General features: G+C 42.6%; 1 protein-coding gene across 1 annotated transcript; it reads left to right on the top strand.

Annotated features, from left to right (window-relative positions):
* The first annotated feature begins 18,523 nt into the window (after nucleotides 1–18,523).
* LOC308080956 (NGFI-A-binding protein 1-like) lies at nucleotides 18,524–41,968 on the top strand. The gene is made up of 11 exons (XM_080423093.1): nucleotides 18,524–18,649; nucleotides 21,413–21,641; nucleotides 23,912–24,180; nucleotides 25,183–25,378; nucleotides 26,255–26,380; nucleotides 30,389–30,522; nucleotides 32,015–32,066; nucleotides 34,208–34,327; nucleotides 34,805–34,952; nucleotides 37,280–37,432; nucleotides 41,365–41,968. Exons 2-11 carry the CDS (start codon nucleotides 21,417–21,419, stop codon nucleotides 41,442–41,444), a joined length of 1,503 nt encoding a protein of 500 aa, XP_080279219.1. The 5' UTR covers nucleotides 18,524–18,649; nucleotides 21,413–21,416; the 3' UTR covers nucleotides 41,445–41,968.
* Nucleotides 41,969–72,089: the final 30,121 nt, after the last annotated feature.

The following is a 72,089-nucleotide window of genomic DNA, read 5'->3' as shown; positions in this document are numbered from 1 at the left end:
TCCCTCTCTCTCTCGCTCACTCTGTCCTGTCCTTCTTCACTTGGAAATCTATCAAAGGCAGAAAAGCCAATAAATAAATAAATAAACTTTATTTGTAGAAAGTGCTTAAAGGAGAATTCCGCCGGACGTTCTTCTTACCTTTAATATGATATTATGATATTCTAGGACGTGTGGTACGGAATTCTCCTTATCACAAAACATGATCATACAACAGGCATGACAGACAAGTTCCGCTTAGCAGAAAATAAAACACCACACGAGGAAATAAATCAATAAACCCAACAATAGATACAAAGAAAAGATACAAAGAAAAGATACATCAAAACTGCAAGGGGTTGGCGGTCAAAAGCAACTTTGTAAAGGTTAGTTTTCAGAAGCCATTTAAATCGTGACAGCGACTCGGCCAGCCTGATCTCCTGGAGCAAGGCCTTAGCAAAGACCCGGTCTCCTTCAGTTCTTTCTGCGACACGTTTTAATTGATTGATCGATTCAATATTTTATCAGACAGAAATGCAAACGGCACGAGTACGAGTAGTAGTTACAGTAGGTCTAAAAAGGATCACACAAAAAAGTCCCAAAAACGAATGGTAAACATGTTTGCTCATCGTAGGGTTGAAGTAGGTCCGACATGTAGGACGGACCTGGCCTTGTGTGTTTGTAATTAACAGAATATTACAATGGATTCTCACTGGACATATAGGTCAGCCAGTGGATGGAGGCCAACACAGGTGTGATGTGGTCTGTCTATCTGGAAGCAGTTAAAATGCAGCATTTTGAAACAACTGTAGTCGCTGGATGGAATGTTCTGGAGAGACAGGAGTAGAGAGCATTGCAGTACTCAACACGTGAATAGCATTGGTGTAAAGTAACTAAGTACATTTAATCAAGTACTGTACTTAAGTACAATATTGAGGTATTTTTACTTTACTGGAGTATTTCAAATATTTCAAACGTGTCACGATGTGACACGTTTTGAGCTTGTAGATCTGCTACTTCCATTATTCATATTATAAAGTGTAAAGTTATCCAATTGTTAAGTCATGTGTCATATCTGCCCTGCAGCACCTTTAGTTTACCAAGCCTAAAATAGATTATTTTTATTCATAATATTCATAATAATGTTCAGAGACAGAAATGCATTTAAGATCGTTAATCGCAAATTATTTGAGCGACAATTAATCGACTATAAACTCGGCTCATATGAGCTTGTAGATCTGCTATGTTTTCTTTTTTTAATCATGAATATCTGTGCAAATCTTTAATATATATATATTTTAAAGCGAAACATTTCAAATTTGCTTCTGGAGGGGGTCCCTGGAGCATATGTATTTGCCCAACCCGATCTCCAGAGATTACCGTAACATTGCACGGAACGAGTGCACTTCATTCCGTGGATAGCCGCCTCGGAACTCCCGAATTGCGTGCATATGGTACGGCGCTCCCTTTGTGACAAAACCATTTCGGAGGCGCGCAGTCACAGGCGAACTGTCACCCCGTGAAGGACCACCGAGGGAGCTAAGGCGACCGAGTTGCCGTCCTGAACGGTGGGACATTCGCCTGTGCCTACTCAGCGCCGTTTGAGTTATGTACCGATAGGCACAGAATCGTAATTTTTTTTGTGGGGACTGCTCTGCTTTCGGGTTTTTCCGTGTTGCGACTGGTTACGCCCACCGTGGGACTCGCCGTACATATGCACGCAATTTGGGAGTTCCGAGGCGACTATCCACGGAATGAAGTGCACTGTTCCGTGCAATGTTACGGTAATCTCTGGAGATCAGGCTGATTTGCCAGACCCAAGGGGTCGGCCTACATGAGGCTTTGTACCTGTTTTCTCCATACATGGGCAAAAAAACAGGTTTTGTCCCCTTTGTCCTTAGGCCCCAGCCATAAAACTCTGTCCCCCTTCCGTCCATACATGGGCATGTTTTGTACCTGTTTTCTCCATACATGGGCATGTTTTGTACCTGTTTTCTCCATACATGGGCATGTTTTGTACCTGTTTTCTCCATACATGGGCATGTTTTGTACCTGTTTTCTCCATACATGGGCATGTTTTGTACCTGTTTTCTCCATACATGGGCAAAAAACAGGTTTTGCCCCCTTTGCCCTTTGGCCCCAGCCATAAAAGTCAGTCCCCCTTTCGTCCATACATGGGCATAGACACAGGCTGACACGTCATGTGAAGTCCGGCTTAGCCGCAGTGGCGTCAGTTCAGTAAAAGCTAGGGTATGGCAGGGTTAACTATTTTTGGGGGCCCATTTTTTGGGGGGACCCTTTTTTCGGCCGCACGGCTTGTCTGCTGCGGGGGGTTGCTGTGTCAGAGATGTCTGCTTCCTTTTAATTTTAACTCACTGTTCACAAGTAAATAAAACAGCCTGTCTGCTATTGAAAAAACGCGCCTCTGCTGCTTGCTAATTAACAATAATGCATTGCACCTGTGTTGAACCTGGGATTCCCAGGCTGGGCCTGGGAATATACCATTTGACAAGATAGGGGAGAATAGGGGAGATACAAGCAGTTGTGAAGAATGAAATACCCTGTGAAAGCAATCATTTTGCATTGGTAGTTATTTTACTGAAATTTAATAACAGAATAATCAACGCAGATAGACAGAGACATTCATGGATTTATTTTATATTAAAAAAAAAAAATATATATATATATATATATATTTATTTTTTCCTGGAGCCAGGGTATGGCAGCTGCAATACCCTGCCATACCCAATTGACGCCTCTGCTTAGCCGTGACGTAGTGATCTTATAAAGTACTTATTCTGGGTCTGGCAGAACCAGGTCTCCTGGTCTTGTGTTTCAGATGGGGGGGGGTCCACAGCCAAATACAATCATTTTGGGTGGGTGGTCCTTGACATGAAAAAGATTGAGTACTAGTGTTTTTGGCTATTCAAAAATAGCAGATGTACAAGCTCATAACGCGTCACAAGCTTGTAGATCTGCTATTTTAAAAATGTGTGCAAAAATGTATCTTTGAATATAAATATTTTTCACAGCAAACATTTTTTACTCAAATCTTTGCATCTGGAACAAAATATGTTTTGATGGGGGTTCCCTGGTATATTTGTTAATGCATTTTAACCCCTTTATCCATATCGTAAACGTTGGCAATTCAAAAATAGTCTACATCTGCTAATTCTTTTTACATTTTCGGGAAAAAAAATCTTGACGGTGTTTGAATAGTTTTGCATTTATTTTAACTCAAAAGTTCTGTTCTGGGGGTCCCTGGAAAAACACATGTTCAGATGGGGGTCCCTGGCACAACGCATGTTCAGATGGGGGTCCCTGGCACAACACATGTTCAGATGGGGGTCCCTGGCACAACACATGTTCAGATGGGGGTCCACAGCCAATTTTATATAATCATTCTGTGGGTCCTTCACAGGAGAAAGTTTGAGAAGCTCTGATAGTTAAATACTTCTGTCTCTCTCTATTCTGCACAAAAGTTTCTCTGAATGTCACATGACCTGCGCCCACGCACACACACCCACACACACATGCGCGTGCACGCTCATGCACACACACACCCACCCACACACACATGCACGCTGATGCGCGCACACACACACACCCACCCACACACACACGTGCACGCTCATGCACGCACGCACACACCCACCCACACATATCCTCACAGCAAACACCCACAATGTGTGCGCGCGCACACACACACACGTGCACACGCACACACACAATGCCTACAGCACAGCAGCAATACAAGCACACACACACACACACACACACACACACACACACACACACACACACACACACACACACACACACACACACACACACACAGAAAACACCCACTCAAACACACACGTGTGCAGTCAGACATAAGCTGCTAAACCCAACCTACACTTTCTCACAAAGTACCTCAGAGATTTAACCCTTCACACACACACTCTCTCTCGCTCTCTCTCTCTCTCTCTCTCTCACACACACACACACACACACACACACACACACACACACACACACACACACACACACACACACAGAGTTGTAAGATGTTAACAACACAACACATAGTTCTAAGTTGAAGTTTGAAGTTTCTCTGTCTGTCATGAAAAGATCTGCCTCTTTAGGGAATATAAGGGAGAGGAGAGGAGGGGAGAGGAGGGGGGAGGGGAGGGGAGAGAGGAGAGGAGACTAGAGCGTGGGCGAGGTGACAGGGTGAGAGGCTGACAGCCTTCTGCGTGGGCGTGTCTCATTGAAATGTGTTGCAGAGAGAGAGAGACACACACAGACAGACAGACAGAGAGAAAGTAGTTTCATTACAATATCAGATTAATTCATTTGATTGTTTTTTTGTTATTCAAGGACCCTCAGGTTGACATGCATTAGACCACGGACCCCCATTTGATTCTTTTGTATATCTGGAACCTCAATCTGTGACTTAAACCCTTGTGCTCTTAGGGGAGCAAAGGTCATTTATGAATTTCCTCCAGCTAGTTCGGTGTTTGGCGATTTTCTCTGCTTCCTTCCAAAATGTTCCTTTGTCCCGGAGTTCTGCCTCCACAGACCTTTTCCAGCTGTTTCTGGGTTTTCCTGGTTTTCTTTTCCCGTGAGGGTTCCAGGTTAAGGCCTCAAGGAACCTCAATATAGGAACCTGCTAATCTGGCATCTCCTAGCTCAGTGTAGAGGACACACTACAACAGGGAATGTTCATTAGAAGGACAATATCAGTCACTAGAAGCAGAGACGTGTGTTTTAATGAGTCTAACATTCATTAGAAGGACAATATCAGTCACTAGAAGCAGAGACGTGTGTTTTAATGAGTCTAACATTCATTAGAAGGACTCAGATTAGTTAGTGCAGTAACCATGCGAGTATACTGCATGAGATGAAGCAGGGACCCCTTAGCTGAGAGAAAGATGAAGCAGGGACCCCTTAGCTGAGAGAGAGATTAAACAGGGACCCCTTAGCTGAGAGAGATGAAGCAGGGACCCCTTAGCTGAGAGAGAGATGAAACAGGGACCCCTTAGCTGAGAGAGAGATGAAGCAGGGACCCCTTAGCTGAGAGAGAGATGAAGCAGGGACCCCTTAGCTGAGAGAGAGATGAAGCAGGGACCCCTTAGCTGAGAGAGAGATGAAGCAGGGACCCCTTAGCTGAGAGAGAGATGAAGCAGGGACCCCTTAGCTGAGAGAGAGATGAAGCAGGGACCCCCTCTACATTTGTACACAATCGTGTTGCAGATTAAACTTTTTCATAGATTTCATAAATAGCTTCATTGACTATCATGAGTGTTGTTGTAAATGCATGTTTTTTTTCTTCAGAAAGTTAACTACTTAAACCTTCAAAACGTACTTGATTGACCCTCTACACCAAACCTCTTTGCCGAAAATAGCCGATCTACAAGCTCACCCCTGTTCCCCTCAGAATCGGGATGCTATAGGGTTCAAGTGGTTAATGTAGAGATACAAAATAAATCCTATCACACAAAGATTTGGCGGACCCCCTGCAGTAGCTCTGAGGACCCCCTAGGGGTCTCGGACCCCCTGTTGAAGACCCCTGCTTTAGGTTTATAATGAGGTGAGTTGGGGTAGGTTGACAGGTCGGTAGGTCTGCAGAGTAATAGATTACATTGGTAGGCTGGTGAGGTTGATAGGTCGGTAGACTGACAGAGTAATAGATTACGTTAGTAGGCTGGTGAGGTTGATAGGTCGGTAGACTGACAGAGTAATAGATTACACTGGTAGGCTGGTAGGTTGATAGGTCGGTAGACTGACAGAGTAATAGATTACGTTAGTAGGCTGGTGAGGTTGATAGGTCGGTAGACTGACAGAGTAATAGATTACACTGGTAGGCTGGTAGGTTGATAGGTCGGTAGACTGACAGAGTAATAGATTACGTTGGTAGGCTGGTGAGGTTGACAGGTCGGTACACTGACAGAGTAATAGATTACATTGGTAGGCTAGTGAGGTTGATAGGTCGGTAGACTGACAGAGTAATAGATTACATTGGGCTGGTAGGTTGACAGGTCGGTAGACTGAAAGAGTAATAGATTACATTGGGCTGGTGAGGTTGACAGGTTGGTAGACTGACCGAGTAATAGATTACATTGGTAGGCTGGTGAGGTTGACACACGTTTGATGTGTCTTGCATTTTGTGTCTGTTCTGGAGGTTGATCCATGGATTTATGATTTAAAAGGTCATGCCCACACACACACACACACACACACACACACACACACACACACACACACAGAGCCAGACATAGATTAGAGTGTGTGGGCGGGGTTATAAGCCTACCTGGGAGCATGGTGGTAAACATCGTTATTAACGGTGCAGATCTGTGAGCAACAGAGAAATAAATCCATGTCACGTTTCAACAACAACACATTTGTTTTTTTTCATCAAAAGTAGTAGATCTGTGTTTCGAACAGAAAAAACAAATTTGGATCCTGAAAAAGAACGGTTTTGGAAAAAAATATTCACTCGACAGACACTGTCACGGGGCAGCCCGACCCTATACACAGTTTAACAGTTCATTTATGTCCACACACACACACACACACACACACACACACACACACACACACACACACACACACACACACACACACACACACACACACACACACACACACACACACAGGGAAAGCACACAGGGACACACAGTAAAGGTTACATTCACAGATCACTCAGCTCCATGGGTACCAGTATAGTGGCGTCTCCTCCATATCCGTGTTGATTTCGTCGACTAAAAACTATGACGAAAGATGTTGGTCGACTACCTTTTATCACTGACTGACCAAAACTAATTAAAAACTACATGAAAAACTGAGCTATGACTAAAACTATGACTAATATATTGACAACTTCGTCAACAAATAAAAACTAGACTAAAATGTTAGTGTAGTAGTGGAGAAGAGATCCAGTAGAACTAAGACTAGTGGAGAAGAGATCCAGTAGAACTAAGACTAGAGGAGAAGAGATCCAGTAGAACTAAGACTAGTGGAGAAGAGATCCAGTAGAACTAAGACTAGTGGAGAAGAGATCCAGTAGAACTAAGACTAGAGGAGAAGAGATCCAGTAGAACTAAGACTAGTGGAGAAGAGATCCAGTAGAACTAAGACTAGTGGAGAAGAGATCCAGTAGAACTAAGACTAGAGGAGAAGAGATCCAGTAGAACTAAGACTAGTGGAGAAGAGATCCAGTAGAACTAAGACTAGTGGAGAAGAGATCCAGTAGAACTAAGACTAGAGGAGAAGAGATCCAGTAGAACTAAGACTAGTGGAGAAGAGATCCAGTAGAACTAAGACTAGAGGAGAAGAGATCCAGTAGAACTAAGACTAGTGGAGAAGAGATCCAGTAGAACTAAGACTAGAGGAGAAGAGATCCAGTAGAACTAAGCAGAGGTGGGGACTTGGACTCGAGACTCGACTTGACTTGAAGTCCCGATTTTGATGACTTGCTTGACCAAATCAAAAATAGACTTGGACTTGCTTGGGACTTGAATGCCAAAGACTTGAGACTTGACTTGACTTGAACGCTAAAGACTTGAGACTTGACTTGACTTGAGCCCTCTTGACTTGAAAATTCAAGTCTTTTCAAGTCACTTTCAAGTCACTTAAGCAAGCCAAAAATGTTTAAAAAGTGTGCATCAACTATAATGTTATTAGTCAGAAATCCCGGCCGTCAGTGACACCTAGTATAGTGTTGCCAAAGCTGCTTATTTACCCTAACTTTTGGACAAACTTTGGCTTGTTTTTGGCTTGTTTTTGGAAGTCGGTTCGCTTGTTTCTCTCCCGATATTGCACTGGCCCACATGTTGCACGTTACCAAACAAACAACACACCGGCTTCACTCCTGCCGTCACTGCTGGAACTGAAGCCAGGTGGAATAAAATGTCAACTTTGCAATTTTCAGTACTTTACTTCTACATTACAGTCATTTAGCAGACGCTTTTATCCAAAGCGACTTACAGTAAGTGCATTCAACATAGGTAGGGAACAAAACTACTAATCACCAGAAGTCCTAAGTGCATTTTCTGCAAAAACAAGCAACCAAGAGTATACCTACTGTAGCACTAAGGTAAAAGTGCAATATATCAGCTACCTACTTCTACTCAACTACATACATATCAGAGGCAGATATTAGCCTACTTTTACTCCACTACAATTATTTGAAAACTTTAGGTACCAGTTACTTTGTAGATTTTGGTTATTAATACAAAACATACATTGACCACTTCAGCGCTATATACATTTCCTCTTCTACCCCGGATTTGAACGCGGTTTCCAGTACAATTGCTGAAATTTCACCATTGTGATAATAGAGCCTGCCTGCTTGATCAGAGGATACACTGAATTTGTGTCAGATCCTGTGTCTAGGTGAGACATGGCCTTTGACATTATCTAAATGTCTCAATAGAAGAGCAGGGAGACAAAATACAACCACCCTGATTGTATAAGTTATATTGTAGTAACATACTCTACCATACAGATTGTACAAAATTACATTATATTCATTAAAAAGGGCCCTTTTAAACCCTGTCCTCAAGGAGGAAATTAAAAGTACAGTATCTGCGTTCTGTTGGCCTGGAAGAAACCTTGTTTTAAAACAAATGCAAATTGTGAAAAATGCTCATGATTTATGTAAATCTTTACATATCTTGAATTAACATTTTGACTTGTTTGGGACTTGAAACAAAAGGTTAGGACTTGTGTGGGACTCGAAACAAAAGGTTAGGACTTGTGTGGGACTCGAAACAAAAGGTTAGGACTTGTTTGGGACTTGAAACAAAAGGTTAGGACTTGTGTGGGACTCGAACCAAAATGCTAAGGACTTGTGTGGGACTCGAAACAAAAAGCTGAGGACTTGGACTTGACTTGGGACTTGGCTGTGTTGACTTGGACTTGACTCGGGACTTGAGAGCAAAGACTTGAGACTCGACTTGGACTTGCAACATAGGGACTTTGTCCCACCTCTGGAACTAAGACTAGTGGAGAAGAGATCCAGTAGAACTAAGACTAGTGGAGAAGAGATCCAGTAGAACTAAGACTAGAGGAGAAGAGATCCAGTAGAACTAAGACTAGTGGAGAAGAGATCCAGTAGAACTAAGACTAGTGGAGAAGAGATCCAGTAGAACTAAGACTAGTGGAGAAGAGATCCAGTAGAACTAAGACTAGTGGAGAAGAGATCCAGTAGAACTAAGACTAGTGGAGAAGAGATCCAGTAGATCTAAGACTAGTGGAGAAGAGATCCAGTAGAACTAAGACTAGTGGAGAAGAGATCCAGTAGATCTAAGACTAGTGGAGAAGAGATCCAGTAGAACTAAGACTAGTGGAGAAGAGATCCAGTAGAACTAAGACTAGTGGAGAAGAGATCCAGTAGAACTAAGACTAGTGGAGAAGAGATCCAGTAGAACTAAGACTAGTGGAGAAGAGATCCAGTAGAACTAAGACTAGTGGAGAAGAGATCCAGTAGAACTAAGACTAGCGGAGAAGAGATCCAGTAGAACTAAGACTAGTGGAGAAGAGATCCAGTAGATCTAAGACTAGCGGAGAAGAGATCCAGTAGAACTAAGACTAGCGGAGAAGAGATCCAGTAGAACTAAGACTAGCGGAGAAGAGATCCACTAGAACTAAGACTAGAGGAGAAGAGATCCAGTAGAACTAAGACTAGTGGAGAAGAGATCCAGTAGAACTAAGACTAGAGGAGAAGAGATCCAGTAGAACTAAGACTAGTGGAGAAGAGATCCAGTAGATCTAAGACTAGTGGAGAAGAGATCCAGTAGATCTAAGACTAGTGGAGAAGAGATCCAGTAGAACTAAGACTAGCGGAGAAGAGATCCAGTAGAACTAAGACTAGTGGAGAAGAGATCCAGTAGATCTAAGACTAGTGGAGAAGAGATCCAGTAGATCTAAGACTAGTGGAGAAGAGATCCAGTAGATCTAAGACTAGTGGAGAAGAGATCCAGTAGATCTAAGACTAGTGGAGAAGAGATCCAGTAGAACTAATACTAGTGGAGAAGAGATCCAGTAGAACTAAGACTAGTGGAGAAGAGATCCAGTAGAACTAAGACTAGTGGAGAAGAGATCCAGTAGAACTAAGACTAGAGGAGAAGAGATCCAGTAGAACTAAGACTAGTGGAGAAGAGATCCAGTAGAACTAAGACTAGTGGAGAAGAGATCCAGTAGAACTAAGACTAGAGGAGAAGAGATCCAGTAGAACTAAGACTAGTGGAGAAGAGATCCAGTAGAACTAAGACTAGAGGAGAAGAGATCCAGTAGAACTAAGACTAGTGGAGAAGAGATCCAGTAGAACTAAGACTAGAGGAGAAGAGATCCAGTAGAACTAAGACTAGTGGAGAAGAGATCCAGTAGAACTAAGACTAGTGGAGAAGAGATCCAGTAGATCTAAGACTAGTGGAGAAGAGATCCAGTAGAACTAAGACTAGTGGAGAAGAGATCCAGTAGAACTAAGACTAGTGGAGAAGAGATCCAGTAGAACTAAGACTAGTGGAGAAGAGATCCAGTAGATCTAAGACTAGTGGAGAAGAGATCCAGTAGAACTAAGACTAGTGGAGAAGAGATCCAGTAGAACTAAGACTAGAGGAGAAGAGATCCAGTAGAACTAAGACTAGTGGAGAAGAGATCCAGTAGATCTAAGACTAGTGGAGAAGAGATCCAGTAGATCTAAGACTAGTGGAGAAGAGATCCAGTAGAACTAAGACTAGAGGAGAAGAGATCCAGTAGAACTAAGACTAGTGGAGAAGAGATCCAGTAGATCTAAGACTAGTGGAGAAGAGATCCAGTAGAACTAAGACTAGTGGAGAAGAGATCTTCAGATTTTCAGCATGCAACCAAGTGTAAAATCAGCCATTACGACGCCATCAAGGCACCGCCAAGATACATTTTAGTCGACTAATTCAACTGCAGTTTTAGTCGACTAAAACGTTATGATATTTAGTCGACTAAAACTAGACTAACAGTAAAACATTTCAGATGACTAAAACATGACTAAAACTAAATGGAATTGTATTCAAAAGACTATTGACTAAAACTAAATCAAAATTTGCCGTCAAAATGGACACTGCTCCATGTATGGCAGCAGAGGCGGCACAATACTTTAAGCAGCCTTTCTGCCTGGTCTTTGGGCGTCGCCCAGGTTGTGGAAACTCTCCAACAACCAGTATCCAGGTAACCAGGTATTATATCCTATAGGCTGCCTGATATTGACCCATTCAATCCGTGAACGCATCTGTGTCATTTTAGATGCCTTTGGCTCATAGCGAGGAGCTTGTAGATCTGCTATTTTTTTTTTAATCGTGAAAATTTGTGATATAAGATAGAAGACCATGGTAGTTACAACGGGGCAGTTTAACGTCATGCCCAGGACGGACGGACACACACACACACACACACACACACACACACACACACACACACACACACACACACACACACACACACACACACACACACACACACACACACACACACACACGGGGGACTGAAAGGGTTTCAAACGTGTGTAGTGTATTTATTGACACTGTGTGGTAATTGAATGACTTGTTGGTCACCTGTCTCTCCTCTGCAGTGCTGGAAATCCATTGTTGATTGGAAGGGCCCAAGCGCTGCAGAGGAGGAGGGGTGTTTGTTCCACATGTTTGTATCACGTTTTGTCTTATTTAATGAATACTCTGGGGACACCACCGGGGAAACAGTTGAATTTGTTTGTACATTTCTTTATGAGTAATTGTGTAAGATAACACGTTGGCCTTAGTTAGCCAGGTTTGAGTTCATTGGGGTTAACGATGACTGATTATGGAATGGTTTGGCTCACCTGTTTAAAAGGCATGCATGCTGCAGGTGAAGGGAGTTCAGTGTGGTTTGATCCATCCAGGTATCCAGATATACAAGCTCATAGCGCGACACCGAGTGCTGTGCTATGAGCTTTTATATCTGCTGTTTTCTTTAATCGTGAAAATGTGTGCAAATCTTTGAATTTGCACACATTCTTAACTCAAATCTTTGCTTCTCGGGGGTCCCTGGAATTAAATATTTCATTCCAGGGACCAAATACATGTCATTTTGGGGGTCCTTGACATGGAAAAGTTTGAGAACCACTGATATCTAACAGCAGCAGGCTTTTCAGAAACCTGATCCTAAAATGTATTTAGGATCAGGTTTCAAGTGTTTCCTATTCTTAGAACTTTGTTTTGGCCAGTCTTTATTTCTTTAAAGTATTTTACATTGTGAAATCCTGTCCATGTTGTAGTATTAGACACTGTAGCTACACTGTGAAATCCTGTCCATGTTGTAGTATTAGACACTGTAGCTACACTGTGAAATCCTGCACAGACTGTTTGCAGGTCAATACAATACCCCAACAAACTGCATCAGTACCTTGTGGTGGAATAAGTACTCAGATTGTTACACACACACACACACACACACACACACACACACACACACACACACACACACACACACACACACACACACACACACACACACACACACACACACACACACACACACACACACACACACACACACACACACACAGGGGAACACAGACTTGGATAATGTGTTTTTCTAATCCCTGTGGTTTGATGACAGACTCACATCTTTACGGTTCAGTGTGAATATTTGAAGAGTTGAGCTGCTCTGGGATCAGTTTAATAATAATAACACAACCTGCTGCTGTCAGACAGACAGACAGACAGACAGACAGGTGGTGGATCTCAGTCAGTAGGTGTAACAAATCCACTTCTCTGCCCCCCGCCCCCTGCCCCCCCTCCTCTATGTGTGAGAAGTCATATTTCATATTTCTGCATGTTGTTTAATTTTTAGAAAAAGCGTGCTAAAAGACTAAACTATACTCACATGAGATTAATAATAGAACGGCTTTCTCTGAGCCACGAGTCAGATAAATACATAAATAAATACATAAAGTAAATAATTAAGTAAGTAAATAAATAAGTAGATCATCTGTCTAGGTTGGACACGACCTTTGACACGATTCTGGTTTATATATATGTATATATATATATATATATGTATATATATATATATATATGTATATATACATATATATATATATATATACATATATATATATATATATATATTACACACACTAGGCAACAAAGTTTTTGCTGAGATGTTTTGTCCTCTCTCTCTCTCTCTCTCTCTCTCTCTCTTCACCATCCATCTAACCACCCACTCCCTCCCTCGCTCATTCTTGCTCACCACCCTCTCTCTCTCTCTCCCTTCTCTCTCTCTCTCTCTTTCACTGTCGCTCTCTCTCTCTCCCCGCCTTCTCTCTCTCTCTCTCTCTCTCTCTCTCTCTCTCTCTCTCTCTCCCCTTCTCTCTCTCTTTCAATGTCTCTCTCTCTCTCTCTCTCCCCCTTCTCTCTCTCGCTCTCTCTCTCTCTCCCTTCTCTCTCTCTTTCACTGTCTCTCTCTCTCTCTCTCCCCCCCTTCTCTCTCTCTCTCTCTCTCTCTCTCTCTCCCCTTCTCTCTCTCTCTCTCTCTCTCTCTCTCTCTCTCTCTCTCTCTCTCTCTCTCTCTCTCTCTCTCTCTCTCTCTCTCTCTCTCTCTCTCTCTCTCTGTGTGTGTCTGCGTGGGAGTTGATCCTCCACGGTGTCCCAGATGAGGGAAGCACACACACGTGTGTGTGTGTGTGTGCGCGCGCGCGCGTGTGTGTCACACACAGGCTCGGTATTCCGCGTGTGCGCCGCTGCGCAGCAGCTCACTCACACACACACACACACACACACACACACACACACACACACACACACACACACACACACACACACACACACACACACACACACACACACACACACACACACACACACACACAGCTCTCCACCCACGCGCTCCTGTCCTCTCCGCCCACGCGGCTGCGTGACGCAAATCCGCGCGTGGGCGGAGAGGAGAGGAGAGGAGAGGAGCGGCTCTGTGAGAGAAAACCCTCCGCCGTACAAACACAGGATAGAGCTTTACTTTACACTTTATATTATAGATCTATACTTATAACCTTTCATAAGGCTTTCATAAGGGTTTCATAAGGGTTTCATTAAAGCTGCTGAATCACCAGAGACTCACATCAACTCTTCTAGAGGAGGTGAGTCTGAACCTTATGTCCATCTGACATCTATATGTGTGTAGATACTATGTGGTTACTATGTAGTTACTATGTATCCACATAGTCTATGGATACTAGGTATCCACATAGTCTATGGATACTATGTAGACACATATGTAGACACATAGTATCCTATATGTTAAGTAGTGAGACACAGTGTATAACATAGACTATGTGGATACTAAACACATATCCATGTTATATAGTGTGTTTCTCATAACGTTCAACTCTTCTTGAAGAGGTGAGTGTCTCAAACCTTATGCTGTGGCTTTGCTGATCTACAAGCTGGCGATGCATCCTCAGCTTGTAGATCAGATGTTTTTTGTTGGTCTTTTTTGGTCAGCTTGTAGATTGGTTATCTTTTGCTGGGTTGTTCATTTCTTTTTTTTTGCCAGCTTGTAGATCAGTTATTTTTGTTGGTTATTTATTTTATAAAAAAAAATCATCAGTTATTTTCTGTGGGTTAAACATGATTTGGAGTATCTTCATGTATCACATGTTTAGCTGCTACAGTGTTGCTGATTCTAATAGCTGTTATGTGTGTTATTAGTATGTTTTAGGATGTAGCTTTTATATCCCTGCAGGATAAAGACGTTTTTTGGCCTTTTTCTTTTTTTAAGTGCCATGCCAAGTGCTCACGCGCCACTTTGACAACTATGCTAATTGCTGTCTGTCTGTCTGTCTGTCTGTCTGTCTGTCTGTCTGTCTGGAGTGACAGACAGACAGACAGACAGTCAGCCAGTCAGCTGGTTCTGAGATTCAGATTATTTCAAAGAGTTACTCACCACCTGTAAGGGTCAATTTGGTTGCATGTGTACACTCTCAGAGTTACAGACCTGTAAGGGTCCATTTGGTTGCATGTGTTCACTCTCAGAGTTACAGACCTGTAAGGGTCCATTTGGTTGCATGTAGACCTGTAAGGGTCCATTTGGTTGCATGTGTTCACTCTCAGAGTTACAGACCAGTGGTATTATGCTAATGAGCAGGTGCGGTTTGGGTGAAGAGTTCTGTGTAAGCAGTGGTTCTCAAAGGGAACCCCGTTCCAGGGGGTCCGCGAGGGAGTTCCAGGGGGTCCCCAGCAAAGTGATGAATGTTAATGCAGCATCAACTGTCAGCTGAACCACTTCCACTTGAACCGTGTGTGTGTGTGTGTGTGTGTGTGTGTGTGTGTGTGTGTGTGTGTGTGTGTGTGTGTGTGTGTGTGTGCTTCAGATATAGTCAGAAATAGCAGATCTGCTGTAATTTTGAATATGTGTTGGCCATGGCTGCTGTTTGATTGAATACTTAATTAGTCATACATGTAAACAGGACAGAGCTACAGTCAGACGTTAAGGCTAAAAGGAACACAAACTGTTTTCTATGTTTTTATTTTATTTTCATAAACTACTGTCTGTGCAAAACTCTTGCTTTTCACGATTCAAATGTAAAAAATACAAGCTCTCAATGCGTCACGATGCGACGCATTGTGAGCTTGTAGATCTGCTATTTTCAAAAGATTTGTATGCATTTGAAAACGTGTGAAATGGGACATTCTGCATAATGAGTACTTTTGATGCTTTAAGTACATTTTGATACCGATACCTTTGTACTTTTACTCAAGTACATTTTGAATTCCGGGCTTTTGCTCGTAAAAGAGTATTTCTACATTGCAGTATTGATACTTTTACTTAAGTAAAACGTGTGAGTACTCTTCCCACCACTGCTCTTTCCTTTTTTTTAGACACACAGAGTGTGTTGAATTCTTACCCATGATGCACGTCTTCAAATGAGTCCTATGAGCGACTCCGATTGGCCCATGGGTCTGAGCATGTGTGACTCTGATTGGCCAATGGGTCTGAGCCTGTGTGAACTTTTGACTCAACACACATTGATCATTGGTAGATGCATGTCCTGTTGTCTTATCTACATTTAAACACTTTTTGTGTATTTTGTATTTTTTCGTAAAGCAACACCTACTCCATCACACAAGAGCGTAAAAAATAGCAGATCTACAAGCTCGAAACGTGGCGCGAAGCGACACGTTTCGAGCGCCTTGTAGATCTGCTATTTTTGCTAATTTGAATTGGACATGTGAGGTTTCCACCTGACAGACACGATATGTATGAAAAATAAATGTTTTCGTTCATTTATAATCATTGTTTTGTTTGATGGCCTTCCTGCCCTGACATCTGACCTTTGTGCCCTCAAACTGATTGATTGATTGATTGATTGATTGATTGATCAAATATTTTATTACACATGAATGTAAACAGCACGAGGTACAGTCGGACATTAAAGGGATAGTTCACCCCCAAAATGACTTATTTTCTATCAATAACACCTGTCCTGAGACAATAATATGATGACCGACAGCGGCTCCGGTAGGAGACACAAAGGAGTCTATTTGTGTCTCCTACCGGAAATACACCCGGTCATCATATTATTGTCTCAGGAATGAGACAAAAACACAAGAATCTCCATGAATTCAAGGCTTCATGGTGTGATTGTGATTGATAGAAAAAAAGTCATGTTTTGGGTGAACTATCCCTTTATAATGAAAACACAAGTCCTGTGGACTTCTTTCCATTGTGCGGCGCTATTCAATTCATGGTGCAGGAGAATGCTATACGCACACCAAAGTCCTCCTAGTGGCGCCGGCCCACGGCGGAAGGATCTAAGTCGGAACAGGGGGTCCGGGACCCCTAGGGGGTCCTCAGAGTTACTACAGGGGGTCCGCCAAAATCTTTGTGTTATAGGAACTTTTTTTATCCTCTTTTTTTTTACATGAACCACTTGAACCCTAGCATCCCTATTCTGAGGGGAACTTTTGCCGAAAATAGCAGATCTACAAGCTCACAACGCCTCACACTGCGAGGCGTTGTGAGGTTTTGGTGTAGAGGGGGGGAAAAGAGCAGACCAAGTATGGAGTGAAAGGATTAAGTATTGACCATGTAAGTGGTTAAATGTCTGAGAAATACACATTAACATGAATCTGAAACACACTGATGATCATGCTGTCAAACTATGAAACTATATGGAATCTATGAGAATGTTGTGGGGGTCCCTGCTTCATCTCTCTCTCAACTAAGGTGGTCTGAAACACGTTGAAGACACACACACACACACACACACACACACACACACACACACACACACACACACACACACACACACACACACACACACACACACACACACTACTTTATTCTTGGCTCCTGGACTAGAATAAAGATATTAAAGTAAAAAAAATAATTCTGGACACACACAGAGCAGTGTTCATTTTGTTGACAAAGACTTAAAGACTAAGACTACAAATATTTTTGACATTTAGTTGACTAAAATATGACTGAAATAGGACTAAAGCTAAATGGTGTGTTATTCTAAAGACTAAGACTGAATCAGAATTTGCTGTCAGAATGAACACTGACGCAGAGTAACAGAAACCAACATGTCTTCTTCATAGTTTCCTATTCAATTCATCAACATGGCATAAAACATAACACAACGACACATAAACAAAATGATACAAAACACTACATTATATGTTCAAAGGAGAAGATGGAAAATGACGGCAGAAAAAAAACATACAACAGCTAGAGCCAGGTGGCCTTGCCCCTGAAATGATACATATCCAAGCCTGTCATGGACCCCCAAATGAATACATATTTAGGCCACATGGAACATTGTTTATGCCAGGGACCCCCTATATAAGAGAAGATTTTTGTAAAAAAATAAAATCTTTCAAAAATAGCCGATCTACAAGCATACAATACTGTAGATTGGTTATTTTGGAAAAGCAGTTATTGACACATTTTGCTGGGGACCCCCTGGAACAGGTGTGTGTGTGTGTGTGTGTGTGTGTGTGTGTGTGTGTGTGTCGAGTTGTGGATTAGTTTTGCGTTGTGAGCATGTTGATTTCGTACGTAATATTTGACAATTGTGCCAATGTTTGATTATTTTTTTGTATAGTTTGTTGATTGGTATTAAAAATGTCTTAAAAGTTCTTAAATTGTAACTTTATAAACGTGCAGATACCCTGTATACACTTATACTTATACGGTTTGCTTACTGTTGAGTGAGAAAACTATGTTGCACATTAAGCTAATCATCTGGGGACCCCCCAAAAAAATATTTTAGGGACCCCCCGACCTCCAGTTTGAGAACCGCTGCTGTATAGAAACAAATGTAAACAGTCTTTTGTCTTGTCAACAGAACTCTGATCCCATTGGACCAAGGCGGGCCAACACTCTGATCCTATTGGACCAAGGCGGGCCAACACTCTGATCCTATTGGACCAAGGCGGACCAACACTCTGATCCCATTGGACCAAGGCGGGCCAACACTCTGATCCCATTGGACCAAGGCGGGCCAACACTCTGATCCCATTGGACCAAGGCGGGCCAACACTCTGATCCTATTGGACCAAGGCGGACCAACACTCTGATCCTATTGGACCAAGGCGGGCCAACACTCTGATCCTATTGGACCAAGGCGGGCCAACACTCTGATCCTATTGGACCAAGGCGGGCCAACACTCTCCAGGTAAAACAATACAAACGATGTCTTTAATATGTTCTCCTGATCACAACCAACACTGTATCCATGCTCTGTGCGTGCATGCGTGCGCTCCTGTTTGTGTGTGTGTGTGTGTGTGTGCGCGTGCCACCTCATGTCTGCCATATTCAGCTGAACTTGTCGAACCCATTTTGCAGCTCACACACACACACACACACACACACACACACACACACACACACACACACACACACACACACACACACATATATTAGAGATAAAACCGCAGATCGCTGTTTTAGCCGCGGTTGCAGAGGATAACCGCAGTTTGGGTGGATTTGGGTCGATCAAATATAATTATTAATTAATATTGGATAAACCGTGGGTGAAATAATGCGGGAAATAAATGAATGACATCTATCTATAGGCCTATTATAGCTTTTAAAAAGCACGAAATCTCGGCGTGCGTGCATTTGTAGTATTTTAATATTACGTAATTTTCCATCAGGCACAAATTAGCCGCCTACTGCACGTGCTTTTGCCGGCAAGGGGTCCTTCCACGTTCCAAACAACATAGTGGAATAAAGGCAGCTAAAGTGAGAGAGAAACGGAGGATTTAAAACTAAATTAAATAAAGAAGGGAGGAATAAAAGTTTGGCGTGGGAGTGATTTAGTTCTTCACCCTGCTGACGACTGGATATGTCTTCTGAAAAGTGATGTAAGACGGAGGGCCATGGATAATGTATACAGTCACTACAGAGGTGATGGTGACAGTGGTGAGTGAGATGTTTGTACAAGTACGTGTATCCATATAGGATCCCATGGTCATCCCTGCAGTGTGGTCGGTGTGGATCTATAAATATGATGATATAATCAATGTGGTTGGATGGTGGAGGGATAATGAACGTGTACACGCGGATTTGGGTGACGAAAAAGCCCATCCATGCATCTCTAATGTGTGTGTGTGTGTGTGTGTGTGTGTATATGTATATATATATATATATATATATATATATATATATATATATATATATATATATATATATATATATATATATAGAGTAGTGTTGACAGAGGTTGGGTTGGTCCCTGAACACCCACTCATCCTGATACTGGGTGGAGAAACATACAGTATACTGTCTGTCTGTCTGTCTGTCTGTCTGTCTGTCTGACTGCCATTCCTCTGTGGGCACGCTCCACCGACACAACTACACACACACACACACACACACACACACACGCTGCCACATCTACACAAACATATACATTCTACACATGCACAAACTACACACATATACCCACACAGTACACAATACCCCCCCCAGATAAACAGCAGTCATTGTTATTAAATAGTTGTATAGATTTTTTAGGTTTCAACAACAACACATACATACCACAGGACGACATATAACCACACAGTACATTAACAATACATTACATTAAATGAGACGGTAATACAAAACCAAAAGCAGAAAAATCTAATCACGTCATTCCTATACAGATTGTCACTTGTCGTCCAGAAATGGTCCATCTAGTGATTCACCGTCCTATACTGTCCCCAGCCGGGAACTTTAGATTCAAATAATCAAAAAAATGCTGCCAAACCTTGTAAAATCTCTGGACAATAAAGCCCCTGGTGGAATATTATATATATATTATATTTATGTATCTATAGAGGGATGTCAGCGGTGTTACCTCATACTGTATCATTATGTATCTATAGAGGGATGTCAGCGGTGTTACCTCATACTGTATCATTATGTATTATAGAGGGATGTCAGCGGTGTTACCTCATACTGTATCATTATAATGTATTATAGAGGGATGTCAGCGGTGTTACCTCATACTGTATCATTATGTATTATAGAGGGATGTCAGCGGTGTTACCTCATACTGTATCATTATAATGTATTATAGAGGGATGTCAGCGGTGTTACCTCATACTGTATCATTATAATGTATCTATAGAGGGATGTCAGCGGTGTTACCTCATACTGTATCATTATAATGTATTATAGAGGGACGTCAGCGGTGTTACCTCATACTGTATCATTATGTATTATAGAGGGATGTCAGCGGTGTTACCTCATACTGTATCATTATGATGTATTATAGAGGGATGTCAGCAGTGTTACCTCATACTGTATCATTATAATGTATTATAGAGGGATGTCAGCGGTGTTACCTCATACTGTATCATTATAATGTATCTATAGAGGGATGTCAGCGGATACCTCATACTGTATCATTATAATGTATTATAGAGGGACGTCAGCGGTGTTACCTCATACTGTATCATTATGTATTATAGAGGGATGTCAGCGGTGTTACCTCATACTGTATCATTATAATGTATCTATAGAGGGATGTCAGCGGTGTTACTGTATCATTATAATGTATTATAGAGGGATGTCAGCGGTGTTACCTCATACTGTATCATTATAATGTATCTATAGAGGGATGTCAGCGGTGTTACTGTATCATTATAATGTATTATAGAGGGATGTCAGCGGTGTTACCTCATACTGTATCATTATAATGTATCTATAGAGGGATGTCAGCGGTGTTACTGTATCATTATAATGTATTATAGAGGGATGTCAGCAGTGTTACCTCATACTGTATCATTATAATGTATTATAGAGGGATGTCAGCGGTGTTACCTCATACTGTATCATTATGTATTATAGAGGGATGTCAGCGGTGTTACCTCATACTGTATCATTATAATATATTATAGAGGGATGTCAGCGGTGTTACCTCATACTGTATCATTATAATGTATTATAGAGGGATGTCAGCGGTGTTACCTCGGACTCTGGGAGAGCTGCAGTTGTACCGCATCCTGCAGAGGGCCAACCTGCTCTACTACTATGAGGCCTTCATCCAGCAGGGCGGCGACGACGTGCAGCAGCTGTGCGAGGCGGGGGAGGAGGAGTTCCTGGAGATCATGGCGCTGGTGGGCATGGCCAGCAAACCTCTGCACGTCCGCAGGCTGCAGAAAGCTCTCAGAGACTGGGTGAGCTACATATATATATCCTTACTTCCTTCACAGGTTCTTACCAATGACACTAATGAAGGCTCTGTTCCATTCTGGTTGTTACAATGACACTAATGAAGGCTCTGTTCCATTCTGGTTGTTACAATGACACTAATGAAGGCTCTGTTCCATTCTGGTTGTTACAATGACACTAATGAAGGCTCTGTTCCATTCTGGTTGTTACAATGATACTAATGAAGGCTCTGTTCCATTCTGGTTGTTACAATGACACTAATGAAGGCTCTGTTCCATTCTGGTTGTTACAATGATACTAATGAAGGCTCTGTTCCATTCTGGTCAAACAGAGTCAGGGTGTTGACTCACTGGAAACACTCTGCTACACCAGTGGGTCTCAAAGTGTGGTCCAGGGTCCCTCATGGTTCCTTGAGGAGGGTTCCAAATGGACCCTTGCGGGTGTGTAACTCTGAGAGTGTACACATGGAACCTAATGGACCCGTAAATGGACCCTTAATACGGGTCCATTTGGTTCCATTTGTACACTCTCAGAGTTATGGGGATCCTTGAAATTAAAATGTTTGACAACCACTGTGCTTCACTAAATGAAACAGAGCCTTCATTAGTGTTATATTGGTGACAGCTGTGAAGGAAGTAAGGCAGAGGCCCAATTTCTTTCCAATATGGCTGCTGTGCACATAGAGCCTGTTTAATGTGCTTTACATGAAACATTAAGCTAAACAAACACACTATAACAGGACATTTGAATTGAGTAAGTTAGTTAAACACAGATCAAACAAACACAATATAAAGTTGAATACAGTATAACAAAGAATATGAGCTTACATTACAATACATAGTATATGTATATGTTATGTACTATATACATATACATGTATACTATATAATGTGAGCTTACATTACAATACATAGTATATGTATATGTTATGTACTATATACATATACATGTATACTATATAATGTGAGCTTACATTACAATACATAGTATATGTATATGTACTGCGGCAGGCCCGAATGGTTGGCGTAACCGTCTGGGCACCTGGGCATCGGGAGTCGAACCCGCAACAGCACAACACGCTGTCAGGCCTTTACCAGCCTGGTAATCCAGCCTGACAGCGTGTTGCGGGTTCGATTCCCGATCCCGCCGGACTTTTCTGCATGTCACCAATAAATAAAGGCAGAAAAGCCAAAATAAATAAATATTGGCCATATATATATATGTAGTAGTATATGGCCATATCAGTGTATGGCCATATATGGCCATACACTGATAACACCAGGGATCTCCATATATCGGCATGAAAGGGACAAAGACAGACATATATAGAGATTTCCATATATGGGCACAAAAGTAGCCTCGATCTCCAGGCTTTTATTGTTTAGTTTTGCTAAAAAATAAAAGCCTGGCCCAGCGAGTCGGTGTACTCGGTACGAGGAAGTGTTTCACTTCCCAACCAACCAGAGTGCAGTGGGCGTCGCTCGTAATGTTGTGTTAACGGGGCGGGGGTTGACGGACAAGATCGGTGAACCAATGGGATCAGGCGCAATCTCTCGCCGGCTCCTATACACCCGCCCCTCTATACACGAAATCAGGAGCGTTGGGGCAGTCTAGCACAAAAGGGACACAAACCACAAGACAACGGGTAGAACAGGTATTGCGTAACAGGGCGGGGCACGCGTTCCCAACTTGCATCGTGCCCAAGTAAGTCCGGTGCCCGCCGGGCACACAGGTCTACTTTATTAACACATTGAATGCCAAAAACGGTCCGGACCGTTTTTGAGGGTCCAAACGAGAAGTGCCGAAAACGGTCCGGACCGTTTTTGACCCAATTCTATTTTTATACGAGTGGCCCACGTGGGGCGCTAAAACGAAACTTTGACATCACCCAAGGAGTTTCTGAGAAGAAGAGGCTGGATGTGGCTCCATGTCAAAAATCCTTCCGGTCGGCGTTTTCAATGTTATCTCCTTGACTAAAAGCTTAATATCTCCATTTCTTTTTAACGTGGTGGAAAACGAGCCGTTTTCGATCGGCGATCACTCTGCAATGGAGGATCGCGTTGGAAATATTATTGTTCCAGGCGTTAGTCGGGACCCTCCGCCGTCTCGCACGCACGCTTTGTTTACATGCACTTCCGCGTCGGGGCTTCTACAGCACGAAACGTATAACGCAAGTGGATGGAAGAAATGCAGGCACTCAACGTATAATATTTTAATAAACCTCTGGCACCCAATGTGTTAAACAACTTGTTTCATTGTGTTCAATGACTTCCAGGTGACCAACCCGGCTCTGTTCAACCAGCCTCTGACCTCTCTGCCCGTGTGCAGCATCCCCGTCTACAAGCTCCCAGAGGGCTCCCCGGGCCTGCCGGGGCAGGACCGGCCCAACACGGTGAAGATGCCCAAAGCCCTGGCCGCCGCCGCCGCCGCCGCCGCGTGCTCCGACCCGGCCAGGATGGAGGGGGCCAGGGCGGGGGAACGGGGGGGCTGCGGGGGCTCGCCTCTGCAGGGCAGCAGCGACGCGGCCGCCCGGTTCTGGTCCAGGTACTTACTGTCTGTCCCCCTACTTTGTTTAGGGGGTCTTCAACAGGGGGTCCGGGACCCCTGGGGGGTCCTCAGAGTTACTACAGGGGGGTCCGCCAAATCTGTGTGTGATAGGATTTTTTTTTTACCTTAACCACTTGAACCCTAGAGTTCCTTTTCTGAACAGAACTTTAGCCCAAAAATAGCCGATCTACAAGCTCACAACGCCTCGCGCTGCGAGGCGTTGTGAGCTTGTAGATCTGCTATTTTCAAATACCCTGGGTATAAAATAGGGCTAAAGTGGTTAAAGGTTCTATGACATTCATTTTCACTTTTTTTTTTTTAAATGTTTTTTGGGGGGTTTTATGACCTCAATTACACCCAAAAAATCGGAACTTTGAACATTCAGTGGATTTTCTGTGGTCTGGGGTTTTCTGAATAATTAGGCTGAAAAGTAATCTGAGCTTGGCCCTTCGGCAGTGAGGTCACAGTCGATTAATCCCGCCCACTCTCCTCCTCGCCCCTCCCCTCCCCTCCCCTATCCTTTCCTTTGGGGGGGGGCGGAGCAGAGGCGATGATTGACAGGCAAAATCCCTCATCAGCGACACCCGCAGGCAAAGATTAATTTTTTCATTGCAGTTGAAAAGGCTTTAGAAATGTGAGAGAAAAACACCTGCTATGGATCAATGGAGTGGAATTTTTTTGTTAAAACTTTCTATACACGTTTGAAGGACCATGACAAAGACTTTTAATGTGTGGTAAAACTGTACGTCATGAAACCTTTAATGTATGTTTCATAATTTGTATCTGAAAAGTAACTAATAATACTAAACAAATAATTGTAGTGGAGTAAAAGTACATTATTTGCCTCTGAGATGTAGTGGAGTAGAAGTAAAAGTATTGGAAATGGGAAGAAAAAAAAAATCCTCAAAAGTGTACTTATGTACAGTACTTGAGTAAATGTCTCCATCTAACCCTGTGTTATGTGTGTGTGTTTTTTTGGGGGGGGTCTTGTCACCACAGCAACGACAGTGAGCAGAGCCTGTCCCCGTCAGACCTGGGGTCTCCGTCTTCGCCCCGGGACGGCCTGGAGGCTCTGGACTCGGCCGCCGTCCAGTCGGTGTTGGAGTGCGTGGAGCGCATGGCGCCCGGCCTGCCCAAGACCGACCTGGCCGAGGTCAGGGACCAGCTGAAGACCAACAAGAAGCTGGCCAAGATGGTGGGTTCAAAACCCTCTGACGCAACGCTTGTGTTAAAGGAGTAGTTCACCCAAAAAATGACTTGTATTCTATCAATCACCCCCCATGTTCATTGCATTCATGGAGATTTCTTAGTTTTTGTCTCATTCCTGAGACAATAATTCGATGACCGGTGGAAAGATGCTAATGTGTCCGTTAGGAGACACAAAGGAGTCTCTTTGTGTCTCCTACCGGAAATACACACGGTTAACACATTATTGTCTCAGGAAAGCGTCAAAAACAGAAAAATCTCCACAAATTCAAGGCTTCATGGGGTGAGGAATTGATAGAAAATACGTAATTTTTTGTGTGAAATATTCCTTTAACAGTTTTGCAGATGGTACAGAGGTACGGTTTACAATGATTGTTAAAACGATGACAATAGACTCTAAACTTACACACATATTCTATGAATGGACTACTTAACCCTTTAAACCCCATATGGGTAACCGGAGTCCCTCAGGGCTCAATACAAGTGTCTTTTCTGTTCTCTGTTATTGTGGGTAAAGCTTTTGCTGAAAATAGCAGATCTACAAGCTGAGCTTGCTATGGTTTAAGTGCTTAAGCTCTATTTAAAATCTGGTGAAAATAGTCGATCTACAAGGGACACGTTTTGACCTGCTAGAGCGGCTATTTTCAAACAATCTTGATTTATTTGTTTATTTGTTTTACATTTTAATGACACACACCATGGGGAAAAATACGTTTGAGAGCCACAGGTCAACAGGTCACTATATATAGATACAAAGTATCTCTAGAATAAATACACACTGGTTGTTCCACTGTGTCATTTCACACATGATTATAATGAGAACCGTATATATGTTATTTCATGTTATCACAATGATAACAAACAGGTGGGACACATATTTGAGCTGAGTGACGACGACCCGCGACGAGAGGACGAGGTCCGCAAGTACAGCGCCATCTACGGGCGGTTTGACTCCAAGAGACGAGACGGGAAACACCTCACCCTGCATGAGGTACTTATGACCCTAACTCACCCTGCATGAGGTACTTATGACCCTAACTCACCCTGCATGAGGTACTTATGACCCTAACTCACCCTGCATGAGGTACTTATGACCCTAAATCACCCTACATGAGGTACTTATGACCCTAACTCACCCTGCATGAGGTACTTATGACCCTAACTCACCCTGCATGAGGTACTTATGACCCTAACTCACCCTGCATGAGGTACTTATGACCCTAACTCACCCTGCATGAGGTACTTATGACCCTAGTCTTGTGTGGCCAGACTGTTGCCTCCCACAATTTTCAAATGTTTGCGGTCATACAGTCTGGGACTCGGAAGCTCTGATCATGATTAACATATAAAGCGGATGTGAAGCCTCCTGTAAAGATATTTTAAAATATATTTTCGTGAACGGAAGTGCCAGTTTCCTCTCTCGGATTTGGGGAGTTGTAGTTCCAGACTCTATCCACCTGTTTCCGCGGGAATTTACTGGAGCAAAAATCCTGTGTGGGAAACATCCTGCGGGGGGACCGGAAGTAGGAAATAGCGGCTCAGTGTGTTTACATTTGCCAGCAGAACGTAGCTGTACTGCGAACGGGCCTTTTGCATGTAGTTGAAGCGCAAGGGGGCGGGGGGCGGGGGGGAGAGAGTCAGCGCACTGAAGTCAAGGCACAGACTACTGTGTTGTTGACGGACAACGGATGCACGCTTATGAGAAACAACACAAATAAAACCTGGCAAAACAGTTGCGTGCATTAGCGCAAGATGAGGATAAATGAAACATTCAGTCTAAATGTCCAGCAACTACTACCAATACTTTTGTATTTGAAACCTTACATTTCTCTAAATATTATAAACTCTTAGGACAGCCTAATACAAATATAATTTATGAAAAGGCTACTATAGGCTACAGTGAAGTCGGACTGAATGACTGAAACGTTTTTTCTTTTTTAACTCTCTTGGTGATTATCTGGCACAGTAGTTGTGGATTAGCAAACTGGACATTAATGTTTCCTTTTCGCGTGCGAATTACTGGACATTTAGACTGAATGTTTCCTTTACCCTCATCGTGCACTAATGCACGCAACTGTTTTGCCATGTTTTATTTGTGTTGTTTCTCATAATAAGCGTGCATCCGTTGTCTGTCAACAACACAGTAGTCTGTAGTGTGCCTTGACTTCAGTGCGCTGACTCTCTCCCTATGCACCGCCCCCCCGCCCCCTTGCGCTTCAACTACATGCAAAAGGCCCGTTCGCCAGCTGCGAACGAGCTACGTTCTGCTGGCAAATGTAAACACACTGAGCCGCTATTTCCTACTTCCGGTCCCCCCGCAGGATGTTTCCCACGCAGGATTTTTGCTCCAGTAAATTCCCGCGGAAACAGGTGGATAGCATTCAGAGATTGTGGAATAGTTGTCTGGCTACGCAAGACTATTATGACCCTAAATTACCCTGCATGAGGTCCTTATGAAACACCTCACCCTGCATGAGGTCCTTATGAAACACCTCACCCTGCATGAGGTATTACTTCCTGTGGAATATATGATATATCTCAAAAGATATTTGAATATTGAAGTATACATATTATATACAATACTTAATGAATAAAAAAAATTAAAAAAAACCGAATCAAATGTTTTATGGTCATGATTGGGGTTTCAGGTTTAAAATAATTTATAGAAATATTTCCTGAAATCTCTATGGGAAAAATGTATGGGCTTTATATCGGTGGCACCACAAAATGGCCACCACTGCTATGCCCTACACTGTACTGTATACAATTACAATACCCGTGGTTCTCAAAAGTTTTAATTTCAAGGATCCACGGGTCCATTTGGTTCCATGTGTGCACTCTCAGAGTTAAATGACATGAAATGACAACGTTATGTATATTGTGCACATTGTGTAATAGTATTGTGTATTGTGAGTAGTGACAATATGAAAATATGTCACGTTTAATGTGCTGAACATAATTAATGGTCGTGACAATCCAAAATATGCTCACAACTTAAAATGGCACTGGATGTTTTGTTTTTTGTTTTTTTAATCCCACGATTTTGTAACCCATTTTTTTCACCCAGTGCCAATTGTTTATGTAATCCTGGGCGCTACGCTCCCTCTGCCAGCCTAGGGAGAGCCTAGAGCCGAGCTCATGCCTCCTTCAATGCATGAGGAGTGAGCAGGCCGCTTCTTACCTGACAGGGGGGGAGTTTCTCTGGTAGGACGTAGCTTCTTATCACCTGACAGAGGGGAGTTTCTCTGGTAGGACATAGCTTCTTATCACCTGACAGGGGGGAGTTTCTCTGGTAGGACGTAGCTTCTTATCACCTGACAGAGGGGAGTTTCTCTGGTAGGACATAGCTTCTTATCACCTGACAGGGGGGAGTTTCTCTGGTAGGACGTAGCTTCTTATCACCTGACAGGGAGGAGTTTCTCTGGTAGGACGTAGCTTCTTATCACCTGACAGAGGGGAGTTTCTCTGGTAGGACGTAGCTTCTTATCACCTGACAGGGGGGAGTTTCTCTGGTAGGACGTAGCTTCTTATCACCTGACAGAGGGGAGTTTCTCTGGTTGGACGTAGCTTCTTATCACCTGACAGGGAGGAGTTTCTCTGGTAGGACGTAGCTTCTTATCACCTGACAGGGGGGAGTTTCTCTGGTAGGACGTAGCTTCTTATCACCTGACAGAGGGGAGTTTCTCTGGTAGGACATAGCTTCTTATCACCTGACAGAGGGGAGTTTCTCTGGTAGGACGTAGCTTCTTATCACCTGACAGGGGGGAGTTTCTCTGGTAGGACGTAGCTTCTTATCACCTGACAGGGGGGAGTTTCTCTGGTAGGACGTAGCTTCTTATCACCTGACAGAGGGGAGTTTCTCTGGTAGGACGTAGCTTCTTATCACCTGACAGGGGGGTGTTTCTCTGGTAGGACGTAGCTTCTTATCACCTGACAGGGGGGAGTTTCTCTGGTTGGACGTAGCTTCTTATCACCTGACAGGGGGGAGTTTCTCTGGTAGGACGTAGCTTCTTATCACCTGACAGGGGGGAGTTTCTCTGGTTGGACGTAGCATCTTATCACCTGACGGGGGAGTTTCTCTGGTTGGACGTAGCGTGTGGAAGGAACACGTTATTCCAACCAGTTCCCTTCCCCTCCATCAGGCGCCCTGGCTGACCAGGGGGAGGCAGTATAGAGACCAGGATTACTACATGTTTTTGTGAGGGTATTAACTACCCTAGGAGACACGGGGAGAACATGCAAACTCCACACAGAAAGGCCCTTTCACACTTAATGTTAACCTCTTCAATCCCCAGCATCCCTGTTGCTGGGGGGAACGTTTGCCAAAAAATAGCCGATCTACAAGCTCACAACGCGTTGCAACGCAACACACGTTGTGAGCTTGTAGATCTGTTTTTTTGGCTGGCTTGGTGGATAAGAGCATGCCAAATGTACTCTTTATAGGTCTGTTTTATCAAGTATAGAGGGTTTAAAGGGACATTTCACCCCCAAAATGACTTTTTTTCCTATGGATTAGTCACCCCATGGAGACTTGAATTCATGGTAAAAAAAAAAGTTTTAGTCTCATTCCTAAGACAATAATGTGATGACCAGCGGACCGGTAGGCAGTGGTTCCGGTAGGAGACACAAAGAAGAGTCTTTGTGTCTCCTACCGGAACCGCTGCCGGTCATCAAATTATTGTCTTAGGAATGAGACAAAAACAAGTCTCCATGGGGTGACTAATTGATAGGAAAAAAGTCATTTTGGGGGTGAAATGTCCCTTTAAGTGGTACTGAATTTGCAGCTAAATAAAATCTAATTCATCCTAGCGTATGACGGAGGACTATTTCACCATAAATGAAAATCTCTGTGAAACGATACAAGTTTTATTTTATCACGATAAACCATGATAACGATTATCGTCCCATCCCTAATTGTGAGCCATATGTCTCTACCGTAACGATGTAACTTTGTGTGCGTGTATTATTGTCTTAATAATATTGTGTATATTTTGTACAGTTAACGGTAAACGAGGCAGCTGCCCAGCTGTGTATGAGAGACATGGCTCTACTGACCAGAAGAGACGAGCTGTTTGGACTGGCCAGACAGATATCTAGAGAAGTCACCTACAAGTACACCTACCGCACCTCTAAGTAAGTACTATTATACCTACAAGTGCATTGCGAACCATTGTGAGCTTGTAGATCAGCTATTTTCAAATGGCGTAGAAGTAAAAGTACTGAAAATTTGAAATACTCCAGCAAAGTAAAAAATGCCTCAAACTTACTGGCTCTGTGTTCAAACTGTTGTTGTTAAGAGGGGACGATCGGCAAAATCTATTCTTACCTTTTCTGTATTGTATCAAAAAAGGTAATTAAGGTAAAATCCTGTTAAGCTAGTTCCTACCATCTGGAAAAAAAACAATCGACAGTTTGAAACAACCTTTTAAACCAGGGGTTTTCAACAGATTCTGACCCAGGGACCACCATCCTGACTAAGAGAAACCTGGGGACCACCATCCTGACTAATATAAGAGCAACCTGGGGACCACCACTATTGTGCGTGGTGGGTCCATCATAGACCCACCCCACACAATAGTGGGGGGGGGGGTTCATGCACCACAGGGAGCTGGAGAAAATAGCTATAATATCAATATAATATCTAATAAAATACAGTGATTTAGTTTGAATATGATGGAATATGATTAAGGATTACTGTGATTATGGTAAGCTTACATTTCATATCACACACACACACCATACAGTAACAACTCCTGTAAGTTATTAAAAGTTAAAAAAAAAAAAAAAGGGGGGGGAGGAATTTTTATTTATTTTTTATGCATGGCCAGGGACCACCTGCAATACTTCCGCGGACCACCCCTGTTTTAAACCATTTAGACCGGAAAATAATCTGTCATCTTTAGATGTCACTTTGGCTTTTCAAAACAAGGGAACCAGGGGACCTGGTACTGCCAGACCCCTAGTGGTTGAAATCTGAATGGCCGGAAATCTGAATGGTTTCTAAACGACGTCACGCTAAGCTTGGCCAATCAAAAAGAGGGACGTGTAAGAAAACGTTTTCGTCCATATATGGACGAAAACGATAGCAAAAGGGGACCGACAAAGCCTCATGTAGGCCTGACCCCCTGGGTCTGGCAAATAGCAGATATACAAGCTCATAGCACAGCACCGAGTGATCTATGAGCTTGTAGATCTGCTATTTTTGAAAAGAATCGTGAACATTTGTGCAAATCTTTTGAATGTATAATTTTTCAAAGCGAAAACTTTTAACTCTTAACTTTTCGAAAAACGTGTGTTTCTATATCAGTGGTTCTCAAACTTTTTCATGTCAAGGACCCCCAAAATGATATGTATTTGGTATCTGACCCCATCTCAAAATGTTTTGTAATGGGGACCACCAGAAGCAAACATTTGAGTCAAAAATGTTCCCTTTAAAAATATACATATTCAAATATTTGCACAAAAAAAATCAGTGTTTTTTTAAAACAGCAGATCTACAAGCTCGTAGCGAGTGCTATGTAGATCTGCTATTTTTATACATAAAAGTAACACAAAAGTGTACAGCAATTTGAACAGTGTTTTTATCTGTACCATGACCTTTGAACTTTGAACTTTGCCCCTGCAGAAGCCGCTGTGGTGACAGAGATGAATCGTCTCCTAAGAGGATTAAAACAGAGGTCAGTATGATGGATGGATGGATGGATGGATGGATGGGTGGATGGATGGGTGGATGGATTAAAAGTATGTGATATAAAACAAAAAGTTTGTTAAAAAGTTACAGATCTGAGATTTTTCTAAATTTGTTCAAAAATAGCAGATGTACAAGCGCGCAGCCTGTCACAAAGTGACACAAATGTCTATATTGTCACAAAGTGACACGCTGTGACGTTGTATATCTGCTATTTTTGAATAGCCAATGTATATATATATTTTAATTCATATGTAAAGGTTTTTCAGAAAAAAATATAAAAATTAAGGCATTTTTAAATAGGTTAAAGGTATTAATTGGGTTAAAGGTATGAATGAGGTTAAAGCTGTTAAACTGGTTAAAGGTATGAATTAGGTTAAAGGTATTAAAGTGGTTAAAGGTATTAATTGGGTTAAAGGTATGAATGAGGTTAAAGGTGTTAAACTGGTTAAAGGTATTAATTGGGTTAAAGGTATCATCTGATCCTAGATCAGAGCACAGTGATGTCAGACAGCTCTTGTTCTGCTGATTGAAAACACATGTCTGGTATTCTGCTGGGCTTTGACTCAATATAAAGAGCTACACATCACACACACACCTGCTCACTGTGTGTGTGTGTGTGTGTGTGTGTGTGTGTGTGTGTGTGTGTGTGTGTGTGTGTGTGTGTGCGTGTGCGCGTGCGTATAAAGGGGACTTCCACCCTGACTGTCATGTCATTTCCTGTTTCTATTGTGTGTGTTTTGATCCCACTTCACAGACCATTAGACCTCCGTCTAGAACCAGGTTCTAACTGGTTCTAACGGTGGAAGTGAAACGTCTATTCTTAGCCTAGAGACCAGTGGTCCTCAAACATGTTTGGCTCAGGTCACCTCTGTAAATAACCTGTTCATCCACGGCACCCCCTGAATTACCTTGTTACTTTATAGCACCTTTTGTCATATTAACGCTACGTAAATGTGTGAATCTTTCCCCCAAAGATACAGTATGTCACAAGGAAAATATCTGTCGAGAGAATATTTGCTTCCATTAGGAGTAGGTCAGATTGAAAATAACTTTTATACAGTACTTGGCGTTTGCACTTAAACCGCAGCATTCCTATTCTGGGGGGAAACATTCACCAAAATAGCCGATCTACAAGCTCACAACGCGTCACGACGTGACGCGTCGTGAGCTTGTAGATCTGCTATTTTTGGCGAAGAGGACTTGATGTGCTGTAGGCTGAAAAAGAACGCAGCAGGTACAGTTTAACTAAGGTCCGTTTGACTAAGTATATAGAGGGTCTAAGGGGTTAAACTGAAGTTACATTGATGAATTCCAAATTATGATCAAGTATTCTGAGGCACCCCTGGACTTGAGTCAAGGCACCCTAAACCCTAAGGTGCCGCGGCACCCGCTTTGAGAAGCCATGGCCTAGACGTTGATTAGCTATTTTTTAAGCGTCTATATAGAGACAATCTATATTATAGACGTCATTTCAACGGCTATAATATAGCCCACCCGCTCCCGTCTAGGCCCGGCCTACACTCAGTGGTGGAAAAAGTACTCAAATTCTTCACTTAAGTAAAAGTACCAATACTGCAATATAGAAATACTTAGTAGTACGTTTGCAGTTTGTTGTAAGTAAAAGTCCAGAATTCTAAATTTACTTGAGTAAAAGTACAAAAGTATTGGCAGCAAAATGTACTTGAAGTACCAAAAGTAAAAGTACTAAAATGTTTGAAAACAGCAGATCTACAAGCTCACCACGCGTTGCGATGTGACGCGTTGTGAGCTTGTAGATCGGCTATTTTCAAATAGCCTAGGTATAAAATAGGGCTGAAGTGGTTTATGTGTGTTTCATTATATCATAGTTATTATCTGAAAAGTAACTAGTAACTAAAGTTTTCACATAATTGTAGTGGAGTAAAAGTACTATATCTGCCTCTGAGATGTAGTGGAGTAAAAGTATTGGAAATTGTAAATACTCAAGTAAAGTACAAATACCTCAAAATTGTACTTAAGTACAGTACTTAAGTAAATGTACTTAGTTACTTTACACCACTGCCTATACTAGCGTTCTGGCTGTGCCACTGCTCTGATAAATGACTACACTGTAAACATTGTAAATTGCTCTCTCTGTCCGTCGTGCAGGAGAACTTCTTTGACCTGCAGGAGGCGCTGCAGGCCATCCACATGAGGCAGGAGATGCTCAGGGAGCAGCTGGCCTGCGCCAAGTCCAAGGGGGAGGAGTCTGTGGGACGCAACCTCCAGGTAAACGCCTCACTAGGGGGAGGAGTCTGTAGGGTGCAACCTCCAGGTAAACGCCTCACTAGGGGGAGGAGTCTGTAGGATCTCCTGATGGTGGATGATCCCCTGAAAAACAAATGTCATCGCGACCTCCCCGTTCAATTTTATACGCCTTTGATAATAGCATGTCTCTGCCAAAAATACATTGTAATTTTTTTTTTTCTGTAATTAATTAATCAACAAAATGAAAGCGATAAAGTCCCGGCTCTAGTATTTATATATTTTGATATTAATGTTATCAGACACACCCTCTTCCTATACAAACCCATTGTAGGGTCCATTTTAACCATGATTCGTTTGAAACACCCGTCCTTGGTGCTGGTGACTGATATTGTCTTTCTAATGCGTGAGGGGGGGGGGGGGGGTGGGTGCGTGTAATCAGTAATAGTAATGTAATCGGTAAGTAAAGTAATCTAGTATTAATGAAGTAATCTATTACAGATACAGTTGGAGCGTCTGTTAGCCCGTCAGATGGAGATTCTTCAAGACGCTGCTGTTCAGGAGAGACTTCAGGCTCTGGACTGGAGAATCCCTCCGTCTGCCCTGAAGTACCTGAGCACCGCCGCACAGACCCCACAAGACAACCAAGGTAATAACGCACTGGAGAATCCCCCCCCCCTCTCTGAATGTTAGACTCATTGAAAACACAAGTCCTTGCTTCTATAGTGACTGATATTGTTAGACTCATTAAAACACACGTCTCTGCTTCTAGTGACTGATATTGTCCTTCTAATGAATGTTAGACTCATTAAAACACACGTCTCTGCTTCCACACGTCTCTGCTTCTAGTGACTGACATTGTCCTTCTAATGCATAATGGGGCCTTGATTTTTCCAATTGCTTTTGTTTATTGATTTTTATTAATTTAATTTAAAAAAAGAATTTGAAGAAAAGACGCATTTCCGGGGGCCAGGAATCAAACATGGGACGTTCGGGGTCTCCACAAAAACTAAAGGAGAGAGAGAGAGAGTCATAGTTCAACCCCCCTCTCTCTCTCTTCCTCTCTCTCTCTCTCTCTCTCTCTCTCTCTCCCTCTCTCCCTCTCTCTCTCTCTCTCTCTCTCTCTCTCTCTCTCTCTCTCTCTCTCTATCTGTGTGTCTCTGTCTCTCGCCCACCTCTCATTCCTCATTATACTTTTGTTCCCGCTATTCCCACACTGCACCTGTAATTATCACACCCACGTATGTAGCACACACACGCGCGCGTGCACGCACACACACACACACGCGCCTGTTTACCTCCAGCCAGTGGCCCAGAGGGGGCGTATCTCTCTCTCTCTCTCTCTCTCTCTCTCTCTGTGTGGGTGTATTGTGTTGTGGTCTCATAGAGGAGGATGCATTGGGCTTTAGTCCATTAGATCAATGGTTCTCAACCTTTGGGTCGGGACCCCCAGGAAGGATCCCAGATTATTTTGTTGGGGGGGGTTGTTCCCCAGATGATACAAACCAACATACAGTATAAGTGTATACAGAGTATCTGCACATTTTTTTTAAAAACACATTGTGTGCCAGAGGTTTATTAACACATTCCATGCCAGAGTTTAATATCATAATGTACTCACCAGTGCCAGCGTTTTATTGTTGTTTTTTTGTTTTTTTCATGTCGCCACAGACCTCGCTAAATCCGTTAAAAGTGCGCGTTCATTTGGTTCTAAACACACAGGGGATCTGTGTGAGACGAGCAGTGAAGACCGCTTCGCTTTGCGATCGGCCATCTTGAAGCTACAGCGGTGAATGCTAAACAGCGATCAGCGATGAGACCGGGGAGTCGAATCCGCGACACACTGTCAAGCTGGATTACCAGCATATGTGTTATGCGCCTGGACCGCTTGGCCAGCAGGCGCCCCCTACCCCAATTTAAGGACTTTTAAGACTTTTTCTAAGTTCTTAGTTCTGAAAACAATTTTAAAAAAAATGATGCGGCCTGAAAAGGATGAGAACCACTGTTTTAGGGCTTTAAAAGAAACATGCTCCTAGAAGGTGCTCATCCAGGTTCTTGTCATCTCCCGCCTGGACTACTGCAACTCCCTCCTTGCTGGTGCCCCGGCGTCTGCCATCAGACCTCTGGAGCTTGTTCAGAAAGCTGCGGCTCGTCTGGTGTTCATCCGCCCCAAGTTCTCCCACACAACTATCCTTCTCCGCTCTCTACACTGGCTCCCCGTAGCGGCTCGCATCCACTTTAAAACCCTGGTGCTAGCCTATAGGGCAGTGAAAGGAACAGCTCCTTCTTACCTCCGGGCTATGGTCGATGCTTACACCCCTGCCCGACCACTTGGGTCTGCCGCCTCGGGGCGACTGGTTGCCTCGTCGCTCAGTGGTCCTTCTGGCCGATCTACACGGTCAGGCTTTTTTCTGTTCTGGCCCCACAGTGGTGGAATGAACTCCCCACTGATGTCAGGACAGCAGAGTCACTGATGTCAGGACAGCAGATCCACTGCCCATCTTTCACCGCAGGCTGAAAACCCACCTCTTCAGGGAACACTTTCCTCTTAGCCTTGCCTACTTGTTGTCAATTATTTGTACAAGCTCTTGTTTTATTGGATCTTGTTTATTGGATACACTTATTTTCTTTAGCTCTTGCTCATTTGATTCTCCTATTTGTCTCATCTGTTTAAGAAAGTAGGAATCTGATATATTGCACTTTTACCTATCGCTAGCCGCTAGGTATGCTCTTAGTTGCTTGTTTTAGAAGAGAATGCACTGAACTAACTAACTAACTGGTGATTAGTAGTTTCGTTCCCTACCTATGTTGAATGCACTTATTGTACGTCGCTTTGGATAAAAGCGTCTGCTAAATGACTGTAATGTAATGGTGGGTTTGGGGTTCTATTTCCTGTGTTGAGATGATGTCAGCTCAATGAACCTCAGTTTCTAACTGTGTGTGTGTGTGTGTGTGTGTGTGTGTGTGTGTGTGTAGATGACCGGCCAATCAACTTGCGCGTTGTGAGTCAGAGCATGCAGGAAGGAGAGCTCCCATTGGGCAAGCAGCTGGCCAATGAGCTGAAGCGTCATCTCAACCACAACAATAACAACAGTCACTCAACGGACAACGATAAAACACCAGCGACAGGTACCTGTCTGTCTGGCTGGCTGGCTTCACATGCCTGTCTGTCTGTCTGTCTCTCTGCCTGTCTCTCAATGTCCTACTGTAATGGTGATGTGTGGTTTCATACTGTATGCTGATGACGCCGTTCTATTGTCCTTTTTTCATTCCGGGAAGACAGTTCAGAGCATAGCTCTCTTTTTCAAGGACACCCTGAGTACAAAATGATCACAACATTATAGAAAAACTAATTTAAATTAAGTGCAATATAATGAACAACATTAAACGCATCACCATGCAGATACATGAGGGCTTCACAAAGGCTTAAATGTCTCTATAGAGATCAATTGATCTAGTGTCAGAGAGTTCTGCTGTTTGTTCCATTTGTGTGGAGCATAAAAGATGAAAGCAGTCTTTCATTGTTCACTGTTCATTGATGGCGTGATACGTAAATGGGAAACGGTAAATTACATTCACCCATTCACACACACATTCACACACCGATGGCAGAGGAAACCATGCAAGGCACCAACCTGCTCATCAGGAGCAATTAGGGGTTCAGTGTAGAGCTCGTCGGGTTAGGCATGTAACACGAAATACCCGGGTTCCGACCCGTACCCGGCTCGGTCACGGGTCCATTCACAAGAAGTGACTCCGGGTCCGGGTCGGAGCCGGTACAGTCCGTCTCGGGTCTCGGTTCTCCGACTGTGAAATGGACGGTTCCACTAATACCCGAGTTGACCCGGCGAGCGGGTTTCTCGGGGCTCAGACTGTGAAATGGACGGTTCCACTAAAACCCGAGTGGACCCGGCGAGCGGGGGGTCTCGGGGCTCAGACTGTGAAATGGACGGTTCCATTAATACCCGGGTGGAGGGAGGGAGGTCGGTCGCTCAGAAGACAGACTGGCAGTGACGCAGTCAATGACTGCCTGCTATTTATATTATCCTATCACTACATAATGTTATATCCTTGACCTAAATGGCGATATATTAACAAGGATAGGATGATTAAAACATATTTATGTCTGTATTAGCCTTGATGATCGTCTTTCTTGACCGAAGGCTCTGTCTGTATTAGGAACAATTTGGACAGGTGGAAAACTTTAGTTAAACTTGCAGAGTGGCGCATTACTTTACCTGAGTTACATCTTCTGATACTTGTACTTGAATGTTGACATGAAATAATAATCCTGTTTAGTGTTTCACTACCACGAGCAAAGACTACAGCGCATATTAACGGCGCTGATCAACACACACGTTGAAAGGCTAGGACAAAGATACCAAGGATTCGACAGTGATGTCACTATGCAACAAGGAAGTAGCGACGGACGCTACGCCATGTTCGAAGTTGTTTTAAAGATCATTCACTCATTTATATACACCAGTTATATCAAATATTGTCGATTAACGTAACGCTTTGGTTAATGGTTAAAAATTGTAAAATAATCGAGTTAATATCAACATGTTGCTACCGGTATACTCAAAGCACAATGGAAACTCCAAAGCCAATTATAATGTTAAACAACATTAAATGTGGTTTAACATTAGAAATTAACGTGGATTACAGTTGGCAATGAAGAATGATTACAAACATCTAGAACGTGGATTTATTTTTGTATAGCTGTCCAATGAGCATTGACTGGGATTATACATCATAAAGGCTATACATTTAGGTAAGAAAGTATGAAACAAGTATTTATTTAACTTATTTAACGCTGGACAACTTGTACTAATGACGTTGGCAAACAATTTTGCGTTCTGGTTTTTCGGAGGCTCGGGTTATGTACGGGTTCGGTTCTTGTATGTCACGGTTCTATACGGGTCGGTTTCCGACAGCCCTCGGTGCTGTTCGGGTCCAGTTCTCAATTTCTAATAATGGCCCGGGTCCATTCGGTTACGGGTATTTTTTTCGCGGGTCCATTTGGGTTCGGGTATTTATATTTGACCCGTGAAGACCTCTAGTTCAGTGTCTTGCTCAAGGACACTTCAACACTAACTCTGGGGGAGCCCGGGATTGAACTGGGAACCTTACGGTTCCCATCCGGCCGCTCTACCAGCCGCTCTACCCCTGAGCCACTGCCGCCCCCACACGTCTGTTGACAGTCTGTGGGCGTGTTTGTTATCGTGTAGTTTTTGGTAGAGTTGTTCCAATGTGTTGCATTGGTGAATCTATCTCTGGTGGGACGCTATTTTAAGGACACTACAGGTCACACAATGGACCATTGATCTGCATCTATAGACTCATTCCTATGTTCATTAACCTGGTGTGACAGCCGGCAGTCGGCAGCCTTTGTAAACTGTGTCGAGGTGTGAATTAAGGGATGTTTTTTATCGATGCGTGTGTGTGCTCCTGCTCAAAAGACTGCTGGGACGGTGTGTTACTGCGTGCCATGACCAATGCAACACTGTCCAATACTGATACCACTATGGTAAAAGCTGCTGATTGCGAACGCAGCGGAAGGAGGCGTGCCGAAGGCGCGCCTCCGCGCAAGTGGAGCTTACTATGACACCGTGCTCGGCTTGTGTGCGCGTCTCTGTGTGCAGTATTGTGTGCACTGCCTGTGTGCAGCCAAGTAAATGTCCAATATAGACGTACCATACATCAAATGAAAGGTCTTTGAAAACTGAACACACCTGTCAAGGTTGCGTTTAAGCCCGCCCCTTCCCCCGGAAGCCACGCCCCGGAGAAGGCTCCTAAAAACTCCCCATTGAAACCCCATGTTAAATGATAAGTGCCCGAATCGCTCAGAAACTTTTCTACCCACCCTAAGTGAGGGTCTACGAACAAATACTTCGGGCTCGGATTTTGGCTCCGCCCCCCGGAAGTGGGTGAAACAGGCACTTCAAACACTTTGTTGAATTGTTCAAAAACATTCAAAGTTTTTTTTTTGTGAATTTGTATTTTTCTAAGATGCTCCTTTTAACGCAGATTATTTTTGTATTTTTTATATATATATATTTTTTTTTGGCGTTCGCGCGTCTTACTTGTACTTCCTAAAAGGCTGGTATCGGTATCGCCGAGTATATCAGTCTGTGCCGTTCCCATACCACGACATTTATCACATGATGATATGTCATTTATCATTTGTCATATTTTGAACTCTTCAGTTGATGTTGCACAACTGTTTTATACTCTCACGGTACTGTTTACATTATTATATTTGATATAAACTTGTAGCTGCACTTTAAGTGTTATTAATGGAATTTTTATTCAATGCTAGATCAGTGGATCTCAAACCTTTTAATTTCAACAACGCCCATAACTCTGAGAGTGTACAATTTGGTTCCATTTGTACACTCTCAGAGTTACAGACCTTGTAAGGGTCCATTCGGAACTCCAAGGAACCCAGATGGTCCCTGGACCGTACTTTGAGAACCACTCTTCTAGATTAACCTCGCGTCACCAGACTTTCCACCTTGGAGGATTTTTTATTAAATGGCCGGTCTAGCCACACCTACTGGAAAAAAAAGGAAGGAAAAAACCCTGTGGTTCCGGGTGTGAGGGTTCCGTTTGTTTGGCGCCGCTTTGTTTTGGTTCCCCCTGTTAGCATTTAAATGCTAAATCGAGTATAACTACTAGTTTAGTCTCGCCAGTCGCTACGAGTTGGAATAAAGGATGGATATACCTAACAGACTATTCCTATAGGCTAAGCTACGCCGCATCAATGGTTTTATTGGGTAGAACCTAAAATTATGATGCCCTTGATCACGGGGAATTATTTTGGGTGATACCGGCACCCTTGGTTCGGGCCGCCTGAAGACGTGCTCCAGACCCGATCAGAAACCCGGAAATGGTATTGACCCAGGCTACTCCTAGATTTGTTTAAATTACACTCTGTATCGACCGATAGGCAAGTTATGGGAATCGTAATCGGCATCGTGAAGGAGAAAATGGTATTGTATACATCTCAATTTTTTTTTTGTTCTAAAGACGTTGTTGTCTCTGTTCTCTCCTTGTAGAAAACGGCTCGTGTCAGCGCGGCGCCGGCTCCGCCGACCCGAAGAAGATCATCAAGTCCGAGCCGGAGGACTCCACATAGTGCTGACCCCCCAACCCCCCCCACCCCCCCCCCCACGACCTCTTGACCCTCGACATCTGACCCCGTCACCACCTCTTGTTCTACTCACGTCACAGTATGCGGTCCTGAGCTGTTTCTCAGTAGATGTACTAAAGCTGTTTCTCAGTAGATGTACTAAAGCTGTTTCTCAGTAGATGTACTAAAGCTGTTTCTCAGTAGATGTACTAAAGCTGTTTCTCAGTAGATGTACTAAAGCTGTTTCTCAGTAGATGTACTAAAGCTGTTTCTCAGTAGATGTACTAAAGCAAAGCACAGCCACAGCAGAGCCTTAACAACCAACGTTGCCTCAGTCAGTCAAATAGCATTTATTTTTCTTTAAGTTTGTCTTCTTTTCAAAGGGATTGTTTTAATGTTTTTTTGCCAAAGCGACCGGAGCAGAGACGTAGTTTCCACTCTCAGATTATTGATTCTTTGTACTTTGTAATTTAAGAACTGATCTGTTTGGTTGTTTGTTTGTTTTCCAATACTTGTTTTTTTTACCTCTAGCCTTGTGTCTTTTGTTCTATGTTTTGAGCAGCCGGATTGTGGCTGTGATCACGTGCGGGGCTGAATCTTTACTTAAAGCTAGGCTCAGGGATGCCAAACGAAACAGGGAGACGTCAGAGATATCGCAAGGTAATGAACATGATGTGAACACAGGGTCTGATTTATTTTGATTTAGTTGCGTGGCGCGTACCAAAAATACATCATGTTGCCATGTTCGTCACGCACAAGTTTTCAAAAATAGCAGCTCTACAAGCTCACAATGCGCTCACACAACACTCACAATGCGTCACGATGCGTTGTGAGCCACACGACTAAATATAATTAAGTGGGTCGGAGAGGTTTATCGTCTGTATCAGCCAAGAAACATATTGTTTCACAATGCAGTAGACCACACCTACTATCAGACCCCAGTACTTACAACAACAACACCTACCATCAGACCCCCGTACTTACAACAACACCTACCATCAGACCCCCGTACTTACAACAACACCTACCATCAGACCCCAGCACTTGCCGCACCCAAAGCCGTGCTGCTCATGCGCTGAGTTGGCGGTGCCTGGGATCGAACCCATGACCTTGTGTTCAGTGTCCCTGAGCCAGCGTCACTTTCCTAAACCCAGGTCCACTGTACTGTAACTCATAATGTTAATATATCTGTACTGTAAGTAGGTCGGAGAGGCTTGTTGTCGGTATCAGCCAAGGATGCGGGTGTCTATCCCCGTTACACAATGCGCTAGGCATCTGGGAGATGAACTGCTGAGGTGGTACTTACAACAACACCTACCATCAGCTCCCAGTACTTACAACAACACCTACCATCAGCTCCCAGTACTTACAACAACATCTACCATCAGCTCCCAGTACTTACAACAACACCTACCATCAGCTCCCGGTACTTACAACAACACCTACCATCAGCTCCCAGTACTTACAAAAACACCTACCATCAGCTCCCAGTACTTACAACAACACCTACCATCAGCTCCCAGCACTTGCCGCACCCAAGCCGTGCTGCTCATACGCTGAGTCAGCGGTGCCCGGGATCGAACCCATGACCTTGTGTTCCAAAGGTGAGAGCTCTACCGACTGAGCTACCCTGACACACTGTAATGTACTCATGATGTTAGGCTGCCTGTACCGCACCGTACTGTAGGGCTGTTGGGTTAAGATTCAGCCCCAGGGGGTTTGGTTGTTGTTTTGGTGTAATTTAAAGGCGTTTGACAACAGCCTGCAGGGGCTTTCTGGCGTCAGGCTTGGTTGGGCGGGCCTTGGACTGCCTGGGGGCGGGGTGGCCTGCCTGGGGGCGGAGCCACTGACTGCCCGGCCTGCCGCAGCCCACACAAACACAGCATAGCAGTGGCGGCCATTTTGTGTTGCCACAGATAGAAACCCCATTCATTTGTGCCATAGAAATATTTATATACATTATTTTAAGCCTGGAACCAAGCCATCTAGGCTCCTGGTGAATCCATGACCATAAAACATTTGATTATGTGTGAGAAAAAAAATGCAAAAAAATGTATTTATCAAATATAGTCACATATATATCACATGATTAAATATTCAAATATTTTTTGGAAATTTTTATTGAATCAAATGTTTAATGGTCATGATTCACCAGGAGCCTGGATGGCTTGGTTCCAGGCTTAAAATAATTTATTTAGATATTTTCGTAAATCTCTATGGGAACAAATGAATGGGGTTTATATCTTTGGCATCACAAAATGGCCGCCACTGCTATGCCCTGTACTCGTTTTCTTTCCACTTGTCGTTTGAAAACGCAGAATACGCATAAGTGCGAAAACTTCGATTTTTTTTTAGGACTGAAGAAGAATGCTTATTCTTCGAGGATTTGTTTGTGAAACGAATGAACGGGGAAAAAAAGTCTTTACATTCAAGTAAAAAAAATAAGAAAAAAAAGAATACACTGTCCGTACGGTTCCATGTTTTCCATGTTTGTGTCACAGCGCGGCCAAATGTAAAATGTCCTGTTGTGCTGTTCCCACTAGGGGGCAGCAGTTCCTCTTATCCGGCCTGTACATAATATTTCCGTGGTTTCCAGATAGTTGAACTTTAACCTCATAACCATCCAGGGTTCTTCTCGTTCAGTGTAACTTTGCTGTAGATTCTTGGGGTCAAATCAATGTCCATAATGTATATGTAGAGCAGTGGTTCTCAACCTGAGGGTAGCGACCCCACATGATTTTGTTCCTTTTTTGGGGGGAGGGAGGGGGGAGGGGCGTCCCCAGATGACAGTAAAGTGATAATTTAAGGACTTCTAAGAGCTTTTTTTATACCATTACCGCATCAAAAGTAATAAACAAACTGTACCATAAAAACTGGTCAAACATTGGCCAAATTGTCACATAATAAAAGAAAGCAAACAAAAAAAGGGGGGAAATAGCTGATCTACAAGCTCACAATGCTCGCAGTGCGAGGCATGAGCTTGTAGATCGGCTATTTTGACAATATTTATCTGTGGAACCGAGTCAAACTAAATGTAATGCCTCAACTCCTAAAATTCCAAGTGCTAGTCAGGGTGGGGGGTCCCCAGTTCAAATATGATTATTTTTGAGGGGTCCCCAGTACAAATATTATTATTTTTGGGTGTCCCCAGTTAAAATGTGATTATTTTGGGGATTGCGGCCTGAAAGGGTTGAGAACCACTCAATGTAGAGTAAATGAAACAAAAACAAAAAAACAACAACTTAAGTGTCATTAAGAAAACAACAACATTGTGCTTTTTCCTAAGCTGATAATGATGCCTAGCCTTAGATGGTAACCGTGTTTTCCTCTCCATTTGTGATGCAGATGTTTTGTTTCGCTGTTTAGAATCTATCAGCCGAGCAGAGCAGTGCAGTGTTTATCTCCGTGTGTAAATATGTCTTTATTCTGTCTGCAAAAAAAATGTACTTTTCTGCAAACCACGAGATACGTTGAATGTTGGACATTTCTGAACCGAAAATACGTCGCGTGACAAGAAAATGTACTTGATGCCGACAATATTGACTCGATGCTAGTCAAAGTACCATGTGTGATTTCGCGTCAGATTCTAACCGCTTACCATCCTAACGCTATACGTAACCGGAACGGCACAGAGTTGTCGGCGCGTCCGTCGCGTCGCTCGGCGGGCGCGCCTCGGCGGGGGGGTGCGCCTCCTCACGCGGTTCGAGAACGTTGGCGTCGCGCCTGGTTTGAAGCGTCAAGATTCAACGTGTCCGAGAGTTTACAGAAATGTAAAACGGCAACATTTTGTTTGTCCTCTGGTGTTTGGGTTGTACTCCTCTCTCTCTCTCTCTCTCTCTCTTTCTCTCTCTCTCTCTCAGCCTGACCACACACACACCAATGCAATACTTGTGTACAGTAACACGTGTGTCACGGTGTGTCTCTGTCCTTCGATGTTCCACTGAATACTGTTAGCATGACGTCACCATCCTACTGACACACCAGCACACTGTCCAGTCCATGGTGATTTAGTCCCATTACTTACTCCAGAATAACTCCTATTTACCAGAGTAACGCCTAAGAGTAACTCCAGAATTCTGCTAAGAGTAACTCCTAAGAGTAACTCCAGAGTTATGCTAAGAGTAACTCCTAAGAGTAACTCCAGAGTTATGCTAAGAGTAACTCCTAAGAGTAACTCCAGAGTTATGCTAAGAGTAACTCCTAAGAGTAACTCCAGAGTTATGCTAAGAGTAACTCCTAAGAGTACCTACTAAGAGTAACTCATAAGAGTAACTCCTAAGAGAGCAGTGTGACATCACTGCCGCTAGAGGGCGCTATCCCCTTGGGTCACAGAGTTATTTTTTCTATTGAAAATACCATAGAGAAATCTTCGATCGCGTCATATAAGAACTGTGTTCCAAAAATAAACGATTGAGCCCGGTAAGTGATTTTACTCATATGGATATGAAGCATCAACTGACGGCGAAAAAGTCAAAAAGAAACAAATCCAAACACAGACGTTATCAAATGTAACTCAATATCATAAACGACACGGAGACACACACCTGGCAGAATGGCCGCCGGGCTGATTTGTTTATGTTTCGGAACACACTTCTTATCTGACGCCATGCTAAGACTTCCGTGACTCGGGCAACGGGAGTGACGTCAGGACTTTGGTACTCTAGAGTAACTCCAAAGAGCGTAACTCTGAAGAGGTAACTCTGAAGAGGTAACTCTGAAGAGGTATCTCCGACGGGTAAAGCCCGATTTATACTGTGGCGTCGGTGTGTCGAAAATTGCCGACCTACAAGCTCACAATGCGTGGTGCATTGTGAGCTTGCATTTCTGCTATTTTCTATGCAGCGACGGAGCGTAAACCAGGCGTAACTCCCAACGAGTGTAAACGGCAACTAATGACCGCTAAGGATCTGGACGGTGTGAGGTTATGTTTTTTTTCACCGTGTATCGTGAGTGATAGAGATAGATTTTAGGCTCACCTACGTAGTTTATGCACCGGTTTTTTAAACACTAATATATTTTATTTGGTATACAGCACATAAAACATTAAACTTTATTTTTTTGAACTCTTATTGTGGAGGTGTCGCTCTCTTCTTAGCTGAGTCGCTGTTTTCATTGTTTCTGGGTTAAAAAGCTGCCATCCGTAACCTCGACACCTGGGATTCGAACCCCCCTCCGGGCTCCCTATAGGTCCAAGAGGGAACCACCCTGGTGGCCAGGGGAGGTATTGCACTTTTGAGGTTCAGGCAGAACTACTCGTCAACCAGTAGCTGTCCAGACACCAGAGTGTAAACAAACGTATGGTTCTACCAAACAAAATAAACCTTTTATTCATTAACTCTTTGACTGCCAATGACGAGAATGACGAGCTTTCATGTTTTCAGTGGTTTTACGCTAGATGGCGCTGTTCACTAACCTATGAGTCACCATTTGAGTCCCTGTGGAAGCAATGAAGCGGCAAATCACGTGATCTAAAAAAAAACAAAAAACAGCCACACTCACCTCAATGGATTTGGAGAAATGACCTTTTCTTTGTTTTCTGTTGCTTTTTGGCGAAAACAAGCCGTCATTCAACTGCCCACGACTATGGAATGGATTATCATGGCGGCACAATTACGTCTTTTAAAGCGATCGGCGGGTGCATCGTTGTGATTAATAATATTCTATGATTTTTTAACGGTTAGTGAAAACACTGGGAAATGGCTGGCAGTGGCTTAGCAAAACGATGTTTTATTTCTGGCAGACAAAGAGTTAAAGGAATACTTTATATACTTTATAATGTATACTCTCCCCATGAAGCCTTGAATTCACTCAGATTGTTTTGTTTCTTTTTTGTCGCATTCCTGAACCAATACTGCAATATTTGACTAATTGAAGTTAATAGGAGACCAATCTTCTTAATAAGAGCAAAACCATATTTAAACTATTGTCTTTGAACCTGGATCATCAGTGATTAACACTGTGAGAGTTGTTTTGGAGTTTATGTTATTATTTTATATAGTTTTACATGGGTCTCCTATCACAGCAGCATCAGTAAATATTGAATTATTGGATCAGGAATGAGACAGAAACGAAAGAAAAAATCTCCATTAATTCAAGGCGTCATGGGGTGTGTAATTGATTCATTCTTTTGGGTGAAGTATTCCTTTAAAATACAACATTATGGATTGCAGCTTTAAATGTCACATGCCTGTACGTGCACTTTTCAGGAGTGTAGTTCCTTTGGCTTGTTGGCTGAGAGAAAGAGAACTACAAACAAAATGGCTGTCAAGTTGGGATCAACCGTGCTTTCCCATTGGTTGACGCCCCCGGTGAAAGTTCACCAATGTTGAACTCCAGGCTTCGACACCTGACCACAGGAGGCTCCGCCCCTTTTCTGCTGTAGAAAGGAAGTGAACAGAGAAGCTGATGATTCTGACCACGCCCCCCCCCCCCCTCCTCCACTGAGGTTTTTGAAGGTTAATTGAATTATTGAATATTGTTGCATATTATTAACAGGTGTGTTAGCAGTACAGGTATTATACAGTCAAAGGTTAACGCTAAAAGGATAACACAAAAAGCCCCCAGGGGGCTTGTTTCTATGGTGGTCCATTGTACTCAATTCATCAGTAATACAATACTATACGATACGATACGATACAATGCAGGTGACCTCATGTTGTACTGGGCAGGCAGACAGGCAGGCAGACAGTCAGTTACACAGACAGACAGACAGACAGACAGACAGACAGGGTTGGATGTCACATCAACACATTGTTAAACCGGTTGGTGAGTCACCATCTCACCCTCTATATACATACCTGTCTGTCTGTCTGTCTGTCTTTATATACCTCCATGCACGCACACACACACACACGCACGTGCGCGCGCGTGTGTGTGTGTGTCTCTGTCTCTCTCCCTCTCTTTCTCTACACTCCCTCGCCCTTCACACCACATCTCTGTATCACACACCAACCCACACACACACCACAGGAAGAGGTGTGTGTGTGTGTGTGTGTGTGTGTGTGTGTGTGTGTGTGTGTGTGTGTGTGTGTGTGTGTGTGTGTGTGTGTGTGTGTGTGTGTGTGTGTGTGTGTGTGTGTGTGTGTGTGTGTGTGTGTGTGTGTGTGTGTGTGTGTGTGTGTGTGTGTGTGTGTGTGTGTGTGTGTCAACTTGTACCTTATAACTGTACTTGTGAGGACACAATGTTCCCTCAGGTAGAGTGTCATAAACAGTGTTTGTGAGGACAGTCTGCCTACAGCAGTCTACAGAAACATACGTTTTATTGTTAAAGGAAGACTTCACCCATTTTCAACCTATCTTCATATAATAGATCCTCACTAACGCTCCTGATATCATTGTGTCATTTTTTTCTACTCAGTCTGTGTCTCATAGGAGGGCTGTGGACACTTCAGAAATCTGTCTACCAGTGACATCATCGTTAGGAAGGTTTTTAATTTTTTCTTCAATATTTCAATGTTTTTTTTATGTTTTAATTAAAGTGAGAACAATGGCTTCCATTACAACATGCTAACTTTCCAGGAATAGAAAGCCTGTAGCTTCTATTAGCTTGTATTCCCCATCGATGATGTCACTGGTAGGCGGGTTTCTGAACTGTCCACAGCCCTCCTCTGAGACACAGAGTGAGTAGACAAAAATGGTGCCATGTTATCATGAGTATTAGTGAGGACTTATTATAATTATGAAAACAGGTTGAAAATGGGTGAAGTCGTCCTTTAAAAAAAATGATTTTTAGACTTAGGTTTACAATTAAGAATAGATTCACGTTGGGTTTAGGCAGTGTTGCATTGGTCATGGCACGCGGTAACACGCCGTCCCACCGGTCTATTGAGCAGAGTACGTACACGCACACACATCGATTAAAAACAATCTTTAAATTCACTCCTCAACACAGTTTACAAAGGCTGCAGACTGCCGGCTGTCACACCAGGTTAATGAACATAGGAATGAGTCTAGATGCAGATCAATGGTTCATTGTGTCACCTGTAGTGTACAGTAGGTGTTAAGAGACGTGTGTGTGACGTCTTTAAAATAGCATCACTCCCACCAGAGATACATTCACCAATAAAACACTGGGTTTAGGGTTAAGATTAGACATTTAGAGGTCAGGTTTAGGATTAGGATTAGACTTTTAGAGGTCAGGTTTAGGGTTAGGATTAGACTTTTAGAGGTCAGGGTTAGGATTAGACATGTAGAGGTCAGGTTTAGGATTAGACATGTAGAGGTCAGGTTTAGGATTAGACATGTAGAGGTCAGGTTTAGGGTTAGGATTAGACATATAGAGGTCAGGGTTAGGATTAGACATGTAGAGGTCAGGTTTAGGGTTAGGATTAGACATGTAGAGGTCAGGGTTAGGATTAGACATTTAGAGGTCAGGGTTAGGATTAGACATGTAGAGGTCAGGGTTAGGATTAGACATTTAGAGGTCAGGATTAGGATTAGGATTAGACATGTAGAGGTCAGGTTTAGGATTAGGATTAGACATGTAGAGGTCAGGATTAGGATTAGGATTAGACATGTAGAGGTCAGGTTTAGGATTAGGATTAGACATGTAGAGGTCAGGTTTAGGATTAGGATTAGACATTTAGAGGTCAGGTTTAGGATTAGGATTAGACATGTAGAGGTCAGGTTTAGGATTAGGATTAGACATTTAGAGGTCAGGTTTAGGATTAGGATTAGACATGTAGAGGTCAGGATTAGGATTAGGATTAGACATGTAGAGGTCAGGTTTAGGATTAGGATTAGACATGTAGAGGTCAGGTTTAGGATTAGGATTAGACATTTAGAGGTCAGGTTTAGGATTAGGATTAGACATGTAGAGGTCAGGATTAGGATTAGGATTAGACATGTAGAGGTCAGGTTTAGGATTAGGATTAGACATGTAGAGGTCAGGTTTAGGATTAGGATTAGACATGTAGAGGTCAGGGTTAGGATTAGACATGTAGAGGTCAGGTTTAGGATTAGACATTTAGAGGACAGGTTTAGGGGTTAGGATTAGACATGTAGAGGTCAGGGTTAGGGTTAGGATTAGACATGTAGAGGTCAGGTTTAGGGTTAGGATTAGACATGTAGAGGTCAGGTTTAGGATTAGACATGTAGAGGTCAGGTTTAGGGTTAGGATTAGACATGTAGAGGTCAGGTTTAGGGTTAGGATTAGACATGTAGAGGTCAGGTTTAGGGTTGGGATTAGACATGTAGAGGTCAGGTTTAGGGTTAGGATTAGACATGTAGAGGTCAGGGTCAGGGTTAGGATTAGACATGTAGAGGTCAGGGTTAGGGTTAGGATTAGACATGTAGAGGTCAGGTTTAGGGTTAGGATTAGACATTTAGAGGTCAGGGTTAGAGGTTAGGATTAGACATGTAGAGGTCAGGGTTAGAGGTTAGGATTAGACATGTAGAGGTCAGGGTTAGGATTAGACATGTAGAGGTCAGGTTTAGGATTAGACATGTAGAGGTCAGGTTTAGGATTAGACATGTAGAGGTCAGGGTTAGGATTAGACATGTAGAGGTCAGGTTTAGGATTAGACATGTAGAGGTCAGGTTTAGGATTAGACATGTAGAGGTCAGGGTTAGGATCAGACATGTAGAGGTCAGGGTTAGGGTTAGACATGTAGAGGTCAGGTTTAGGGTTAGACATGTAGAGGTCAGGTTTAGGTTTAGGGTTAGACATGTAGAGGTCAGGTTTAGGATTAGACATGTAGAGGTCAGGGTTAGGATCAGACATGTAGAGGTCAGGGTTAGGATTAGACATGTAGAGGTCAGGGTTAGGATTAGACATGTAGAGGTCAGGGTTAGGATTAGACATGTAGAGGTCAGGGTTAGGATTAGACATGTAGAGGTCAGGGTTAGGATTAGACATGTAGAGGTCAGGATTAGACATGTAGAGGTCAGGGTTAGGATTAGACATGTAGAGGTCAGGTTTAGGATTAGACATGTAGAGGTCAGGATTAGGATTAGACATGTAGAGGTCAGGGTTAGGATTAGACATGTAGAGGTCAGGTTTAGGATTAGACATGTAGAGGTCAGGTTTAGGATTAGACATGTAGAGGTCAGGATTAGGATTAGACATGTAGAGGTCAGGTTTAGGATTAGACATGTAGAGGTCAGGATTAGGATTAGACATGTAGAGGTCAGGGTTAGGATTAGACATGTAGAGGTCAGGATTAGGATTAGACATGTAGAGGTCAGGGTTAGGATTAGACATGTAGAGGTCAGGGTTAGGATTAGACATGTACAGGTCAGGGTTAGGATTAGACATGTAGAGGTCAGGATTAGGGTTAGGATTAGACATGTAGAGGTCAGGGTTAGGATTAGACATGTAGAGGTCAGGGTTAGGATTAGACATGTAGAGGTCAGGTTTAGGATTAGACATGTAGAGGTCAGGGTTAGGATTAGACATGTAGAGGTCAGGGTTAGGATTAGACATGTAGAGGTCAGGGTTAGGATTAGACATGTAGAGGTCAGGGTTAGGATTAGACATTTAGAGGTCAGGTTTAGGGGTTAGGATTAGACATGTAGAGGTCAGGTTTAGGATTAGACATTTAGAGGTCAGGTTTAGGATTAGACATGTAGAGGTCAGGTTTAGGATTAGACATGTAGAGGTCAGGTTTAGGATTAGACATGTAGAGGTCAGGTTTAGAGGTCAGGATTAGACATGTAGAGGTCAGGTTTAGGATTAGACATGTAGAGGTCAGGTTTAGGATTAGACATTTAGAGGTCAGGTTTAGGGTTAGGATTAGACATGTAGAGGTCAGGGTTAGGATTAGACATGTAGAGGTCAGGTTTAGGATTAGACATGTAGAGGTCAGGTTTAGGGTTAGGATTAGACATTTAGAGGTCAGGTTTAGGATTAGACATGTAGAGGTCAGGGTTAGGATCAGACATATAGAGGTCAGGTTTAGGATTAGACATGTAGAGGTCAGGTTTAGGATTAGACATGTAGAGGTCAGGGTTAGGATTAGACATGTAGAGGTCAGGGTTAGGATTAGACATGTAGAGGTCAGGGTTAGGATTAGACATGTAGAGGTCAGGGTTAGGATTAGACATTTAGAGGTCAGGTTTAGGGGTTAGGATTAGACATGTAGAGGTCAGGTTTAGGATTAGACATGTAGAGGTCAGGTTTAGGATTAGACATTTAGAGGTCAGGTTTAGGGTTAGGATTAGACATGTAGAGGTCAGGGTTAGGATTAGACATGTAGAGGTCAGGTTTAGGATTAGACATGTAGAGGTCAGGTTTAGGATTAGACATGTAGAGGTCAGGGTTAGGATTAGACATGTAGAGGTCAGGGTTAGGATTAGACATGTAGAGGTCAGGTTTAGGATTAGACATGTAGAGGTCAGGTTTAGGATTAGACATGTAGAGGTCAGGGTTAGGATTAGACATGTAGAGGTCAGGTTTAGGATTAGACATGTAGAGGTCAGGGTTAGGATTAGACATGTAGAGGTCAGGTTTAGGATTAGACATGTAGAGGTCAGGGTTAGGATTAGACATGTAGAGGTCAGGTTTAGGATTAGACATGTAGAGGTCAGGTTTAGGATTAGACATGTAGAGGTCAGGGTTAGGATTAGACATGTAGAGGTCAGGGTTAGGATTAGACATGTAGAGGTCAGGTTTAGGATTAGACATGTAGAGGTCAGGTTTAGGATTAGACATTTAGAGGTCAGGTTTAGGGTTAGACATATAGAGGTCAGGTTTAGGGGTCTGGAGTTATGCCTGAGTTATTCTTAGTTGCGTGTCAGTGACGTGCATCGAATATAGCAGATCTACAAGCTCACTGCAAAAAATGTCAGTCATAGAAACACTGTCCTGACATGATTCTGTGCTCACAAGTATCTATACAAACCTGTGTGTGTGTGTGTGTGTGTGTGTGTGTGTGTGTGTGTGTGTGTGTGTGTGTGTGTGTGAGGGAGAGGGAGAGAGAGAGAGAGCTTTTCTCAGTTGAACTCCCACGCTCCAGTCAGTCAGGCACACACCCTCCCAGCACCGGCGCGGTTGCCAGGGTAACCGTGGCCAGTGGGCGGTACTGTGTGCCGGGGCCTCATGGCGTGTGGGCGGCGGCTAGCGGAGCCTGCGTGGGCGGAGCCTAACAGAGCAACGCATCATCAGCCTGAGCCAGGCGTGGGCGGGGACACCCTGTAGCCACCAGGGGTGGAAAGTAACTAAGTACATGCACTCATTCTTTTTACTTTACTGGAGTACTTCCAATTTTCAGTACTTTTACTTCTACTCCACTACATCTCTGAGACAAATATTGTACTTTTACTCCACTACAAATATTTGAAAACTTTAGTTACTTTTGATTATTATTAAAAAACATACATTAACCACTTCAGCCCTATATGCTTTTTGGCCATTTGAAAACAGCAGATCTACAAGCTCACAGACCGCACTCTGAGAACCTTTGTTAAATTGTTGTACCTGTGTGTGGAAACCCCAGCTGTTGGTTGTATTGTAAATGCAGGTGAACACTGCCCTCTACAGGACATTACAGGGAGAGACACTTATTTCAGCTGTGCTCATTAAATAGACAGTTAATTAATAACACAATGTTTTATTGTTCACACACGTTTTATTTTAAATGACCTGGAATAGGCTCTATGCACAGACATTGGGCCTCTTCCTTACTTCCTTCACAGGTGTTACAATGATACTAATGAAGGCTCTGTTCCATTCTGGTTGTTACAATGACACTAATGAAGGCTCTGTTCCATTCTGGTTGTTACAATGATACTAATGAAGGCTCTGTTCCATTCTGGTTGTTACAATGACACTAATGAAGGCTCTGTTCCATTCTGGTTGTTACAATGATACTAATGAAGGCTCTGTTCCATTCTGGTTGTTACAATGATACTAATGAAGGCTCTGTTCCATTCTGGTTGTTACAATGGTACTAATGAAGGCTCTGTTCCATTCTGGTTGTTACAATGACACTAATGAAGAATCTGTTCCATTCTGGTTGTTACAATGACACTAATGAAGGCTCTGTTCCATTCTGGTTGTTACAATGATACTAATGAAGGCTCTGTTCCATTCTGGTTGTTACAATGATACTAATGAAGGCTCTGTTCCATTCTGGTTGTTACAATGATACTAATGAAGGCTCTGTTCCATTCTGGTTGTTACAATGACACTAATGAAGGCGCTGTTCCATTCTGGTTGTTACAATGACACTAATGAAGGCTCTGTCCCATTCTGGTTGTTACAATGACACTAATGAAGGCTCTGTTCCATTCTGGTTGTTACAATGACACTAATGAAGGCTCTGTTCCATTCTGGTTGTTACAATGATACTAATGAAGGCTCTGTTCCATTCTGGTTGTTACAATGATACTAATGAAGGCTCTGTTCCAGTCTGGTTGTTAAGATGATACTAATGAAGGCTCTGTTCCATTCTGGTTGTTACAATGATACTAATGAAGGCTCTGTTCCATTCTGGTTGTTACAATGATACTAATGAAGGCTCTGTTCCATTCTGGTTGTTACAATGATACTAATGAAGGCTCTGTTCCATTCTGGTTGTTACAATGACACTAATGAAGGCTCTGTTCCATTCTGGTTGTTACAATGATACTAATGAAGGCTCTGTTCCATTCTGGTTGTTACAATGATACTAATGAAGGCTCTGTTCCATTCTGGTTGTTACAATGATACTAATGAAGGCTCTGTTCCATTCTGGTTGTTACAATGACACTAATGAAGGCGCTGTTCCATTCTGGTTGTTACAATGACACTAATGAAGGCTCTGTCCCATTCTGGTTGTTACAATGACACTAATGAAGGCTCTGTTCCATTCTGGTTGTTACAATGACACTAATGAAGGCTCTGTTCCATTCTGGTTGTTACAATGATACTAATGAAGGCTCTGTTCCATTCTGGTTGTTACAATGATACTAATGAAGGCTCTGTTCCAGTCTGGTTGTTAAGATGATACTAATGAAGGCTCTGTTCCATTCTGGTTGTTACAATGATACTAATGAAGGCTCTGTTCCATTCTGGTTGTTACAATGATACTAATGAAGGCTCTGTTCCATTCTGGTTGTTACAATGATACTAATGAAGGCTCTGTTCCATTCTGGTTGTTACAATGACACTAATGAAGGCTCTGTTCCATTCTGGTTGTTACAATGATACTAATGAAGGCTCTGTTCCATTCTGGTTGTTACAATGATACTAATGAAAAAATATTACGAAAGTAAAAAAAGAATTTTTATATATATATATATATATATATATATATATATATATATATATATATATATATATATATATATATATATATATATATATATATATATATATATATATATATATCCATCCATCCATCCATCCCCTGGGGGGCGTCTCTGGTCAGTACCTCACGGGTACCCAGACCGCCTCCATCCTCTGGAGGGTAGCAGGTAGGAGGGTAGCAGGTAGGAGGGTTGCAGGTAGGGCATTCATTTTACAGAGAGTTTTGGCAAGGTCTCTGCCCGACAGCAACAATATGAACCTCATCAACAGGTGGCGCTGCTGCGACCCCAAGTTCACAGAGCGGTGGTGAGACCACGGCGAGAGCACAATGCTCCATGTTTGATTCACCACACGTTGTGTAACTTGTGTTTACATTTATACATACAGTCAGGATCCTCCTTGGGAGCTGATCCCAGAGGAGAGCACCATGTGGTTGGCCTCGGTACCACACCCTGAACTCCCTGGCCGCCTGTCCCAACCACTGTTAATTTTGAGCACATTTTGATTCAGTTTCAGTCATTAGTCTTCTGAATAGACCAATTATTTGTTTACTAACATTAAGACTGGACACACAGGTGATTGTTTCATGCAATCAATTCCCAACCTGTTGTTTCGGGGTGCGCTGGTTTCAGCACACCCCCGACCCCCTCTTGTGTGTTGTCTAGCGAGACCTGATTACACGAGAGGGTGTGCTTTACCGTCATTATTGGCACGCCAGTGATGCGGTAAGGAACGAGGCGGAGCCGAGTTCCGCAAGCATCACTGAAGTGCCAATAATGTAGGTAAAGCACACCCTCTCGTGTAATATTGCGATTATACAACAGTTACCAACAAAACACATCCAAATGTATTCATATTGTGGGGCAATTCATAATAAAAATGTTTCGCTATTATCCGTTTCCCTGTAAAGAGTAAAGAGTTTATTTGACTGAGACATTAAATAGTCCCTGTAGCAGCGCTCTGAGGCACCGTCTCATCAACACAGCTGATTCCAGTAGGCTATATGCTCCGTCGTACGACCGTGTCACGTGGCCAAAATAACTGATCTACAAGCTGACAACGCGTCGCGATGGCGACGTGTTGTGAACTTGTAGATTGGCTATTTCCGCCGTGCGATACCGTCGTTCGATAAAGTATAACATACTCTGGACTGTTGACGAAATGGGAGTAATTTTACTTTAACACAGGAGGATATTTATACAGTATGGATGTTACTATTGAAATAAAGCACACTTTTTCCAGTTATTCCTTTTATTATAGGATTTTAGGCGATTTAGGCTACAAAAAAAAAAAATCAGCACAGCTGTGCCATATATGGTCTAATCAGGTGCGGACTGCAGTGCGGAGTGATTAATGTGATTAGGCCCGTGCTATCATGCTGGTTTGAAGCACGGCTAGATAGCTATTTCAACCAATCAGATTGCTTGGTCGGAACTACCTGTTGTATAATGGGTTTCATTGCGTGCATACTGGTTTCACGCATACTGGTTCTTATCAGTGTGACGTCGTCTGTTAAGGAGTCTATAAGATTTCATTTTGTTTTAGTCATATTTTAGTTATTCTCAAATGTTTTGGTTTAGTCTAGTTTAGCTCACAAGCAGGGGTCATCAATATGTCCGTACACAGACACATGTGTCCGTGTCAAGACCTGTCCTTGTCCGTGGTAAATGTTAGACTTTTTTTTTACATAACATTATAATTTTCTCATTTTGATCATAAGACCCAATTATTGAATGTCAGTCTGCAGGTTTTCCTCAGAATATGTATGACAGTGATTTACTTTGACACTATGGCACATTAGGAGTCCACTAGTACTAGTGGTTCTCAAGAGTTTTATTTTCAAGGACCCCTTTAACCCTGAGAGTGTACAGGGTTAAAGTACAGGGTTAAAGGGGTTCCATTTGTACACTCTCAGAGTTACAAACCTGTTATGGTCATTCAGGGTTAGCTCTTTATGTGTTTCTGGTAATATTATTGTCCGCTCAATTTGTATGCCCATGGCAAAAATGGAATTTTGAAAAAAAAGTCCACCACAAGCCATCATGGCGATGACCCCTGCTCACAAGCTCACAACATGTCGCACTGCGACGCGTTGTGAGCTTGTAGATCGTCTATTTTCACAACTTGTAGATCTTGTAGCTTGTAGATCGTCTATTTTCACAACTCGTAGATCCTGTAGCTTGTAAATCTGCTATTTTCAGATTTTCGACGATTACAGTGATTAGTATTATTGCCATCACCTGGGCGGGTGAGTCGTGTAACTTTCCCGACGTTGAGCTGTGTATGTGTTCAACAACACCTCCAACCATTTTCTGGGTAAGTGAAATCTGTTGCTGGTTCATAGTCACCATTGCGTTATCGTGGTATTCCTATTCTTAATATTAATGTTGCAAATTATTGTGTGTGTGTGCGGACGAAATAACATCGACAGGTGACGGAAGCTTGCCAAACCAAATGCAGGTTTTGCAACGGTTGCTAGGTTCTTATTTTATCAAGTCTAAACAGCAAAAAAGAAAACACATGTCTGAAATGCGATTAAAAAGAAACTTTCAAGAAGTAGTGAAAATAGCTGATCAACAAGCTCACAACACGTCACATTGGGACGCACTGTGAGCTTGTAGATCGGCTATTTCCACTAGTTTGGGTCCCGGGGAGACATCAACATGTCTCTTTTGGGTTCAGGAGCTAAAAGCTTTAGGAACCACTGGTGACACATTTCACAGGTTCTGGGTTTGTTTCCATACATGACTGGCTTTCACATGGTTCTCATTACCCTGCTCAGGAGGTACTACTAACTGGCAAGATGTGGCCAAAATAACTGATCTACAAGCTCACAAAGTGTCGCAATGCAACACTTTGTGAGCTTGTAGATCTGCTATTTTCTTAGGCTTGTTCAAATCTTATTAAAGTAACGTTAAAATAACTAAAGGTTGTTATTTAAAGTAACGTTAACATAACTAAAGGTTGTAGGAGTGTGGTGGGAGCAGCAGAGAAGCTGCTTCCTGTGGTTTAGGTGTAACTGCAGTGTGTACGTTAGACAGGAAATGAGAGACGAGGTTAGTTTCAACACACTGACTTTAACACTGTCAGCACATGGGGGGGGGGTAGTGGTACACTGACTCTAACACTATCAGCACATGGGGGGGGGGGGTAGTGGTACGCTGACTCTAACACTGTCAGCACAATGGGGGGGAGGTTGGGGGGGGTTCCCCCTGGTCCTTGAGCAAAGCACTTTATCCACAGTGCTTCACAACATGCATCACATTCACACACCGATGGTGGAGGAAACCATGCAAGGCACCAAGTTGCTCATCAGGAGCAGTTAAAGGGGCATTTCACTTTAAAACATTTGGTGGGGTGGGGGTGTCCTTATCACGGCCACGTCTGATCTTTAAACTCCATTTTAGCCATGTTTCTGGTGACTGATATTGTCCTTGTCCATTGGCTGTACACGCTGTCATAGAGGTACATGAGGTACAGAAGGTTCAATCCCCAGGCTCCCGCCTGGTCCTTGAGCAAGGCACCATGTTTCTGGTGACTGATATTATCCTTGTAATGCGTGAGGGGACAGTATTATTTCATTTATTTTAACATTTTAATATGTGTCAGGTTCATACAATAGATCTGTCAGACAGAGACATGTAAACGATGGGCCGTATCTTCCGTCCTGCACTATCCCTTGAAACTACCCGCTACCCGTTAATTACGCACAAGGCAGCGGGCGCTGTCCCCAAACGGTATCTTACGGCCGCACTACCCGCTATACATTATGCCGACTCCATAATTTGCTCCTGGAGGTGTGGCCGTGGGCGTGTTGTTATACTATCCCTATAATTGCTATCTTGCCCACACGTTTGGGCAAGCGCATAGCAGATTCTAAAACCACCCGCTATGCTAAATTTGTTTGGTAGAGCCTACAATGTGTTTGGTAGAGCCTACAATGTGTTTGGTAGAGCCTACAATGTGTTTGGTAGAGCCTACAATGGGAATATCGGGAGTCGGGCTGGGCGCACAATGGCACAACATTCAGAGGTCTCCCTTACTACTAGAACGGATTACAACAATATAACATTCTCTACCATCAGTAACATGTAGGTGATACTTATTTATGTCTATCAAATATGGTTTTATTGAAAAGCAATCAAAGCCTAGATTGTATGAAGCAAACGTCGGCTATAATGTCCAAGCGACTCAGTGCGGCTGAAGAGTTTTCAGCTCAACATTATTAATCCATTGCGCAGGAAATAAAGAACGGATTACAATAATATAACATTCTCTATAATCAGTAACATACTGTATGGGTGATAATTATGTCGATCAAATATGGTTTGCAGCTGCAGAGTTCAGCGCAACACGTCTGATTTAAGTGATTGTGAATGTGATTGTCATTACAATTTTACTGTAATGCACAAAAGTGGGACTGTTAATTCCTTATGTCAATAAACTGTGTTTTTATCAGCAGTTGCTATATCTGTGTTTGCTATAACCACACCAGACCATTCAGTTGAATTAATCCAGAACACAAGTGAATGCTGTAGTTTAAAGTTCTCTATAACCAGCAATGTGTGAGTGATGATTCTGTGTATAATATATAATACAACATATATAATAATATATAATTTTAGTCCAAGGCAACGTCGGACTGCTCTTCGCTATTCCATGGGCAGAGTGGGAGAGAGCATAAGATTGCACTGGAGATAATGGCTTACGCAGCCTGATCTTAAAGGCAATGGCATCTGGCTGGCACGGTGATTGGTTTTATTAATGTAACGCCCAAACCATACCTACTGTATGCATAATGTAACGGGTAGCGCAGGTGTTTTAGGGATAAGGCTGGTGTTGGAAGATAGCAACTTTTGCACGGGAACGCGCCTTGTGCCATGCTAAATCCCCAAATAGCGGGTATAGCAACTTCAGCCCAACAAAGGGCCCAATATCTCTATAGGTAAATAACAGTAACCTGAAGATAAAATAGATTTGTTATTTTTTATGTTAAAATGAGGCTATAGTGTGTAGAAATCAACATGTATCAATACAATGATGTTATGAACATCCATATTCTAAAGTAGGCTCTGACTTTGAAAACTTGCTGCCAGAATGCCATAATGCAATGATGTCATGATGTCATAATGCAATGCTGCCATAATGATGCCATGATGCCATAATGATGTCATGATGCAAGGCTGCAAGGCTCCCAGGCTGATATAAAACTGTGTCAGAAGTAAGTATGTATTTAAGTCAGTAAGTGAGTATGTGTGTGAGTAAGTAATAAATGAATATGTAATTATTACGTATATTCTACCAAACTCACTTAATATTCTATGTAATTATATTTTCTCTTTCCCCTGTGGCACTATATTGATACATTAATACAAATTATATAATACCTGAAGGATACATATTCCTTTTCCTACAGCCTCTTGCATATTTATAAATGTATTTATTCATTTATATTTGGAACATGATGTACTCATCAAGGACATGTTTGGTCAGAAGCAGTCACATGGTGCTATACAAGTCCATGTTGTCACCTGCAGAGTTCAGTGGTCCTCCATTTTGTAACCTGCAGAGTTCAGTGGTCCTCCATGTTGTCACCTGCAGAGTTCAGTGGTCCTCCATTTTGTAACCTGCTGAGTTCAGCGGTCCTCCATTTTGATGCCTAAGTACTCCTCTGTCGTATGTAGGGCAGGTTGTGGTTGAGCTTCCTGTCATCAAGAGCGCTGCCACTTTCCAGAGAAACCACGTGATGATCAGATAAGGAGAGCTGACGTGTCACACATAAAGACACGGACGACTGCGATCGTCGATCAGTGCTGTTCAGGACATCAAGTGTTGATCAGTGCTGTTCAGGACATCAAGTGTTGATCAGTGCTGTTCAGGACATCAAGTGTTGATCAGTGCTGTTCAGGACATCAAGTGTTGATCAGTGCTGTTCAGGACATCAAGTGTTGATCAGTGCTGTTCAGGACATCAAGTGTTGATCAGAGCTGTTCAGGACATCAAGAGTTGATCAGTGCTGTTCAGGACATCAAGTGTTGATCAGAGCTGTTCAGGACATCAAGTGTTGATCAGTGCTGTTCAGGACATCAAGTGTTGATCAGTGAAGTTCCAGTTGAGAATCCAGTGTTGATCAGTGAAGTTCCAGTTGAGAATCCAGTGTGAGTGAATCCAGACATGGATAAAACATGGATATTTTTCCTCCTTCTCTGGAGCTCAGGTAAGACTCTGTTTTAATGACACTTGTTGGTTGATGTGGATGCGAAACACACTGAGGCACAAAGCTAACACAACCATGAGTACCATTGAGAGGTGTGTGTGTGTGTGTGTGTGTGTGTGTGTGTGTGTGTGTGTGTGTGTGTGTGTGTGTGTGTGTGTGTGTGTGTGTGTGTGTGTGTGTGTGTGTGTGTGACAGAGACACGTGAAGTGATGATGTTTTTCTTTTTTTTTGACTGCCATGATGTCATAATGTCTGGCTGACATAAGGGTACAGACTGTATCTGCCTATGCGGTCTGTACAGAGGACAGGTGGTCTATGTGTTGTGAAGGTGGTCTGTACAGAGGACAGGTGGTCTATGTGTTGTGAAGGTGGTCTGTACAGAGGACAGGTGGTCTGTACAGAGGACAGGTGGTCTATGTGTTGTGAAGGTGGTCTGTACAGAGGACAGGTGGTCTATGTGTTGTGAAGGTGGTATATATTTGTGTTGCTCAAATGATCCAAAAATATTCCTAATGTTTTGAAAATAGCCAATCTACAAGCTCACACTGTGTCACATCGTACAGTATACACACTATTACCCAAGTGAAAAAAATATATACTAAATATATTTTTCAGAAGTATACTTAATATACTATTTTTGTACTTTTTATAAATTACATTTAAATTGTCTTATTTTGGAAAGACTTAAGTAGTACTTAGTATATTAAAAGTTGAACTAAAGATATGCTAAAACATATCTTTAATATACTTTTATGTACTTTCCCCCCCCCCCCCCAAAAAATACAATTTAATTTCAAATGTACTTATCTGAAGTACAATTGCTGAAGTATACTATCATTACATTTATAGTGCATTACAAATACATATCAAGTACTAAATAAATATTTATAGAGTATATAGCAATTATGCTTAAAATATACAATCAATGTATTACAAATATACTTGGAGTATAAAATAAATTAATGTGAAGTATACTTTTAATAGTTTCAAGTATACTATCAATGTAATAATAAAGTATTTAAACTACAATCCAAATGTGCTAAAATATACTTTTAATGTAACAATAATGTATTTCAACTACAACTCAATTAAACTAAATGTACACAGTTAGTTAATTTAGAATATACTATTATTACATTGAAAGTATATTCTAAGCATTCCAATCATTTTCAAGAATTCAAGTTGGCAAGAGTAATCCCTCTATATAAAAAAGGAAGCAAACTAGATCCTGGCAACTATAGGCCTGTTTCCATCCTTTGTTCCATCTCAAAGGTTATAGAGCGATCAATCCAAGAACAAATCAACAGCTACCTCAGCGAGCGTAAACTGTTGTTTGAATTCCAATCGGGCTTCAGAACATCCCACTCCACTGACACATGCCTACTATATTTGACCGACTACATCAAACGTGAGGTAGACTCGGGCAAATACTGTGGCATGGTCATGCTGGACCTCCAAAAGGCGTTTGACACTGTAAACCACGCAATTCTACTTGATAAGCTGAGGGCGATTGGTTTTGATTGCACATCACTAAATTGGATGAGATCTTACTTGGAGGATAGAGAACAAGTGGTTGACATCAACGGAACCATGTCCTCATCCCTCCCGGTGAGCTGCGGGGTTCCTCAAGGCAGCATTCTAGGGCCGTTACTGTTCCTTCTATACATTAACGACATGAATGCTGCCTGTAACTGCAAACTGTTCCTATTCGCTGATGACTCTGCACTCCTGATCTCGGGTGAAGACAAGTTGCAAATTGAGGAAGCTCTCAGCTCTGAACTCTCAAAAATCCGTACCTGGCTTACCGATAACAAACTGTCACTACACCTTGGGAAAACTGAATCCATTCTATTTGGGACCAAACATTCCCTCAGTAAAATGAAGGTAAATGACTTCAAGGTCAAAGTTGATGACACAATCATCACTAGCAAAGAAGAGATTACCTATTTGGGATGTATTCTTGACAAATACCTGATGAAAGCATGGCAAAAGCATGGCAACAAAGGTGGTCAAAGGAGTAAACCAGAGAACCAGATTTATGGGCAGAGTTTCCTCTTTTGTCAACCCTCAGGCCCTCAGGACCCTCTCAGGGGCCCTGATTCAGCCCCTTTTTGACTATGCTAGCTCCTCTTGGTACTCCAACACCTCAGTGTCACTGAAGACTAAGCTTCAAAACTCCCAAAACAAACTGATCCGACTACTTCTCGGACTGGGGCCCATGACCCACCTCTCTCCCACTCACTTTGCCAGCCTAGGCTGGCCTTCTGTTGCTCTCTTGTTTTTGATCTCCTTCCCACTTGCCCCCCACCCCTCTTCTTCTCCCCCCCCCCCCTCTTCTTTCTATGGAAATTAACATTGCGATGGGAACGATGTACAAAAACGAATTTCACCCACTTTTTTACCTTGTAAACCTGTGATGTGACAATAAAACTGATTCTGATTCTGATTCTGATTCTTAAAAGTATACTTTTCACAAAAACTATTTAAAATATGTTCAAGTATATCTTTTTGTAAGTATGTTAATGTCTATTTTATTGAAGTTTCACTTAAGTACTACTTCCTAAAAGTACACTTTTCTTCAGTGCATTTATAGTATAAGGCTGAAAAAATATACAGAAAAAGCATTATACTTAAAGTTTGCTTTAGTATACTTTTTAAGTATACTATTTTGAATATGTTCCTGGATGCTATTAGTAATATACTTCTTAACATTATACTTGTAATATACTTGTTTTAAAGTGCATTCAATATGTGTACAAAGCACATTAAATACCAACATAAATTTATTTGTAATTTAGCACATTTCTTTTTAAGTTTACTAATGTGCTTTGTAGAAATATATATTGAATGCACTTTAAAACAAGTATATTACAAGTATAATGTTAAGAGGTATATTACTAATAGCATCCGGGAACATATTCATATATAGTATACTTATAAAGTATACTAAAGCAAACTTTAAGTATAATGCCTTTTTCAGTATATTTTTTCAGCCTTATACTATAAATACACTGATGAAAAGTGTACTTTTACGAAGTAGTACTTAAGTGAAAATTCAATAAAATAGGCATTAACATACTTACAAAAATATATACTTGAACATATTTTAAATAGTTTTTGTGAAAAGTATACTTTTAATAAGCATATTATAGTATATCTTAAATTAAGTGCATATTGAGGATAATTTGCTATGAATATACTATAAAATATATAATTTAAAATATATTTAACATTAAATGTACTTAAGTTAAACAAAAATTCAACATTATATGAATAGACTTTTGAAAAGTACATTTTTATTTAATTAAATATATATTTTTTGTTTAGTACACTTAACAAATGTGCTAAATGACAAATTAATTAATGTTGACATTTAATGTGCATTGTAAAAATATATTTTTGAATGCACTCTGATTATATTTGCCAAATATATTTTGGCAAAAAAATGCACTGTTAGTATGCTTTGACAAAAGTTAAAATTGACAATTAACATACTTATTGTGCTAAAAGTATACTTTAGCACAAAGAAAATACATAATTTTTTCACTTGGGATACACACTATATATTATAATTGTGGCCATTGCTTTAGAAATAACGATCAGAATGTTAAACATAGGATACCAGTCATGTGGTTAATAAGCTGTTAAGAAGTTCTGTTTTGTTTGTTAATTTATGTTCTAGTATAGGCCAGTAGTTGTCAAAGAAACCAAATGGACCCTTAAGGGGCCACACCATGAATTTAATTATTTTTTTTTGGGGGGGGGGTATTTTTTGGGCTCCCCAGTGTCTCTTGTACCCCAATTTTTTTTTTTTTTTTAACATTCAGTCATTCATTCTCATTTCAGAGATTTTCAGAATGGGCGTGTCTGAACAGGCCATTTCAGAATGGCAATGCAAGTGACATCACTTGCATTGCCATTGCATTGATGCTGGCCAGACAGAATTGCTCAGTAGCCCCCCCCTGCCCAAGAGGACGTTTTGGTATTGCAGCTGAAAGTGCTGTATAAGAGACAATTGACTTGGGATGAGTATATCTGAGTGATGATTTAGGCTCAAACCTTTTGAAAAAGGTTTGATACACCATATGATATTAAATATCAAATATTTTTTTTAAATTCATGGTGTAGATCCTTTAAAAGGTCTGTAACTCAGAGAGTATACATGGAACCAAATGAACAAAACGGTCCATTTGGCCCCATTTATGAGAGCGTATTCACCTTATTCCTGGCAAGGCCCACCGTGGGTGTGGCCAGGTAGTGGAGTAGAGGGGGGGGGGGGGGGCACATCAAGGGGTTTCCTGTTTACCAGTGTTGCCATGTCTGCTTATACTAAGCAACTTTTTTATATATTTGTTTATATATTATATATGTTGTTGCGTATTTGGGTTTGCTTCCTAATGTTTTTTGAACCAGTGGTTCCCACATGTTTTCATGTCAAGGACCCCCAGATTAATATTTATTTGTCTGTGGACCCCAATCTGATAATATTTTGTGCCAGAGACAAGACGAGATTTGTGTTGTGAAAATGTTTTTTAAAAAAGGCACTTGTTTTCCCAATATATTTTTGAAAATAGCAGATCTTTAAGCTCACAACGTGTTACGTTGTGAGCTTAAAGATCTGGTGGGCCCCAGACCACATGTTGAGAACCAGTGGTGTTAGACAGCGGCTTTAGTAGAGGCCCTAGGAGGGGTCCACGCGCGACTGCTTATTTTTTTTTCTAGTTTTGATTTTTGGCATCCATAGGACCTCTAATATTGGGATTTTGATGATCCCAAGAAAAAAAGTGGTCCCAAGTGTGTTTTTTTCAATGTTTTATTACCCCTATGAGACCTGGGAGATGGCTGGCTGGAACGCCGGCGAGAGTGTCTTTCGGAGACTGTGGAACGCTCAAATTTAGACGTAGCCCAAAGATAGAGATACCATTTGATTCCAGACAACCTCAGGTTTCCAATGAGAGCAACCTTTTCATGCTACCTTGTCAGGAAGGGGGCTAAATACCTAATGATTCAAAGTTAAGACAACATTTTGGTGAGGGAAAAACGACCATCACCATTTTCCAAATGGTCCCTTGAGCTGTCACCTCAATATATGTGAATGGAAATGGGTTAAATGGATACCTACAAGCCTCCCCTGTACAGACATGTCAAATTTATGCCAATCTCATGCAGTTTTGGGCAAGAACCATGCAGTGTTTTGCATGCAGTACAAATATGTAATTTCCGCCTATTGTAAAAAGGAGACCACTTTACTGCATCTATAGCTGTATGAGACCACTGTACTGTATCTATAGCTGCATGAGACCACTGCACTGTATCTATAGCTGTATGAGACCACTGTACTGTATCTATAGCTGCATGAGACCACTGTACTGTATCTATAGCTGCATGAGACCACTGTACTGTATATATAGCTGCATGAGACCACTGTACTGTATCTATAGCTGCATGAGACCACTGTACTGTATCTAGACCACTGTGCTGAATCTATAAACCACTGTACTGCATATATAGACCATTGTACTGCATTTATAGACCACATACATTGACCACTGTACTGTATCTAATATAGACCACTATACTGCAACTCAACACAACTTAAAACAAATATTTATAAAGCACATTTAACATGACCAGGTCACCCAAAGTGCTGCACAGGTCGCCACGAAGGCTCGGTAGATGCAGTACAGTGGTCCACAGATGCACTAGAGTAGTCTACAGATGCACTCGAGTGGTCTACAGATGCATTATAGGCGTCCACAGTGGTCTACAGATGCACTAGAGTGGTCTACAGATGCACGACAGTGGTCTACAGATGCACTAGAGTGATCTACAGATGCACTAAAGTGGTCTACAGACACACTAGAGTGATCTACAGATGCACTAAAGTGGTCTACAGACACACTAGACTGGTCTACAGATGCACTAGAGTGGTCTACAGACACACTAGAGTGGTCTACAGATGCACTAAAGTGGTCTACAGACACACTAGAGTGGTCTACAGATGCACTAGAGTGGTCTACAGATGCACGATAGTGGTCTACAGACACACTAGAGTGGTCGACAGACACACTAGACTGGTCTACAGATGCACTAGAGTGGTCTACAGACACACTAGAGTGGTCTACAGATGCACTAAAGTGGTCTACAGACACACTAGAGTGGTCTACAGATGCACTAGAGTGGTCTACAGATGCACGACAGTGGTCTACAGATGCACTAGAGTGGTCTACAGACACACTAGACTGGTCTACAGATGCACTAGAGTGGTCTACAGATGCACTAGAGTGGTCTACAGACACACTAGAGTGGTCTACAGATGCACTAAAGTGGTCTACAGACACACTAGAGTGGTCTACAGATGCACTAGAGTGGTCTACAGATGCACGACAGTGGTCTACAGATGCACTAGAGTGGTCTACAGACACACTAGAGTGATCTACAGATGCACTAAAGTGGTCTACAGACACACTAGACTGGTCTACAGATGCACTAGAGTGGTCTACAGACACACTAGAGTGGTCTACAGATGCACGACAGTGGTCTACAGACACACTAGAGTGGTTTACAGATGCACTAGAGTGGTCTACAGATGCACGATAGTGGTCTACAGACACACTAGAGTGGTCGACAGACACACTAGAGTGATCTACAGATGCACTAAAGTGGTCTACAGACACACTAGACTGGTCTACAGATGCACTAGAGTGGTCTACAGACACACTAGAGTGGTCTACAGATGCACGACAGTGGTCTACAGACACACTAGAGTGGTCTACAGATGCACTAGAGTGGTCTACAGATGCACGATAGTGGTCTACAGACACACTAGAGTGGTCGACAGACACATTGTAGTGCATATGTAGACCATGTACTGCATCTGTAGACCACTCTAGTGCATCTGTAGACCACTCTAGTGCATCTGTAGATCACTCTAGTGCATCTGTAGACCACTCTAGTGCATCTGTAGACCACTCTAGTGCGTCTGTAGACCACTCTAGTGCATCTGTAGACCACTCTAGTGCGTCTGTAGACCACTCTAGTGCATCTGTAGACCACTCTAGTGCATCTGTAGACCACTCTAGTGCATCTGTAGACCACTCTAGTGCATCTGTAGACCACTCTAGTGCATCTGTAGACCACTCTAGTGCATCTGTAGACCACCCTAGTGTGTCTTTAGACCACTCTAGTGCATCTGTAGACCACTCTAGTGCGTCTGTAGACCACTCTAGTGCATCTGTAGACCAGTGTAGTGTGTCTGTAGACCACTTTAGTGCATCTGTAGACCACTCTAGTGTGTCTGTAGACCACTCTAGTGCATCTGTAGACCACTCTAGTGCATCTGTAGACCACTGTGGACGCCTATAATGCATCTGTAGACCACTCGAGTGCATCTGTAGACTACTCTAGTGCATCTGTGGACCACTGTACTGCATCTACCGAGCCTTCGTGGCGACCTGTGCAGCACTTTGGGTGACCTGGTCATGTTAAATGTGCTTTATAAATATTTGTTTTAAGTTGTGTTGAGTTGCAGTATATGTATATTAGATACAGTACAGTGGTCAATGTATGTGGTCTATAAATGCAGTACAATGGTCTATATATGCAGTACAGTGGTTTATAGATTCAGCACAGTGGTCTAGATACAGCACAGTGGTCTCATGCAGCTATAGATACAGTACAGTGGTCTCATGCAGCTATATATACAGTACAGTGGTCTCATGCAGCTATAGATACAGTACAGTGGTCTCATGCAGCTATAGATACAGTACAGTGGTCTCATACAGCTATAGATGCAGTAAAGTGGTCTCCTTTTTACAATAGGCGGAAATTACATATTTGTACTGCATGCAAAACACTGCATGGTTCTTGCCCAAAACTGCATGAGATTGGCATAAATTTGACATGTCTGTACAGGGGAGGCTTGTAGGTATCCATTTAACCCATTTCCATTCACATATATTGAGGTGACAGCTCAAGGGACCATTTGGAAAATGGTGATGGTCGTTTTTCCCTCGCCAAAATGTTGTCTTAACTTTGAATCATTAGGTATTTAGCCCCCTTCCTGACAAGGTAGCATGAAAAGGTTGCTCTCATTGGAAACCTGAGGTTGTCTGGAATCAAAGGGTATCTCTATCTTTGGGCTACGTCTAAATTTGAGCGTTCCACAGTCTCCGAAAGACACTCTCGCCGGCGTTCCAGCCAGCCATCTCCCAGGTCTCATAGGGGTAATAAAACATTGAAAAAAACACACTTGGGACCACTTTTTTTCTTGGGATCATCAAAATCCCAATATTAGAGGTCCTATGGATGCCAAAAATCTAAACTAGAAAAAAAATAAGCAGTCGCACGTGGACCCCTCCTAGGGCCTCTACTACTTGCATGATCACGGGGGAGCAGCAAGCTGACCTGTTACAGTAGTAGTACCACATGTACCTGACCATGCCTTTCCCCTCCACAATGCTAACAGTAGAACCACATGTACCTGACATGTCTTTCCCCTCCACAACACTAACAGTAGTACCACATGTACCTGACCATGCCTTTCACCTCCACAACGCTAACAGTAGTACCACATGTACCTGACCATGCCTTTCCCCTCCACAACACTAACAGTAGTACTACATGTACCTGACCATGCCTTTCCCCTCCACAACACTAACAGTAGTACCACATGTACCTGACCATGCCTTTCCCCTCCACAACACTAACAGTAGTACTACATGTACCTGACCATGCCTTTCCCCTCCACAACACTAACAGTAGTACCACATGTACCTGACCATGTCTTTCCCCTCCACAACGCTAACAGTAGAACCACATGTACCTGACCATGCCTTACCCCTCCACAACGCTAACAGTAGAACCACATGTACCTGACCATGCCTTACCCCTCCACAACGCTAACAGTAGTACCACATGTACCTGACCATGTCTTTCCCCTCCACAACGCTAACAGTAGAACCACATGTACCTGACCATGCCTTTACCCCTCCACAACGCTAACAGTAGAACCACATGTACCTGACCATGCCTTACCCCTCCACAACACTAACAGTAGTACCACATGTACCTGACCATGCCTTTACCCCTCCACAACGCTAACAGTAGTACCACATGTACCTGACCATGCCTTACCCCTCCACAACACTAACAGTAGTACCACATGTACCTGACCATGCCTTTCCCCTCCACAACACTAACAGTAGTACCACATGTACCTGACCATGTCTTACCCCTCCACAACACTAACAGTAGTACCACATGTACCTGACCATGCCTTTCCCCTCCACAACACTAACAGTAGTACCACATGTACCTGACCATGTCTTACCCCTCCACAACACTAACAGTAGTACCACATGTACCTGACCATGTCTTTCCCCTCCACAACACTAACAGTAGTACCACATGTACCTGACCATGCCTATACCCCTCCACAACACTAACAGTAGTACCACATGTACCTGACCATGCCTTCCCCCTCCACAACACTAACAGTAGAACCACATGTACCTGACCATGTCTTACCCCTCCACAACACTAACAGTAGAACCACATGTACCTGACCATGTCTTACCCCTCCACAACACTAACAGTAGTACCACATGTACCTGACCATGCCTTACCCCTCCACAACACTAACAGTAGTACCACATGTACCTGACCATGCCTTTCCCCTCCACAACACTAACAGTAGTACCACATGTACCTGACCATGCCTTCCCCCTCCACAACACTAACAGTAGTACCACATGTACCTGACCATGCCTTACCCCTCCACAACACTAACAGTAGTACCACATGTACCTGACCATGCCTTTCCCCTCCACAACACTAACAGTAGTACCACATGTACCTGACCATGCCTTACCCCTCCACAACACTAACAGTAGTACCACATGTACCTGACCATGCCTTTCCCCTCCACAACACTAACAGTAGTACCACATGTACCTGACCATGTCTTACCCCTCCACAACACTAACAGTAGTACCACATGTACCTGACCATGTCTTTCCCCTCCACAACACTAACAGTAGTACCACATGTACCTGACCATGCCTTTACCCCTCCACAACACTAACAGTAGTACCACATGTACCTGACCATGCCTTCCCCCTCCACAACACTAACAGTAGTACCACATGTACCTGACCATGCCTTACCCCTCCACAACACTAACAGTAGAACCACATGTACCTGACCA

Source organism: Gymnoscopelus braueri, assembly GCF_963280865.1.
Source record: "Gymnoscopelus braueri genome assembly, chromosome: 24".
NCBI lineage: Eukaryota > Metazoa > Chordata > Actinopteri > Myctophiformes > Myctophidae > Gymnoscopelus > Gymnoscopelus braueri.
This window is presented reverse-complemented; position numbering and strand designations above follow the sequence as displayed.

Coding starts and splice junctions, on each gene's coding strand:
- LOC308080956 (XM_080423093.1), top strand. CDS start 21,417: ATGTCAGCGGTGTTACCTCGGACTCTGGGAGAGCTGCAGTTGTACCGC. Junction 32,067..34,207: donor CTAAGAGGATTAAAACAGAG/GTCAGTATGATG, acceptor TCCGTCGTGCAG/GAGAACTTCTTTGACCTGCA. Junction 37,433..41,364: donor CGATAAAACACCAGCGACAG/GTACCTGTCTGT, acceptor CTCTCCTTGTAG/AAAACGGCTCGTGTCAGCGC.